This window comes from Dasypus novemcinctus, chromosome 26 (genome assembly GCF_030445035.2).
Source record: "Dasypus novemcinctus isolate mDasNov1 chromosome 26, mDasNov1.1.hap2, whole genome shotgun sequence".
NCBI classification, from domain to species: Eukaryota; Metazoa; Chordata; class Mammalia; order Cingulata; family Dasypodidae; genus Dasypus; species Dasypus novemcinctus.
The window spans coordinates 7364210-7431701 of NC_080698.1; the positions used below are offsets into that span (position 1 = coordinate 7364210).

Genomic DNA, 67492 nt, shown 5'->3' on the forward strand with positions numbered 1-67492 from the left:
ACCCCCCCCACTCTGGGCGTGGCCCGGCTGACCGCGCCTCCCGACAGCCAGCCGGGAGTGCCAGGCAAATGGGTGAGGCTGGCTCACGGAGGGACCCGGAGCCACCAGTGTCAGCCACCCGCTCCCTCTCCTGACGGGGAAACTGAGGCACGGAGAGCGACGCAAGCAGCTCGCACCCTCCGCAGGCCCGCGTCCGGGGGGCAGCGGGGAAGCCCCTTCCCTAACCGGCCCTCAGGCCCCGAACTCACACTTAGCCGACCGCCCAGGGTGGGCCCGAGCGCCTGCGTGGCCTCGGCCTGGTCCAGCGCCTGCCGCATGAACAACTGGAGGTCCCCGAAGAGCGCGGCTGCCCGCACCACCAGCTCCCGGGCAGGATGGTGCTGTGGGGTGGCCGGTGAGGGGTTGTGCGGCCCTTCCCCGCCCGGTGACGGCCTCCCCGCCCCGGCCGCAGCCGGTCAGGAGGCCCGAGACCCGGCGAAGTCTGCCCCTTCCTCTCTGAGGGCGGCTGGCGCTCCTGCTCCCCCCAGGGGGTGGGCGTGGGGGTCCCCCAGGGGAGTCAGGACCATCCCTCACACCCAGTCCTCACCGGGTCTACCGGGGCAGGGCTGTGATCCACTAAGACCACCAGGCAGACCCACGTCTTCCGATGCCCCCTCACCCTGGCAGGGCCCCAGGGAAGTGCCGAGCCCCCCACACACCCCCGTGCCCGGGCCCTGCCTCTGCTTTCTAACGGCTCCCCCGCGGGCGGCAGGCTCTGCCGGGGGCCGGCACCCACCTCCCCGACGGTGTCGCTGAGGCTGAGCAGGAGGAGCACGTACTGCTGCAGGTGCTGGGCGAGCGGCTGGCGGAGGACCTGGGCCAGTGCCGTGCCCGCGGTGCCCGCGGCGCCCTCGGAGCCCGTGCCCGCCAGCAGCTGCCGCAGCGCCTGCCGCTGGCCCCGCCAGTACTCGCTGGGGGGCACACACGCCTTCAGGCTCCCCGCCTCTGGTCCAGCCCCCCCGCCAGCGCCTCCCTGCCCCGGCTGCCCCCTCTCCCCCGGGCCAGCCCCCAGCCGACACGGCGGACCCCGCGGCAGGGTCTGAGTAGGACGGGACAGGCCGGGCAAACCTTGGCTCTGCGCAGGCATGACCCCCCTCCCCTGCCTCCAGGCTGCCCTTATCAGTGCAGGTTAGAGCGGGAGCAGCGCTCCAGGGGGGCCACGGGGCCTCCGAGGCTTCCCCTCCCAGGCACCCCCACCCCCCAGAGGCCCGCCAGCCCACCCCGACTCGCCTGCTCCTCTTGACCGCCTTCTGGAAGGCCTGCACCACCACGCAGCCCGTGTAGGCCTCGATGTACCTGCAGGCAGCGCACCGGAGCCCTGCAGGTGCGGCCCGCGCTCCAGACCCAGGCTCCTACCCGTGGGCTCCCCAGATCCCACCCCCCCCCAGCGGCTGTGGTCCCCCTGCATGGTGGCCTGGCTCTGGACGCTGGTGACCCCCAGTGCCGACCCAGCTAGACGGTTCAAGCTTGCACTTGGGGAGGCCCCAAAGCTCTCGAGAGGGCCCGCCTCCCCGCTAACCCCCCGCGCCCAGGCAATGCGGACCCCAAGGGAGCCCCAGCCCCGCGCTGGCCCTTACTCCACGTGGGCCTGCAGGATGCGGTCGGCGCCGCGCAGCAGCAGCAGGCCGTCCAGGCCGACGGCGTCGGGGCAGCGCAGCCTCTCCCGCAGCGAGCGCAGGCTCTCCTCCGTCACCTCCCAGAGCTGCTGGGAGCTCCTGTGCAGCTGCTGCAAGAGCCGCAGGCACTCCCGGGCCCGGGCATCCGCGGGCTCTGGCGCTGGGGCAGGAGCACGGCCCCGCTGTGAGGAGCGGACGTGGTCCCCCCACCTCCCCGGCAGTACGGAGGCCCCAGCAGCCACACGAGGGCCAGTGGCAGCCCACAGCCCTGCAGCCGCGTCCCCACCCCTGAGGTCCTCGGGACAGGCCTGGAGTGGAGGTGTCCCCCGGCTTGGTGGAGAACGGGCAGGCTGGAAGAGGGGGCAGTGTCCACCTCCTCACTGAACAAAGCTGGTAAGCCAGGGATGCAGTGTACTGAGACCCCGAGAGCTCTGGTTTCTTGTCCTTGGACTCCCAGGATCCAGAATGTGGCGTTCAGAGGGTCACCTAGCCTCTGCCACTTCACAGACACACGGGGGTCCCGAGAGACAGGGACCCGATCTTCAGCAGTGACATGAAACACAGACACCTGCCTTGCAGGTGGGGCCTGCCCTGGCCCCAGCAGGTGCCCTGGTGGGAGCAAGACGAGGAAGCAGGCAGAGGGCGGCTTCCAGGCCTGTGCCCCGGATGGGGTGGGATTTGGCCTGCATGTCATCTGGGTCTGGCCAGGACACGGGTTCCCGACATGGCCCTTCAGATCCCCGGGAAGGGGGCAGCCAACAACCAGGGCCAGGGCCCAGGTCCATCAGAAGACGCCACACCAAGTACCACCCCCCACCTGAGGTTGTGAAACCTGTGATTCGGGGGCGTGGTAAGGAAGGAGTCCTGGCCTTGGGCCCGGGCCTGCCGTCCCCACCACTGGAGACCCCGGACTCACTGGCCAAGAGCAGGGGCTGAAGGACGAGGCTGCTGACACGGGCGAGGGTGGCTGAGAAGACTTCCTCCAGCCGCAGCAGGGCCACCTCCTCGGGGCTGCACATGGCCAGGGCCTCCTGTACGGGACACAGGTTAGCGGGGCAGGGTCAGCCCTATCATTTTCAGGACGGGTTCCTGGAAGCCAGGCCCGTGGCCACTCCTCATCGGCACTGAGCGCCGAGCCCAGGGCACCTGGACTGGCCGCTGATCTTGTCCTCCTCTTTGCCTTTAGGCCCAGCTAAAGGGAGCTGGAAGAGCGAGAAAGAAGGCTTAGAACCGCAAGGAGGGCATCTCTTTTCTTTTTCTCCAAAGGTCAGACACTCCTCGAGTCCATTCTGGCCTGCTCCAACACCTACTGCGGCTCCCCAGTGCCCAGGGTAACATCTAGTGGTACTTTGATTACTCTAGTGGGACTCTTCTCGGTTGAGTCTCTGGAGACAGGGATATGCTCTCAGAGGGGTCCAGCCTTGTCCTAGAGGCTGTGACTTGGGGCTCCCGGTCATCTGACAGGGCTGTGCAAGCAAGGAGAGGCCTGTGGGAGGAAGGGGAGTCTGGAGGCTTCCTGCCGGAACCACGAAGGCTGGGTGGAGAGGAAGACACCGCACGCAGATAGGGGGACGCAAGAGCACAGGCTCCGGGCGTGCGGCCTCCTTTGGATGCCCCCCGCCCCGACCTTGGGGCTGTCCCTTGGGGGAGGAGGTTTCCTGCCGGGTGACCTGATCAGGCCTCTGAGGCTGGGAGTGGGAAGGCCTTTTGGCCCAAGACCCTCAGGTCCAGCCTCTGCCCGGCTCTGGCACTCGGAGCCTCTGGAGTTAGGACGCTTGGGCGGAGCCGGGGGCATGGCCAGTGGGGCAGCCGATGACAGGCAGCGGGCACAGGCCCTGAAGAGCAAAGGGAAGGGGTCCCAGCCTCCCCGTGCCCTGCCCGGGGCTGCCAGACCCCACAGGGCCCCCAGGCTCCTGGCAGAGCCATGACTCGCAGGGAGTTCGCTCTGGGGTGGAGTGGGGCGGGTGCCTGGAGCTCTGGCCAAGTGCCTGGCCCGGCATTCCTGCCCCACCTTTCCTGCTGCTTTGTGGGGGGGGCGGGGGCAGGAGGGAGAGGCAGGAAGGGGAAGGCGCGCAGCTCCGCCGCAGCCATCTTCTGTGCCCAGGCGGCTCCAGCCCCAGGGAGGCGGGGGCTTCCCGGTCAACGCAGGGGAGCCCGGCCCAGGCTCCAGGTGCGCACGCCCACCTGCCGCTCGCTCACGGCTCCAGAAACTGGTGGACCAGAAAGGCCCCCCAGGAGACGACCTCAGCCCTGCGTCTGGGCTGGGAGGCACGGATGCCAGGGGAGCGGAACGGGCAGTGGGAAGAAGAGAACCCGCAGCAGGTGACTCGCAGGCTGGGAAGGGTGAACCCCAGCACCCCGGCCGAGGCCACCCCTGGAGAGGGTCTCTCTGCTCAGACTCTGCCCACCTCTCCCCGACGGGGCTGGCCCCTGCCCGGTTCTGACCGTGGGGCCGAGAATGGCCGCGGCCCTGCCTGGCTCGTCCACAGTCCTGCTCCTCTCTGGGCTTCAGTCACTGCCTCTATAAAATGGGGGTTCCTGGGGCCCCTCGGGGTGAGTCCCACAGACCCAGGCTGGCAGCCGGTCACTGGGGGACCTCTAACCCTGGGAAACTGAGTCATGCCATCCTGAGGAAAGGCCAGAGGCTAGGCCCGGCTGGTGGGGTGGCGGGAAGGTTGCATTTGAGGCTGGGGGACAGGTCTGGGGGTGCCCAGGGGATGTGGGCATCATCCTGGAGTGAGAGGGCAGGAACAGGCCAGGCACAAACATGTGGCGTGTGCACCTGGGGGGAGGGAGGGAGGCGGTGCTGAACCTTAACCGGAGGGCGACCCAGCAGGGGTACTCCCCTCCCAAACCCCCAGGCCCGCCCCCAACCCACCTTCCTCTGGTCCAGGACGCAGCCTCCTCACCCGCTCCCTCCCTTCAGCCCTCAAGGTTACTTTGGCAGCAGGCTGCACCCAATGTACAGATGGAGAAACTGAGGCCCAGGAATGACAGGAGGGCTCAGAGACACCCTGTGCCAGAGGCTTGGTCCCAGGCCTCTGGCTCCCAGCCCCATCAGTCTCCCTTCAGCTCGCTGGCTCAGAGAGGCTGGGCCACTTCCTGAGAGCACACAGCAAGTTCCCGGCAGGGCCTAGCCTGCTACCTTGTTCCCAGGCAGCCTTGAAGCTCACTGTCGGGCGGGTGAGGGCAGAACCCGCCAGCCTTGGCGTGCCCAGGTGAGTCAGCTGCCAGTCCCCATGGCGATCTAACCAGCAGCCAGACCTGCTCTGGCTCCTGCATTCCTGGGCCCCAGCCACTCTCGGGGCCCTCCTGGAGGGTCACCTGGGCCTCCCCCTGCCTTCTCTCAGGCCCCTTGGCCGCACCCTGTCATGGCACCCACTCTGGTATTTCCCGGCCTGGACAGGCAGGGAAGCTGTACCTGCTGCTGTGTGATCAGGGCCTGGGGGTGGACAGGTGGGGGAGGGCTCGCGGGGGGGGGGGCGGGGGGGCAGGGGGGCCTGAACTCGGCCTCCCTCCGCCTCTCCGAGGCTCCACGCTTCCTGCCCAGGGCGCACCTCCTGGCTCTTGCCCTGCCCGGGCCCAAGAGCCACCACAGTTCCCAGCCCGCCAGCCGGCCCAGCCTCCAGGCACTTCCCGGCGCCGGTCCCCCCGCAGACGCCCCTGCCCGCAGCCGCCCTGCCCGCAGCCCCCCTGCCCTCAGCACCCCCTGCCCGCAGCCGCCCTGCCCGCAGCCCCCCTGCCCTCAGCACCCCCTGCCCTCAGCACCCCCTGCCCGCAGCGCCCTGCCTGCTCTCCCCCTGCCCTCAGCTCCCCCTGCCCGCAGCCGCCCTGCCCGCAGCCGCCCTGCCCGCAGCCCCCCTGCCCTTAGCACCCCCTGCCCGCAGCCCCCCTGCCCTCAGCACCCCCTGCCCTCAGCACCCCCTGCCCGCAGCGCCCTGCCTGCTCTCCCCCTGCCCTCAGCTCCCCTTGCCCGCAGACCCCTGTCCGCAGCTCCCCCTGCGGGGCTTCTCGGTCCTTCCGCCCGGAATCGCCCCACGCCCCCTCCTCGGGCTGCCTCGAAGAGGGCTGGAGGCCCCGGGGCGCGGTCGCAGGGCGCCCCTCGGCCGCAGGCGGGCCACCTTGGGGCACAAGGGCGGCGCGGCTCGAGCGACGAGCCCGAAAGCCCGGGGGGAGCTCCGCAGAGGGTTGAGGCGCCGCGGGGAGTGCCAAGGCGAGAGCCCCCGAGCCCCACGAGGGGGGCACGAGCGGTGGACCCTCCACCCTTACCTGAGCGGGTGCTCCGCGCGGGGCTCCAGGGAGGCTCCGCGCTCACCGCCCGGCCCCGGCCCCGCCCTCGGTCCCGGCCCCGGCCCCGCCCCGTCTCGCCCGGGCCCGCCCCCGCCCTCGGCCCCGCCCCGGCCCCGCCCTCTGCCCCGCCCCGTCTCGCCCGGGCCCGCCCTGGCCCCGCCCCGTCTCGTCCGGGCCCGCCTCTCGTCGAGCGCCTCTGGGAGGCGGGGCGAGGCGGGGCGAGGCGGGGCGAGGCGGGGCGGGGCGGGGCGGGGCGGGGCGAGGCGGGGCGGGGCGGGGCCGGGCCGGCCTCCTGGGAGGCGGATCTCCGCGTCCGTCTCCTCGAGGTCTCCTTCCTGCGCCCTCCAGGGCCAAGGCTCCTGGGGCCCAGCGAGGCCAGGCAGGGAAGTGGGGTCTTGACCCCTCCGCGCCCCGCAAACACACGCCCACACGCAGACTCCCCTCCCCTCCTCGCTTCCCCTGCAGGGGCTCCGAGCAGCGTGCGGGGGGAGACCTCGTGCTCCCGGAGGCCCCCGCCCTCCGACCCAGATTCTCTGCGGGTTTGGGGCGCACTGCATGAGCGCCCCGACCTGTGCCGAGTCACCGAGGCCGGCTCAGGGGGAGCACTGGGGGGTCGGTGAACCCCGCCGCGGATCGAGGGTGCGCCGAGGCGGCCCCGCGACCCCCTGGGCCGGCCTCCCGCGGCGTCGTGTGACCTTGGGGACGCCCACGCTTCACCCCCTCGTAGGTCCGGCACCGCCCTGCGGGGTGTGCAGCCAGCGTGTCGGCGCCAAGACCGGCGACCTTGGAGAAGATGGGGAGGGCTGCTCCCGACGGGGAGGGACCGCGGCGCCAACCCGTGTGCCCCGCCCCCCCCCTTCCAGGAGCGCCCCCTCACGTCCCACGGCCCCCAGCGCGCCCCTTGTAAGCCTGAGAAACAAGGCCCAGGTCCAGAGATGGGCGAGGGCAGAACGGGGGCCCTTGAGTTCTGCCAAGCTGACCCAGCCCCAAGCAGGCTGGAGAATTTTCAGGCCTCGGGCCCCTCCTGGTGACCGGCAGCCCCCCAACCCTCCTCGTGCATCCTCATCCTGGGGAGCCCTCCTTTTCCCCCACCACCCCACACCTCAAGTCCTCTGCCCTAGCTCTGGCCTCCTGTTGCCTGCACTGCCCGCACCCCAAGGGGTGGCCACCCACAGGCCCTGCCTCCCTGGCCCCTGCCTGCCTTCCACCCAAAGGCCTGCCACCCCAAGCCAGGCACCCTGCCTGACCACACTGTCCCTGGGGCCCGAGATGCCTGCCTGCCTCACAGGCGAGCTCTGCGCCCCCTGGTCAGGGGTCAAGACTTTGGGAGGATCCCTCCGTCCCCCACCTCCAGGTTCCAGGCATGGGGTCCCCCTTCCCTGCTCACATCCCTGATGGCCTGTGTGACTGTCCCCACCCCAGGTCTCCGTGGGCCAGGCACAGTTGCTGCCCCGGCAGGTGGAATGGACCTCGGGCTCCACGCTCGACGCAGGCCTCCAGAGGCTTCTCTGCGGGACCCCGGGTGTCTGCGGGGAGTGGGGAGCAGCAGAGCCCGGGCTGGCCCCTGAGCCTCACGGGGCCCTGCTGGAGAAATGGCCTTGAAGGCACCTTTTGTGGGGCGCCCCGGGGCCATGGTGGGGGGACGGCCAGCGTCCTTCCAGGATGAACAGGGGCCCCCCTGACTGGGTGGGAGTGAGGCAGGGGACCCCTGGGGCTTGGGAGGGAGGGCCAAGGGCTGGAGGGTGACTTTGGCCACACAGGGAGAGAGAAAGGTTGTCCAGGAACGTGTGGTCTCGCCACTTGGGACAGACAGGAGTGGGCAGGGCGGGGTCTGAGCAGGCCGAGCCCTGCTGGTTTGGCTGGGCATCCCCGCCGGCCCTGCCCACTGCCCGGCCCTCAGGTCCTCATCTGTTTGTGCTGCCCGGGCTCGGGCCCCTGGGGCTCCTCCCGGAGCTCAGACTTCCTGCTCCGGCGCATCCAGGGGAACCGGAGAGCTGCCTGAGCTCTGGGTTGGGGGGCGGTCTTCTCCCACCCACTCCCCATTCACCGGGTGGCCTCACAGGCACTGCCACACCCCAGCAGGGCAAGACCTGCCCAGCCCCTCTCTCAGCTCGCCCTTGGCTTGGGGCCAGGGGGTAGTGCTGCCACTGGGGCCCCCGCCCTTGGCCCCTGCAGCACAGCAAGGGCCCCCGCCCAGCCCCCCATGGATGTGCGCACACGCACGATGACTCCATAATCCCAGGAATGCGTGCACGCGCATTTGTGCCGCCCGAACGCACGGGCAGGGCCCCGGGTTGTCCAAGTCTGGGCGGCTGGGGTGCCGTGTACATGGGGACACGTGGGCAGGTCGTGTGCTTTGCACACACACTCACGTACCGCTCCAGGGAGCACACCCGTGTGTCGGCGACGCCAGTGGCGCTGGAGACCCCGCTCACGCCCAGGCACACCATCGGCGTGTAGAAGCGCGCGTGCGCCCAGCTCCGTGAGAGCCCTGGATGCCAGCCTGGGCGCACCCGGGAACCCCCCCCGCCTGGGCCCGGGCCCGGAGCTATTCTGGGCCAGGCCCGGGGCCAAGGAGGTCAGGGCCAGCCGGCTCCCAGCAGGCCCTGCGCTGCCCCGGCTCGGGCTGCCCAGCCCCGCCTCCCCAGCCGGAGTCCCAGCAATCCCAGCCCCCGCCTGGCTCTGAGTCGGGGTGGGGGGGCGACGGAGGCGGGGGCAGGGGGGCCGGCCCTCGCCCCTACCCCCGGCCTCTCCAGAGCCGGACCCAGAGCCCCAGACGTTTTGGGTTCCAGGAAAGAGAGTCACAACTGCCTCTGCCAAGGTTGCTAACCCTGCAGGAGCTAAAAATAGCCCGCGGGAGGAGCAGGGACTGGCGGGCTCAGGTCCACGCAGTGCCCGAAGGAGCGAAGGAGCGTTGTCTTCCAAGGAGCCAGGCTGGGAGCCAGAGGAGTCCAGAGCTCCCCGCCTCCCCAGATCTGATGGGGGTGGGGGGAGGACTGGGGGTCTCCCAGGTTCAGAAACAGAACTGGCCGTGGGCAAAGGCCTGTGCCCCAGGTGCTGTGTGAACTTAGGTAGGACCCAGCCCCTCTCTGGGCCTCCATTCCTCATGAGCAGAGAAGACAGAGATAAGAGTCATGCCCCATGCCAAAAAGCATCTTTGAAAGGAAAAGGCTTTTGGCGTTCAGGGTGTCCATCTCCCCGTGCTGTTTAGTGTTGGAGAATTGCAGACAACCTACATGTCCATTGACTGAGCAAGGTGTGATTGGGTTTTCATTCAGTGAACTATTACATGGCCTTTAACAACAGTGCCAGCAGTAATCGTCATGCGTGGCATTTACTGAAGGCCCAGGTGCCGTGATACTGTAGTTCTATGCATTTTACAGATGAGTGGCTGAAGCTCAGAGAGGTTGAGCAGCCTGCCTGAGGTCTCACAGCTGCCACTAGGAACACGTCTCCCAAGTCTTAGTGTAGTTTTCTGCTTCTCTTTCCTTTTCCTTTGTAGGTCAAGCAGTCCCAACCAGAAATGACCCCGTGCTCCCGCTCACCCAAAAGCAGCCACTCACACCTGTGTCCCCCTTTTGCCGAACACCCAGCGCCATGACAGCAAACATCCTGCCTCTTGGAGAGGGACATCCTGAAACAGGCGCCCACCCTCCTCCACCTGCTCCCATCCCCCCAGGCAGCCCCAAGCTAAGCAGGACTTTTCCACGCCCGAGAGCATAGAAAGCAGCCCTCTGCTGTACAGGGCGGCTGGAGACCCACTTCTGACCCCCCCACGCTGGCGATTAATAAACTTTCTGCCTGAACTTTGGTCTGTCTCCAAGCCTCATTGAACCGGGGTCTGACACCTCTTGAGCATTTTTTTCTTTATTTTTAAAGGAGCTTTTATTCTATATTGCCATTTTTTCTTTATTTTAAAGGAGGTTTTATTTTTATTTTTATTTCTAGGAGGTACTGGGGATTGCACCCAGGAGGCCATCCATGGGAAGCCGGTGCTCAACCACTTGAGCTACACCTGCTCCCTACTTTTAAACTTTAACAACTTCCGAGAGCTAGGGCTGCAAATATACAAGGAACGTAATTTGGAATTCTCATTATTTAAATTATCTTTCCACTTATTTTGTGTCGTGGGTGTTGAATAATACCTTTTTAATTTTTTCACTCAACTTTTGCCCTCATCGGGGGCGGAACGTGGAAATTTAATGCATATAACTTTCAAGTGGTTTTGCCTGTAAATCAGTAGCTTTATACCTTGGAGGTCACTGGTGCTTAAAACTGCACTGAGAAAACAAACAAAACTGCACTAGGACTTTTGGGGTGTCCTCCTATCTTAAGCTGGAATCAGTTTGCCTGCAGCCTGTGTGGTGGTGCCTGCGTGCAGGAGGGTTCCTAGGACAACGGTGCCAGGTGAGCCCCCGGCCGCGCTGAGCAGGTGAGCCGAGAAGGGAGCCGCGCGGAGCAGGGGCACTCTCGGGGCGGCGGGGACGCATGGCTGTTCTCTCCCTTTAGATTTCTTCTTGGAACGTGTTCTACTTCTTGATGGGTGGAAAGACGATGAACTTTATAGGAATCAGTTACCCGTCCCCCCCAGCTGAGCCTCGTTCCTGACTTCACACAGTCCCCACCTCCCCCGGGGAGGAAAGCAAGGCAGAGAGGAGCAATGCTTGGCACACACGGTCGGGCTCCTTTAACGCTGCCCCCGGGCCACCGAGGCCTCCTGACCCCAGGTCTTCAGGGTGACCCCTGGCTGGCCAGGGTGGCTTGGCCTCGCCTGGCTCGTGACCGAGCGCACGAGGCAGCTGGAGCCGGAGAGCTGCCAGGAGGGCCCTGGGCTCCGTGGGGCTCCTGGGTGCCAGGAGGACGTGGCCCATTCCCCCCGGTGCCCAGCTTCGCCACCCGCTGTCCAGGGCCGGGTGCCTGGGACCCAGCCCCGACTCCCTGCCATGCCCCTGGACCTCGCCACGTTTTGCCGGCCGGTCACCTCCCGCCCTGAGGCCTGAGGGTGTCGGAGCTGGCCCCTGCTCCCCGTTGCGGCCTGCCTCGGTCCTTGCCAGTCGTGGCACCCTCAGGCCAGCGCCCCTGGAGGCTCTGGCTCCGGGTGGGCCCAAGGAAGGCCCTGAAGCCTTGCCAGAGAGAGCCAGCACCCCGGCCCGAGCAGGGCCCCGTGAGTGGCAGATGGTGGTGGCGGTCCCACACCTGGGTACCTCCCCAGCACCCAGCTCAGGAAATGAACAGTGGAAGGACGGACTGGGGACAGGAGGGGTCACCCAGGTCTCCCCACTCCTCCCCCAAAGGTGTTGCTCTGCCCCCAGGGCCCCGCCCTCCCCCCCTTACTTGTCAAGGCTTACCTGAGGCTTACCTGGGGTCGGAACTCAGTACAGCGTGCAGGCTCCGTGCGCTCAGGCGTGACTCAGATTGCAGCCAGGGCTCAGGGGCGGGCACAGGTGAAGGGTCAGCCAGGGTCAGAAATGGTCCTCCAGCCTCTCCCTTGGGAGCCCGCTCTGGTTGACGGGCAGAAGATGCAGCGCCTTCGGGAACCTTCGCAGCACCTGTGGCTGGCGGCTCTGCCCCTGTCCGCCTTCTGCTCCCCCACCCCATCTGGCTCTGGTGTCCAGAGCCACCAGAGCCGCCTCCGGGCAGGAAGCCAGCCCAGAGAGCCCAGGACATCCCTGAGCGCCTGTCACCATAGCAACCTGCTCTAGCCCTGTCCCCCCCCCCCACCTGGGTCCAGGAGGACGTCAGAATGGGGAGGGCCTCCAAGGTAAGCAGACGCCAGCCCCTCCTCGTGTCCCAGATGGAGAAACTGAGGCCCAGATGGGGGTGGGAGGGAGGGGCTGCTGGGCCGGGACCCTGACCCCAGCCGCCATCCCTGGCGCCCCTCCCCCACCTTAGGGTCCCACACGCTCGGGTCTCCCGGGAGGGGCGGGTCCAGCGCGCAGTCCCCAGGCCCCTCCTCCCAGCGCCGATGGGGGCAGGCGGCCCAGAACCCGACACCGACTTGAATAAGTGATGTCTGCTCCCCCCCCCCACCGGCGGCCAGAGTGCCCGGCCCAATGCCGCTGGCAGGGGGCGCGGCCACTCCAGCCTCCCCGGGCCTGCAGCAGCTCCCCCCAGGCCTGCAGCTGCTCCCCCCAGGCCTGCAGCCGCTCCCCCCCCCCCCCAGGGCCTGTAGCTGCTCCCTGGGCCTGTAGCTGCTCTCCCCCCCCCACCCCGGGCCTGTAGCAGCCGCCCCTCCACCCCTGGGCCTGTAGCTGCTCCCCCCGGGCCTGTAGCTGCTCCCCGGGCCTGCAGCCACTCCCCGGGCCTGCGGCTGCTCCCCCTGGGCCTGCGGCTGCTCCCCCCCTGAGCCTGCAGCCTCTCCCCCAGCCTGCAGCCTTCACGAAGATGGCAGGGCCCCTCTGGGCTCTCGGCGGCGCCGCACTGGGGGCCGGCCTCGCGGGGGTCGCCGGGCAGCTGGTGGAGGTGAGGCGGTGGGCATGGAGGGAGGGCTGGGGCGGCTGTCACCGTCAAGGCCTGGGCCGGGGCGCCCTGCTGACCGGAGCTGCCCGATTCCCTTCTCCTCTTGCCCTAGGAGACCCCGCTCAGTGTGCATGTGGGGGGGTGGCCATGACACAGCCCTGCCCCAAGCCTTCCCAAGCTACCCGCGACGTTCAGCCTGTGATCTTGGGGTGTCTGGTCTGAAGGGAGAGCATCACCCCTGATTTCAGGAACCTTCGTCTGATGAGAGACTCACTCCGAAACTAGGGACCCCCGACCTGGGATTACAGCTCTGCCCGCTGATGAGGGAGACTCAGGGCGGATCCCCGCATCCTGGCTGTGCTTGGGGGGACGTCCCTGGTGTATCCGCCTCCCTGTCTAACGGGGAGACAGCCCTGGGGAAGAGCTGAGGGCAGCAGCGAGCGGCGCCCGCGCGAGCGGCCGGGCGGGGCCCCGGCGCTGGGGATCTGACCTGGTGCTGGGAGGAGAGGGCGCTAGGGGGGCTTCTGAGCAGAGGCCAGCGGGGGGGAGGGGGGCCTTGTGGCTGGGAAGGAGGGAATGCGGGCTGCAGAGGAGGGGTGAGGAGGGCTAGGCGGTGCTCAGGAGCTGGGGGGAGGGGTCCCCTTCGCCCCCCAATCCCACCGAGCCCGGAAGGCAAGCCAAAGAGGGAGTGGCAGGCTAGACCAGAACGGGGGGCAGGGGGTGGTGGTAAGCGGGCGCACACAGGGGCAGAGCGGAAGGCGCAGGCAGTGCAAAGCAGCAGAGCCGTAAGGGACAGCCAGAGGCGCCCGGGAGCCCACGCCGGGAGGCTGGGGGAGAGAGGAGAGACCCCACTGGGACGGGGAGGCCTGAGGGGACACAGACTTGATGGAAGGTCTTTGGGGGACATGGGGACACAGCCCACACCCCAGTGCGATGCTGACCGGTGGGGCATGACCAGAGGCTGGGCTGGAGTCCCGTGTAAGGCGAACCGACTGGCTTGAGCCCCGAGGAGCACAGGGCCCCTGCCCGCTGCCCCGGGGCCTCAGGTGCTGAAACTGAGCTGGCCGGTGCAGGGAGAAGGCTGGGGGCAGGGGCGGGGTGCAGGGAGAAGGCTGGGGGCAGGGGCGGGGTGCAGGGGGAAGGCCGGGGGCAGGGGCGGGGTGCAGGGAGAAGGCCGGGGGCAGGGGCGGGGTGCAGGGAGAGGGCTGGGGGCAGGGGCGGGGTGCAGGGAGAGGGCCGGGGGCAGGGGCGGGGTGCAGGGAGAGGGCTGGGGGCAGGGGCGGGGTGCAGGGAGAAGGCTGGGGGCAGGGGCGGGGTGCAGGGAGAAGGCTGGGGGCAGGGGTGGTGGTTGACTCGGTTCCGAGCAGGGACTGTCCCTCCGCCCCCGGCTCATCAGGGAAAGTGCATCTGGAGCCCACCGGCCTGCCATCTGCCAGAGCGGAGCCAGAGCTTGGCACACCCGAGGACGCAGTCGGGGCGGCGGGCAGGGGGGCGCTGCGGGCAGGGCTGGGCTCTGCGGCCCCACCCACCCCAGCGCTCCATCAGGCTGTGCGGCTTCAGAATTCAGAACCCCCCGCAGAGAGGCCCCGCGTTTCCCGTGTCCTCCACCCAAGAGCCGGCCAGGGGTGAGAAGACAGCCCCCCCAGAGCAAGGCTGGAGCCAGAACGTGCAGAAGTGGGCTCCTGGCCTCCGCGGCTCGAAGCCTGAGCCCCTCACTCTGGTCCTCGGGTTTCCAGCCACGCAGCCCACCAGGCCAACATGCCGGAGCCCTGCCACCACCCAGAGCCAGGCCCCTGCGCCACACACGGGTGCCACACGTACCTGCATCCTACATACACGCACACCTGCATCCTACATGCATGCACGCCGGCCTCCTACATGCATGTGCCTGACCACAGCAACACACGTGGGTCCCAACCACATACATGTGCTCCATTCCCACAAACATGTGCTCAACCCCATGCGTGCCACACACTCACACGTGTGTGCCCGGAACTCACACATGTGCCTGATCCCAACACGCAATCCTTGACGCCACATAAAACATGTGCCTGACCCCACACACGGGCCAGGCCCCTAGAGTGATGCTGAAGTCGGGTAGAGAGAGGTCTCCAGGGACCCTGGGACCACCCCGAGCCTGATGCAGGAATTAAGGCCCAGGGAACAGGAGGAGCCCCCGCCAGGCCACCCTGGGGAGAAGAGGGCCGGAGAATAGCTGACCTGGGCGGCCTGGGCTCCCTGGGACAGGTCACCGATTCTCTCCACTTGCCCCCACACCTGCAGAGGGTGGCGCTCAGCGGATGAGGAAGTGCCTGGCTCCTCAGGTGCCTGAGAAACGCCCGGGCAGATGGCTGCCTTTCCTTCGCAGGGAACTAGAAGAGCCTCCTCGGGCCCAGCCTTACTTGACCAGTCATCAGGGGGCAATGCGTGGCACGGGTGCCCCAGGGTCCTTCCTCCAAGCACTGACCCCCCGTCCACGCCTCCAGCCAAAGCCGGTGACCAAGGCAGGATCATATGCCTCTCAGGTCAGGGACGGGGCTCGCACGGACCCCAAGGAGAGGGCCGTGCCCCTTCACACCCCCGGGCAGGGCCATGGCCCCTTGACCTCCGTGGTAGCGCCGGGTCTCACCAGGAAGGTGGGAGGGCTTGCGGCTCGGGCTCACTCTAGCTGCGCTTACATCACTTGGCCTCCAGGTGGCGCTGCCGCACTACGGACCGTTTCTCTAGCCCTGTCCCGAGAGGCCTTTGGCCAAACCTGACCAGAGGGGTGGCCTCCCAGTGTGCAGGCGACTGCATGGGGTCACCCGGCAGGGGTCCTGGCCGGGTGGCAGAGACGACACCACACTTCTGCCCCTCGCTGGGGAGACATGAGGGCCACGTCGGTCCCCCAGCGCTGCCGTGGCCTCCGTCCTGAGCCCCCGCCCCTCGGGGTGGAGCCCGGGAGTGGAGCAGGGAGCCCCAAACCCGCCCAAAGGGCCCTGAACGGGGCTGGGACGGGCGCTCCATATTCACGCTTCCGGCCCGGGTTTCCTTAAGCATCAACCTCCCTGGCACTCCAACTCCCTGGCTCTGCTCAGTTCTCGTTACAGATTTCTTTTTTAATTTCTCCCCTCCGCCTCGTTGTTTGTGCTCACTGCCTGCTCTCTAGGTCTGTTCGTTGTGTGCTCAACTTTTTTTTTTTTTTTTTTTTTTTTAGGAAGGCCCAGGAATCAAACCTGGGACCTTCTGTGTGGGAGGGAGGCTCCCAATGGCTTGAGCCACCTCCGCTCCCAGTTCTCTTGCTCTAAATCTGGGATGTCCCAAGGTCTGGGGTGTTGGTTTTAATGTCTGAGGCACTTGATTCCGGGAGATTCCGCAAGGCTGGGGTCGAGCCCGTGCTGGGACCTGGGCGTCTCCCAGTTCCAGCCCGCCGGCCTCTCCTGGCTCAGCCCCCTCTCTCCCGACCCGCAGCCCAGCACGGCGCCGCCCAAGCCGAAGCCGCCCCCGCTGACGAAGGAGACGGTGGTGTTCTGGGACATGCGCCTGTGGCACGTGGTGGGCATCTTCTCGCTCTTCGTGCTGTCCATCAGTGAGTAGCTGCCCCGCCCTCCCCAGCACTGTCCTCCCTTCCCCTGCCCAGTGCCACCCCAGCGGGGCTGGGGGCCGCCATTCTGGGCAGCGCCAGCAGGCCAGGCGCCCACAGGAGGCCCCACTGTGGTTTCTGGCACCCCCAGTCCACACAAAGTCCCCGTGGAGGGCCGACGGGCCCACGGTGACCTGAAGTCACCGCCGGACCCAGGGAGGCGGCCACAAGGCAATTATGGTAATTACAGGGGACTCTGCTGAAAGTCCAGCAGGAGGAGGGGACGGCCATTTCCCCTCTCGCCGGCCCCTGATGCGTTTCCAGCGGCTCGGCCGGCTTGAAGGCCACACCCAGGGGCCCCAGCAAGGCCACCCTTGGCCACAGCTCAGCCCAGACGCCCGGCAGATGTGGTTCCCAGGCTGCGAAGTCTGCCCTGTCAAGTCCCATTTCCCGGGAATGACTCACACCCGCCTCGATTAAAAGCAGGAGCCCTTGTGCCGCTGCCGGGGACTGGGAGCTGCTAGATGGGAAGACAGAGGAGTGCTTGGCCTGCTCCTCTCAGCCCTGCTTCCAGGGTGGGGAGGGGGGAAGGGGTGGAGAGCCCAGGGACAGGCGGCCGGGTGGGGGTTCCCGCCAAGTGCAGAGAGAGAGCTGGGGTGATGGGAGAGGAAACTCGCTTCCTCTGCAGAAGCTTTACAGAGGAGGACCTTCTGAGCTGCACCTGGGAGACGGGTGGGCTTGGCCAGGTGAGACGCCATGGCGTGGGCAGACCACCCTGGCTGGAGGAGTTAGCCGAGTGTGCCCTGGGAGAGACGCTGAGGCTACGTTATCAGCCAGGGTGGTTCCCGGATGAGGGTCCCAGGAGGGCAGGCTGGAGAGCGCCCATCCCGGGGAGAAGCAGGCATCTGATGCGCATGGGCTTCTCCGGGCTCTGCCACCCTCCCTACAAGCAAACGCCCCCTCCCCGGCCCTCGGCGGCTTCTCCACAGCCGGGGTATGAGCAGCAGGGGGTGTGCGGTTCACAACCAGGGCTGGGGAGCAGTCAGGCCTCTGGTGGCCCCACGGACGACGAATTTCAGCCCCCATGCCCGGGTGGGGGAGGCAGTGTCCAGCACCAAGACGCAGGGCCGGGGGACACCACTGCCCCGCGGGGACCACCGCGGCAGGCTAGGGCTCAGGAGCCTCTCTGGGGCACCCGGTGGGGCAAAAGGGAGGGGAATGGAGGGCTGCAGGGCCCGCGGTGGCCTCTGGGTTCTGCTCGGCCCCCCAATGCAGGCCTGCATTGCCTGCAGCCACACGAGGGAGTTGCGCAGTGCCGAGCCCAAGGCGGCAAGGGACAGCAACCTCGGAGCACCCCGCCCTTACCTCCATCTGCTAGGAGGGGAGAGGGCTCGTCCCGAAGACCCCCAAGCAGCAGGCCAGCACTGTCCCCTCCTGCTGCCCGTCTCTGGGGGGTGGCGTGAAGTGGCCCACCTCCTGGGGAGGAAGCAGATCCTTCTGCCGCCCAGTCTGCTTGAGCTGGGCGGTGGGCTGAGCGCAGCCTGGTCCCCGGGGGCCCGTGCAGAGAGGGCAGGGTGGGCTGCCTTGGGGGTCCCCTCCAGCCTCGCACATCTCAGGCCCCTGCCTGGACCCCAACTCATTCCAAGGCATTTGGCTTCTCCACCCCTCTAAAAAGAAGGCCGCAGGCCGGGCGGAGTGGGGCGGGTTGGGGCCTGCGGTGGCCTCCCGGGGCCGGCGCCAGCCTGCGTGGACAGCCTGCCCAGGGCGCAGCTTGGCGGGTACAAAAGACTGGTCCTCTGCGCGGGTCCACTCCCAGACAGCGGGGGATAGCCATATGGGCTGCGGGGACCCGCCCCCCGGACCTTATCGGCTTCCCCCCCGCCCCCCTGTCTGTTTGCTTAGGAATCCAGTTCTTCAATACCAAAGATTCCAAGACCATCTCATTCACTCATTCATTTATTCATCATTCATTCACTTTTCTTTTCCTGAGTCTAGCTGAGAGCCTGGGGCGACAGGACTTGGTTTGGGGAGCACTGCCTTGCCTGGAGGCTGGGGACTGCCCAAGATGACCCCCGATGTCCTCCAACCTGGGGACATCTTCCCAGAAATAGGCCTGGCTATCCCGCCCGGGGCCCTCCTGCCCCCAGGAGCCTGCCAGGAAGTTGTGTGTGGTCATCTGACTTATAATAGGAACCAGCTCCATCCCCCCCGGGCTGGGGCCAAGGTGGTCAGACCGTGGGGCCTTAGGAAAATAAACGCCACCCGGCCCCGCCTGCCCACTGCAGCTCGGGCCAGCTCTGTGCCCGGCCCCGCTGGCGTGGGCGCATCTGCCCTCGGCCGGAAAACTGCTCCTGGAATAACCCTGTCTGGCGAGAACGTCTGGGGTCCATGCCCTGGCACGAGCTCCCACCCTGCTTGTCCTAAGGGAGGCCGAGGGGGCTGCGGGACATCTTTGGCATCCGTGGCGGGTGCGGCCCGGCTCTCAGGAGCCTGGCGAGGAAAACGGAGGATGCACGGGGCCGCCCCCAGGGAGCTGCCGCCTGAGTGGGGACTGGCCCGCTGCCTGCCCTCTAGGGGCTCTCAGTCTAGTCACAAGGACCAGCACTGACTCCCTCAGGTGCAGGGCCCAGTGCCTTAGATGCACAGCCCTGGCTCAAAAATGATAAGATTGCAACAGCAGCAGCTCAGACAAGCGCTGGCTCCACGGGACGGCACGAGGCCAGCCCTGCCCGGGAAAGACACTGGGACCCTGGGGTTTTGACCAGAAGCCGAGGCCCCTGCCAGTCTCTTGGGCGAGGCAACGAGGTAGACGGGGGCCGGCCTGAGGCTTGGGCGCCATGCCTGGGGGCCGGGGGCTGGGCCCTGGCCAGCCCGCTCTGTCCTCCCCGCAGTCATCACCTTGTGCTGCGTCTTCAACTGCCGCGTGCCGCGGACCCGGAAGGAGATCGAGGCGCGGTACTTGCAGCGGAAGGCGGCCAAGATGTACACGGACAAGCTGGAGACGGTGCCTCCACTCAACGAGCTCACGGAAATCCCCGGAGGTGGGTAGGCGCCGGCCCTGCCGCCAGGGCCGGGTTCCGGGAAGGGCCCCGCCAGGCCCCGGGACCCTGGTCGGAGCGAGGCGGGTGGGACGCGGAGCCCATCCTGCTGGCAGGAGAGGCCTGGGAGAAGGGAGCCGAGGAGGGGGGCGGACGGCTCTGGGTCCCAGGACCATGTCTCACTCCTGTCACATGGCCTTTCCCCCCTACCCCACAGAGGACAAGAAGAAGAAAAAGAAGGAGAGCGTGGACACAGTGGCCATCAAGGTGGAAGAGGATGAGAAGAATGAGGCCAAGAAGAAGAAAGGGGAGAAATGAGGAGAGCTTTCCGGAGGTGGCAGCAGGGGCCGGCAGGGCCCAGGCCTCCTGGACTCCCGGCTCCCGCGTGGACCAGAGGTCGCAGAGCACCCTGACGCCCAAGCAGCTCCATCGGGGCAGGGACAGGCCTGCGAGGGCCCTGCCTCCCCGCCCGGACTCGGCGGCCGCGTCCATCCCTGGGGCCTTGGGCCGGCCTCTGCAGGTGCAGTGCGGCCTCACCCCTGGAAGTGCCTCTTCCCGCCCCTTCTGCAAGGAACAGCAGCGGCTGTGGAGGGACAGGGGAGGGGCACGGGGTGGCTTCTGGGAAAGGATGACTGAACGGGGCGGGCGGGGGTGTGAGCAGGGAGGAGGGTGGCACCTGCCTCAGCCAGGTGGCAGCCTTGGGGGCAGGGGCCTGCCCTGAGCCCGGCAGGGGTCCTGGCCCAGGGGAGGAGCAGAGATGACCCCAGGGGGACCCCAGCCCAGCAGTTTCCATGCTTGGGGCAGCGGGACCCACCTCCGTCTCCCCGCTGGGGCTGAGCTGCTGGGAGGCCCGCTGGGGGCCTCGGGCCTTGGGGCTGGAGGCGCAGGGGTGTGTCACGGTAGGAGAGCCGAGGCCAGTGGGTCAGAGGGACCTGAGAAGAGAGCTGGGGCCCAGGGGCCTCCTGGGAATCCAGGGGGCTTCTGAGAGGTAATCTAGGGAGCCTGGGGGGGTCCTGCCTGAATGGGGCAGCACGGCTCCTCGTCCACCATTCCCAACCGCGGAGGCCTCAAAGAAGCCACTGGGCCCTGAACCACCCGGGGCCGAATCCTTGGGGAGGGGAGATGCACACAGGGGTTCCCAGAGCGCCCTGAATTCCAGGCTTAGCGCTCAGACCAGGGCCTGGGGACGAAGGCGACACCGGGGTCCCAGCCAGGGGTAGCCTGCCGAAGAGCGATGCCGCCCCCACAGCCTGCACCGTCTGTCGGTACAGCCACGCACCTCTCCAGCCCGGGCGCGGAGACCTGCCACCCGAGACCCCTCGTGGGGAGTGGGCAGTGGTCAGGGCAAAGCGGCGCTGCAGGCTGCGTACCCTCCCCTGGCTCTTCTCCCAGCTGGAATTAGGATGAGGTGGCCCTGGCTGCCTGCTGAACCCCCCGAGGCAGGGCACCCCGGCCGGAGGGAGCTGCCTGCTCTGCGGGGAGTGGGCGCACAAGGCTGCTCCCCTCCTCCCTGGGCTCTTGCTGGCCTCGGATGGCCAGAGCCCGGCGCTGGGGACACAGAGGAGTCCAAGCTGAGTCCTGACCTGGAGGCGGAGCATCAGGGCTGGTGGGGGAGGGGTCCAGCTGGCGGAGGGGGAGTGCGGGGTCTCGGGATCGGGAAGGGGCAGACTGCAGAGGACCCTGCCGTGGAAGCTGACCTCTGCCCTCCAGGGCCAGCCGACGGGCGCCGCGCGCACAGGGTGCGGCAAGGGCCATCGCGTCTGGACAGGCCGGAGCCCCGTGCAGCCCGGCAGCAGGACCCCGGAGGGGCAGGGCCTCTCGAGGGCACACGGGGAGGAGCCTGGAGGAAGCCTGCGCTGCGACTCCGTCCGCCCCGACCCGCCGGCTGCTCCCTGCCCTCGGCCTTGCCCTCCGTGGGCAAGCACGGCTGCCCATGGTGGAGATAGGGTCCGATGCCGGTGGAATCCTGGCGACTCCCGTGTCCAGGCAGGGGCAGGCTGGACGGCCAACGCTGGGGCTCTCAGGGGCGCCTCTGGGGCCTTGCTGGGGGTTGTCCCAGCTGCTGGCCAGGAGGCCGGCCAAAGTCCAGGGGAGCCGGCCCCCTCTGCATCGTGGCGGACAGAACTCGCTCACCCGTCAGGCCCAGAGCCGGGACACCCACCCCGGCCCCGGCCGCAGCCTGGCAGCCGCGCTTCTGCCAGAGCGGTCTGCTCTGGGTCCTCCCTCATCTGATCCCAATAAAGCCCCTTCACGCCCCTCCACCTTCCGTGGGAGCCATTGGGACGGAGGCAGTGTAAGGGAGAGAAGCATTTAATTGAGCGCCCACTCACCCCTGCCCTGCCCTGCCCCGGGGCTGGGAGGGCCCCGCCGAGGGGCCTGCGGGAGGCAGGGCGATCCCGGGTGGGTGCGCGGCGTGTCAGAGGCGGGCGAGGAGGCTGAGGAGCAGCAGGAGGGCCAGCAGCAGGACCCGGGCCGGGGCTGGCTGGGCCGGGGGCTGCCGGTTGAGGCGGTCCCAGATCCACTCTTGGTGGGAGGAGACGCGGGTGTAGATGGGCGGGGCCTTGCCCTGGTTGCAGCCGGGGCCCCAGCTCACCATGCCCACCAGGTACCACGTGTCCTCCACCGGGCAGGTCAAGGGCTCGCCCGTCTGCTCCTGCAGGGGCCGGGGAGGCGGAGGGTGCAAAGGGTCAGGCAGGCCAGGCAGGGCCCGAGGGGCTCGTGACCCCAGCCAGGAACTCCAGAGCCCCCTCCGCTGCCCCCCTGGCGTCACCAGAGCCGAGAGGCAGCCAGCGGCCCAGCCCGGGGGACACTTCCTCCACAGGCCGCGTCGCTCCTCTTCCTTCCCCTCCTCCGTCTGCCATCTTCACCCCATCATTCTCGTCCCCATCGCCCCATCTCTCCATCCCCCACCCCTCATTTCCCCACTATCGCCCAGCCCCACCTCACCCCCACTTTCCACCCCCACCCTCAGCTCTCACCCCCTCTTTTTCCTCCCCCCCATCCCTGATCATCCCCCCACCCTCCTCCCGATCCCCCCATTCCTTAGGTCCTGCCCCCCCCCCGAGTGCCCTCAGTGCTCTTGGAGGTGCGGGGGTGCTCACATAGCAGAACTCGGTCCTGTCGAGGTCCTCGCCGCACATCATCTGGGCGGTGATGATGCGGACGAGGGACGGGATGTTGGAGAACTTGTGGTAGAATTTGTCACACTCGTTGGAGTTCATGATGGTGACGTCCTTCTCCTGGATGGACAGGGACTGGGGCCAGATGCCTGTGGACGGGGGACCATCAGGACTGCCACTGCCCTGCCCCCCGAGCCTGCGCTTCTCTCCGTCAGCCCCTTGTTCTTCGGACTCTTCTACAGTAGCCGCGGAGACTGCCCCAGCCCAGGGTCCATTCTCGCTGACCCTTCCCCAAGGCCCCCCGATGCAAAGACTCCCCCCTGCCTGGCCTGGCTCCCTTCAGATGCCACCCCACTGAGACCGCCAGTCTCCCCCCAGCATCCCCCCTTTCCTACACCGCAGCATCTGCACAGTCATTCTGTCCCGAGTGCCTGCCGAGCCTCCCGTCTTTCCTTCCAGCCCTCCCTGGAGGCCACTTCCTCCTCAGGGCTTCCCCAGACACCACTGCAGGGGCCCAGGCGCTGCCCCTGTCCCTCCCCTCCCACTGTGTGTCCCTGGCCCCGGCCTGAGCTCCTGGGGACAGAGACCGAGGCCTGTTCCCAGCCATCCCCTGTGGCTGCTTCCGGTGGGGTTGGCACCTAGGGCCCCATGGCAAGGCGCTTCCCTGTGGAAAGGGAGGGGCTCCCCGAAGGGAGGGGACACGCGTGGGCCCACCAGGAAATGGGCCCACGGCCCGGATGAGAGGGGGCTGGCTCCGAACTGGGATGAAGAGGGACTGAGGGCCCCGGGGGCGGGGGACAGCCACGAGTGGACCCTGCGTGGGGCCCAGCCTCGGGCACACGGGGCCCCGGCTGGCTCGGGGGTCTTCTGGGTTTTTGTGTTTTTTTTCCTGTTTGCTTGGCCTGGGCCTGACTCGGAGGCTGGAGTGGCTGGGACCGGTCACCACTGAGACCTCCAAGGCCAAGGAGGCTGTGGAAATGGCAGCCCACCAGGGAGGGCCGGGAGCAGCAGGCTCCCGGGGAGAGGGGCTGGGAAACGCCGCTGCCCAGGCGCAACCTCGTCCGGGGAGCTCTGGACTCACCGTGAGCCTTGGGGCTTCCCCAGCCCATCACAGAGCAGAGGGTCCGGTCCTTCACCTCAAAGTCCAAGCCGGGCAGGCAGATGGGCCAGACGTACTTGCTGTACTTGACCCCCAGCTGGAGCTTGAGGAGGCCGATGTCGTTGGCCCGGCCGATCCACGACCAGTACCGCCGGGCCCGGTACTGGCTTTTGACGATGACCTGGAGCACCGAGATATTGGAGGCATACTGCGACGTCTCATTCATCAGCGGGCTCCCCACCTGCACCGAATAGTACACGTTCCTCCTGGGGGAGGGGATCTGAGGTCAGCTCCAGGTCCCCCGGGCCCTGCCCTCCACCTGCTGCCTCAAACACCCCCCCCCCTTGCCACCACCTCGCAACAGACCCTGCGCACACGCTGCGGGGTTCCGTCCTCACCACGACCCTTTGTTTGGGTGGAGGGGGAAATCCAGGCTCAGAGAAGCCCAGTGACCTGCTCGAGGCTGCACAGCTAAGTAGTGGTGGGACCGGGAGGGGACCCAGCTTTCTCGGGTTCCAAATTGCGGTGCCCCATGCTATCCCTGTGAACTGGCCACGGCCCTCTCTCCACTTCCTCTTCCCACGTGCTCCCCTGAGACACTGTGCTGGCCCTGGGCCTGGAACACGCTCGGTCAGCCCCCGTGGAGGCACAGCTGTCACCCTCGGGCCGTCCCCATGGCTCCGCAACACGGCATGCCTGCCTGCCCCTTTGTCTCCACTCCTACCAGACATCTATCCCCTGGTCTGTTCCCCCCACCATCCGGGGAGGAACGATTTGTTCCCCTCTCTGCCTGGCTCGGGGAAGTGCCAAACTCTGCTGGCAGAGTGGGTGGACGTGGAAGTGGGAGCCAGAGGGCGGCATGAAAGAACTGGGGCCTCTACCTGTGGAGGCGCAGGACAAGTGGCGCCCGGGCCTCCGCCCCCTGTCTGAGGAACACCTACCTGCACAGGGCAGACGGGCGGGGCAGGGGGGCGCACGGGGGTAGGCTCCAAAGACCGGCTCCCAGGGCGGGAACTGGAGACACAGACGCCCACACTAGAGCAGGGGTGTCCGCAGAGGGCGGAGCTGCCAGCCGCGGGCCCGCCGGGTAGAATGCCTGGGCCGCAGCGGTCCCCAACCCCTTTCGCCCACCCCACCCAGGCCCCAACTCACTGGGTCAGGCAGTGGGCCACGGCCAGCACCCACTGGAAGGAAATGAGGGTGCCGGCGCAGATGTGTGTGCCGTTGGCCCGCACGCTGACCAACCACGGCCACCTCCGAGCCATGGCCTCGGGGTCCCTGAGCGTGACGTCTTGCTCGTAGGACATGCCGCAGGCTGAGGAGGAAGGCAAGAGCGCGGTGAGGGACGGCTCCCTCCAGCCACGGCCCACGGCCCCTGGCCTGCACCCATCCCGTCATCCCCACGGAACGCTGCTGCCCGCCCGTAGCTGGGGTCTCCAGCTCTGCCCAGGGAGCCTCCTCCTCTCCCCACAGTCTGGGGCGCCAACGGGCCCCTCCTCGGGCTGCGCGCCCCCTCAGGCCCTTCTCAGACTCGCCCAGGCTCCTGTCCCCTTCCTCTCCTTTCCGTGACCAGGCGCCCCCTCCACCGGCCGAGGCAGACTCTCCCCCTCCTCTGGGAACCCCCTGCTGTGATTCAGCGCCAGACAGACAGATGACCCAACAGAAAAACCGGCAGTGCGCGTGAGGGAGACCCCTGGGGCAGGTGATCAGGAAGCCGGGCAGCCCATCGGCCCTCGAGGAGGGTCAGCCCCAGGCCACCTGACTGGCAGGAAGGACAGGCCTGCGATCCCAGTGCTGGTGAAGACAGCCACCCCTGGGCACCCACCGCGATTGCTGGGGCCACTTGGGAAAGCAGTTTTAAAACTGAGGAGGCACACGCGCAATGTCCCAGCAGGCCCCCCCCGGGGGGCTTTCCCCAACGGATTAGTGGGGTGTGAAATAAATGTCGGGGCCGGGACCAGGCTAACCACAGGAGAGAAAGAATCAGGCAGTAAACCCTCTTTGTGCCATTTTTCGGTGGCAGTTCGCTTGTGGACCCTGAGTCCATGCAGAGCATTTCTTTCTGGGAGTCTCAGTTAAACACGCTGGGAGGCCACTGCTCAGGAGGACGGGGGCAGGTGGGCAGCTCTGCTGGAGCCGGGGGGCCAGGGGCTGGGGGCCAGGCCTGGGGGGGAGGGCTTGCCTCTGCAGAGGCCCCCTGCCCACAGCCAGCTCAGGGGGCTGGGGGCAGGCACCCGGCCGTGCTGTCTCCTTGCCTCCCACCTTACCGGGAGGCCTGCAAGGACAGGGTGCAGAGTCTGCCCTTCAGGAGGGACAGCTGGCCCCCCGGGAACAGCTCGACAAAGGGCGAGGAGGGCAGCCTCCCCCACCCCTCCACACCACCCCGTGCGCCCCATCGCTTGGATTCCTTGAAGGCCCACCCATCCTTGGCACTCACAGGGTTGGAGGTCTAGCCTCAGGCCGGAAAACGCGGGCCGCTTGCCCCCTGCCGCCGCGGGGGTGGAAGTCTGGCCCGGGGAGCAGGTGGCACGGTGGGCGCAGGGGGCTCTGGGCTCCGGGGGGGCGGTCGCAGGCAGGGCCCCCAGGGCTTCGCTCGTGCCCGAGCCACCTGAGGAAGGACCAGAGCGGTCGGGCTGGGCGGGCCGAGGGCCTGCGGGCGCGGGCAGCGCGGGGCGGGGGCTCACCCGCAGGCCGCAGCAGCAGCAGCAGCAGCAGCGCTCCGGCGGGGGCACCCTGCCCGCGGGTCCGCGGCCTGCGCGCGGGCGCCATCCCGAGAGCCGTGGCCGCGCGGCGCCGCTCTTCTCGCGAGGCGCTCCCGGAGCCGGGCCGCGACGGCGCCCCCCAGGGGTGGCCCGCCACGGCGCCCCCCAGTGGCCCCCGCAGGGGCGCGCCCGGCCCGGCCTGCAACACCGCCCCCCGGTGGCCGCCGGCGGTGGCGCTCCTGCTGTCCTCCCCGGGGCGCCCGCTGCCCTCCCGGCTCTTCCTTCTCGCCAAGCCCCCTGGTGTCCAGGGTCCTGGGGCAGCCCGGCCTTTGCTCCCCGCTGGGAACTACGGGGTGGGGGTGGGGGGTGCCCCAGGTCACCCAAAGGAGGCAGACGGAGGGTTTCAAATAATGATTTTCAAAGGTTGCCTAATTCTAAGCAACGGCCCCGCTCAGGAAACGCCCCTCCGCTTAGGAAGGAGGGCGCCAGGCGAGGGTTCCTTCCACCGGTGACCATGTCCGCCCCTTCTGGAAGCAGGAGGCTGCTTTGTAGGTTGGAATTTGGGGGACATTTCGGTGGTTCAGTGGAGCGAGACAAGCTCCTGGTCCAGTGTTGCTGGAAAATTCTAGCCCAGGAAGAGGGAAGGTGCAAGTTAAATCAAGCCGGACACTCCACTTTTGCCCGCGCTCTTGGGAGACCCGCGTGGGCTGGCCGGTCAGTGTTGCAGTCCCTGAGAAGACAGTGAATCTCACCCACTGCCCTTCTGGCGCCCAAGGGGCAAGGGTGGCTCTAGCTGCTCCACGGCCGAAGCCCTGCAGGTCTGAGGGGCCCCTGGACTATCTGCTCCCAGGAAAGGGACTGTCCCCACCCTGGCTGGCCTGGGTCAGCCTGATGAGGTCACCAAGACAGCACAGGAGCTATCCTCATACACAGCCAGGCAGGCACTCGGCCCTGCCTCCACGCCACCCCCTGCCAGGCCGCTGGGCAAAGGGAGGGAAGAGGAACTGGTCAGTTTCTGCAGACCCTTCAGGGGTGAAGAGGGACCAGGAGCGGCCTGGCACTTGGGGGCACAGGCCCCAGGGGCGGGTGTGCCATTGGGCCATCGGGAGTCTCTTGGGAAGGGTCCACCCTTGCGGCGGGGCCTGATGGAAAGTGTTTATCAGGGACCCACGGGCGGGCCCCAGGGATCTCCGGGGTTGCTGGCTGGGATAATGACCAAGCAGAAATGGGGAGCTCAGGGTCCAACCTCCTATTTGGCATTAGAATCCGCAGCCCAGAGAGGGGGCGATCTCCTGAGGCCACACAGCAAGCACGGACCAGACTCAGGGTTATAATCCGGGGCCCTGCAGGGAAGGCTCAGCTGGAGGGGACAGCCAGAGCTGACAGGGGTGCAGGGGAAGGGGTGCCCGGAGGGCTCCGAGCACTCGGCCGAGGTCAAGAAGAGAGACGAGGACTTTGGTGGTTCAAGAGCACCTTCATTGGACAGAAGACAGTGGCTCTGGGGCCCCCGAGGGCGCCCTGCCCCGAGGTCCCGTGCCCTCCCGTCTCCTCCGCGCCTCTGGAGGGCAGAGCAGAGGGGAGGGAGGGGCAGCCGCCAGAAGTGACCCCCGGGGACGGCCCCTCACAGGAGCCACGGGGAAGCCCAGGAGACCAGCGGGAGGCAGCAGGGCAGGAAGGCGGCCAGGAGGGCGGCGCCCGCGCTGCCGAGGACTCTCTTCTCGGAGACCTGCCCCCGGATCCACTGGGAGAAGTGGGCGGTGCTGGTGTAGACGCCCGGGAACCGGCGCTGCCGGCAGCTGAAGCTCCAGCTCACCACCCCCACCTGGATCCAGGTCCGGTTCACCTGGCAGACGAGGGGGCTGCCCGATTCACCCTGCGGAGGGGAGAGGGAGGCGTGAGGGAGGCGCCGGGCGGCGCCCCTGGCCGCCCGCGTCCTGGGCTGGGCCAGCCTGGGCTGCCCCCCGACGACGACGACGACGCGGCACGCTCGAGCTCTGCGCCGGCCAGCTCAGGGCCGTGCTGGTGTCTCTCTACGCTCCAGCTCCCTCTGCCCGTAAGGCCCCCGTCCTCTCGCCTGACCCTCCCCTCCAGTCCCCGTGGGCCTCCAAGGAGTGGCTGTCGCCTCCGCTGTCCTGCAGTCCTGCCTGCGGAGCCAGCTCTCTGAAAGGCAAGCCGGCCTCCCCGGCCTCCGTGAGAAGGCGGACGCCGGTGTCAGCACGATGTTCACAGGACAGGCATCGGGTGATAGTTATTTTTGATGATGGTGGGTTTCTTATGGTTTTTTAAAAGCTTTCTTTACACTCTTCTGTATTGTTGAAAAGTTTTCCAAATCAGGAAAGCACCTCATTATATGTTTTTTAAAGTAATGCAAACCAGGCTTTAATCTAATGAAGAGTGCATAAGACCTTTTAGGAAAATAATAATAAAACTGTACCTAAGGGAAGCGGACTTGGCCCAGTGGTTAGGGCGTCTGCCTACCACATGGGAGGTCCAAGGTTCAAACCCCGGGCCTCCTTGACCCGTGTGGAGCTGGCCCGTGCGCGGTGCTGATGCGCACAAGGAGTGCCCTGCCACGCAGGGGTGTCCCCCGCGTAGGGGAGCCCCACGCACAAAGACAGTGACCCATAAGGAGAGCCGCCCCATGTGAAAAAAGCACAGCCTGCCCAGGAGTGGCGCTGCACACACGAAGAGCTGACACAGCAAGATGATGCAACAAAACAAGACACAGGTTCCCCATGCCACTGACAAGAATACAGGCAGTCACAGAAGAACACACAGCAAATGGACACAGAGAGAGACAACTGGGGTGGGGGGAAGGGGAGAGAAATAAATAAAAAAATACGTCTGAAAACAAAACAAAACAAAAACTGTACCTAAGAACATAAAAGAAGACCTACCTTAATGGACAGGTATAAATTGTTTGCAGATAAGACAATTTATAATAAAACAATGTATGAGTATTAATTCTCAGCATTTGGCTTCCTGCAGTATGGCAGACTAGATAGCCTGACGAGCTTTCTTGCTGAGGAGAACTAAAAATGACATCACTTTAAATGCATGGGACAGTTGGTAAAGAAAAAAATCCTCAGAGTGCAAAACCTGAGTGAGGGTTGGAAGCCCGAGAGGTCAGCAGAGCCCAGGCCACTTGTGAAACCTAGTGAAATGGAGCTCCAGTTTCCACGGCCCTGCACCTGGGTGCAGGAGTCGAAAGGCAAAACCTGAGGCCTGCCCGAAAGGAGAGCCTGACAGGACACCTGCTGCCAAAGCTACACCGCCTAGGCAGGACCACACCTGCAGGTGAAGACGAGCTGCCAGCACAGGCCCTCCTGTGAGCCGAGGGCTTGAGTCCGAAACCTCAGCCAGGAACGGCATTGGAGTGGTCTTGTTTGGTTGTGTCCTCCACCCGGCAGAAGCAAGCACAGGTTCTCTCCGGAGAAGGCCGCCTTCTACCCAGGCCTCAGGCTACTCCTGCAGATGACACTCTTCGTTTTTTCTTAAGTTTTATTGGGGTATAATTCACATACAATAAACCGTACGTGTTTACAGTGGACAATTTGATGAATTTTGACACACACATATATACACTCATGAAGCTATCACTACCGTCAAGATAGTTTTGAACCTCATTTCACGTTTATACTTTTTGTTCTTTTTCTCAAAGAAGGCCTGCCAGTTGTTAGAAGCTTCAAGCCCCACTAAAAGCTGGATCTGACCTGTACAGAGAGGCTCAAATAAAACCAGGATAAGAAAGCACTTTGAAAATTATGTAGGGGGAAGCAGCTGTGGCTCAAGCAGTTGGGCTCCAGCCTACTACATGGGAGGTCCTGGGTTCGATTCCTGGTGCCTCCTAAAGAAGACGAGCAAGACAGCAAGCTGATGCAACAAGATGACAATGCAACAAGGACATACAATGAGAGACACAACGAAGAGGAAGTAGAGGTAGCTCAAGTGATGGGTGCCTCTTTCCCACATGGGAGGTCCCAGGTTCAGTTCCTGGTGCCTCCCCCCCGCCCAAAAAGAGAGAGGAGCAGACAGTGACCACAAAAACAGCAAGGGGGGTGGGAGTAAATAAAATAAATTAAAAAAAATTTTATAGGACTCCTGCAGTTCCACCCCTAGGTATGTACCCCAAAGAATTGAGAAGAGGTATTCTAACTTTGAAACCTCAATCACGGGCACACAAATGTTCCCAGCAGCCCCATCCACAAAAGCCAAAAGGTGGAAAGAGCCTGAAAGTCCATTGGCAGATGAATGGATACACACAATGCGGTATATCCATACAGTGGAATAGTATTCAGCCATCAAAAGGACTGTTCTTGAATAATGTCTCCTTCAGATTACATTCTAAAGAACACATCTTCACTCTCAAAACATCACATAACACACGAGAAAGTTTGAGGTATCACAAGCAAAAGCAAGCCAACAGGAAAAAAAAATAAGTGTAGAATTAGGAGCCTTCAAGCTTTGAGATTCTGGAATGATTACATGGAAGTTTCAAAGTTTCCAGGAATGTACTATTTCTTATGCTTGGTGGTGGGTACATGGGTGTTGGTTGGTTGTATTGTACTTTATTCTCCGTATATATTTTTGAAAAAATTTATTGTGGTAACATATACAAACAAAAAATTTCTCATTTTTACCACTTTCAAATGTACACGTCGGTGGTATCAGGTACATTCACACTAGTGTACTTCTATCAGCACCATCCATCACCAAAACTTTTCCATCACCCTAAAGAGAAACTCTACCCACTGAACAACAGTACTCCATCACTCACCTGCCAGCCCCTGGTAAGTATACCCATCTGTCGCCATGAACTTGCATAATCTAGGTAGTTCATATCAGTGGAATCATATGATATTTGTCCTTTTGTGTCTGACATGTCCCTCAACATGATGTCCTCAAGTTTCATTCATGTTGTCACATGTACCAAAATCCATGCATATTTGATAAACATTTTCTTGTATCTATTCAATAGATAATAGAAACAATAAAAAATTATAACAATGTCAATTCTCCTTAAAATTAATTCCTAAAATTCAAGCACTTCCAGTTAAATTGCCAGCATGATTTTTTGTGTGTGGCATTTGACAAGCTAGTTCTAAAACAGATATATTCTAGATTATGGTCCATGAATAGTATGACAATTTTCAAAAAGAACAGCAAATAATTGGAGGGTTGGGTGAGGGGCAGATCTGACCTATGAGATAGAAGTAATTCGAAGCTCTAGTTATAGAAAGAGCAAGGTCCTGGCACAGAAAGAGAAAAGTGGACAAACGGGGCAATAGCGAGTCCAGCACCTGACCCCGGGGCCTCGGGCACGCGAAGCCAGCGTCGGGTGTGTGAGAAAGGACCACTGCAGCCGACGGCGGGGAAATGGGCTCACCAGTTGGAGAGAAATGAAGGCGGGTCCTACCATGACAAAACACCAGGGGCATTAAAACCCTAAATGTGGAAAGTAAAAAGACAAAGGTAATTAAAAACATGTAAGACCTGGAATGAGGCACCTTCAAAAAAAAATAAGACTCAAAATCCACAACCCTCAGCAGGGAAAATACATTCGTTTCATGACCTCAAATCTCAGGGAAGATGGGTGATGGATTAAGACAGGGTATTTGCTTTGTCTAAAACCAAGTAAAGGTCACTCGTTAGCATTTCTAAGGGACTCCTGAAAGTTAGCAAGGAGAGGACTTGACGTCCAGGCCCTTCGCGGTGCACGGCTCCCCAGCCCTCCTGGGAGATCGCCACGAGAGGAGGGAGCACACGGGATGGGAGGTGAGGCTCAGATCGCATCATTTTGAAAAGGGGACTTTTAATAGGACAGAAATTTTAATAACTGAAAGTGACTGAAAATTATGGGCCACTTAAACTGATGTTGGGTGGGAGGAAGATGCACACGGGCATTTGGGGGCAACAACTTAAAGAACAAAGCCATTTCACATGGATGCCCTAACAAATTGGGACGCCTCACCCACAAGTACAGGAGGTAGTTGGTGCCAGATCCTTTATGTACGTTAAAACACACGTGCAGCAACACAACACATCTTCAAGGATATAGACCTCTGTGAGTGAGTACACAGATTCAGGAGATTTGAGGAGGTGCACTTTAGGTGGAGAGGAAATGGAAGATGCAGGGGGCAATCAAGCCAGCGGTGCCGATGAGAGCACCATTTCCCAAGATACGTGGTTGGCTGGACTCTGGGAGCCTAAAGGAAGGGAAGGCGCAAAGAAAGACTACAAAAGAGAAAGAGACGTCCATTGTATTTGGTCATTCTCTTACCACACTGAAATAGCAAAATGTGAACCACCTTTTCAATGGAACAAAAGTTTAAAACGTAATTAAAACCTACAATTAGAATGTAAAAAGCTAAGAGCCCCACATATTGCAAAGCCCGTGTGATGTGGCCTGAAGGGCATGCAGAAAAGTCCTGGTCTTTTAATACCAACCAAGAAGGAATGAAAATAAAGCATTCGGGCTCGTTAATTATTTATCACTGCACTTTCAGCTCAAGGCAGTTTAAAAGGAATTAATATAAAAGGCAAAAGAGGATATTCATGCATTAGAAAGCAGGAAAGCCATCTACTTGAGAAATGAAATCAACAGCTTGCTCTTTAACAAACAACAAAAAATAGACATGTGCCTTGTTAAGACTTCCCAAGAAAAACAAAGAGAGAAGTAAATTTCAAGTATCTCATGGTTTGAAGGGAAAAGGGATTAGAACCACATACAGGGAAAATATACTTTCTCAGAATCTGGAGACCGTTCTCAACTTCCTGTTTATGAATCTACATTCTGGATGAAATGAATGCTTTCTAAGAAAATACACAGCATTGAACCTAATTTAAAGAGGGATAGAAAGGGACAGGTGACCCAAGATGGCAGCATAAGATGCTCAGACAAGTTCCCCCCCAGAATCTTTGAACAACCAGCAAAAACTGGCTGAGCCATATTCCTCAAGTCCCCAGAAAACAGTTAAAGGGCCGCAGGGCCTGGGTAAGTGCCCAATCAAGAAAACGGATGTGGCTCAATGGATAGAGCATCCTCCTACCACATGGGAGGTCCAGGGTTCAAACCCAGAGCCTCCTGACCCGTGTGGAGCTGGCCCGCACAGCAGTGCTGATGTGCAAGGAGTGCCATGCCATGCAGGGGAGTGTCCCCCATGTAGGGGAGTCCCATGCGCAAGGAGTGTGCCCCGTAAGGAGAGCCACCCTACTCAAGAAAAGCGCAGCCTGGATGATACAACAAAAGGAGGCACAGATTCCTGGTGCCGCTGACAAGAATACAAGCGGACACAGAAGAACACACAGCAAATGGACACAGAGAGCAGACAACTGGTGGGGGGGAGGTATGGAATAAAAAATAAAATAAAAAAGAAAAGGCAGCTTCAACAACTGTAGGAGTGCCTGGGGCCGCTGCCCATCCCTCCCCAGCCCTGGTCCAGAGAGGACACAGCAGCCCTTCCAGAGGTCGGTTGGTGCCAGTCTCGGCACCGTGGAGGACTGAGCCAGGAAACTCACTGGGCGCCCGCCCAGAGCTTGCCCTGCAGGTGGAAGCAGTTTGCAGACACCTAAAGCGGTGTAAGGAACAGTGAAGTCCAAGCAGCCTGGAGTAAATATTACCAGCCCAAAGTCAAGTCAAACAATGGAGCACCCAGGGGGAAATGTCTCCTTGCTAGGAGTTGAAAACCACAGGGACTGAAATGAAAAATTCCCTGAGGGTTTCATCAGCAGGTTGGAGCTAAGAATGAGTGAAGTCTGAGGACAAGATGATTGAAAGGATTCAGAAGGTGGAGCAGGAAGAAAAAAATGAAAAAATGTGAACAGCGCCCGAGAGACCTGTGGGACACTGTCAATTGTACCGATATACGCATATGGGAGTCCAGAAGCAGAAATAAAAGGCATCCAGATTGGGAAGGAAGAAGTAAAACGTTCCCTATTTGCTGATGGCATGAGCCTATATATAGGAAATCCTGAAAAAGCCACAAAAAGGCTAATAAATGAATTCAGTAAAGTGATGGGGTACGATATCAAATGCAAAAATCAGTCATGATTCTATACACTAGTAATAAACTATCTGAAGAGGAAATTCAGGAAAAAATTCCATTTACAATAACAACTAAAAGAACTAACTATCTAGGAATAAACTTAATGAACAATGTAGACGACTTATACAGGGACAACTACAAAACATTGCTAAAAGAAATCAAAGAAGACTCAAGTAAATGGAAGGACATTCTGTGTTCAGGGATTGGAAGACTAAATATTGTTAAAATGTCATTTCTATCCAAAGCAATATATACAATCCCAGTCAATTCTTTGCAGAAATGGAAAAGCCAATCATCAAATTTATACAGAAGGGGAAAGTGCCCCAAATAGCCAAAACCACTTTGAAAAAGATTGAAGTTGGAGGACTTGGCATTTCTCAATTTTAAAACTTATTACCAAGCCACATTAATCAAAACAGCACATACAACAAAGGTTTAATTTCCAAGATATATAAAGAAATCCTACAATTCAACAACAAAAAGACAAATAACCCAATTAAAAAATGGGCAAAAGACTTGATTAGCTATTTCTCCAAAAAAAAGTATATAAAAGACCAGTAAGTACATGAAAAGATGCTCAACATCATTAGCTATTAGGGAATGGCAAATCAAAAACCACAACGAGATACCACTTCACACCCACTAGAATTGCTACTATTTAAAATAAAACAATGTAAAATAAATGTTGGAGAGGAAGTGGAGAAATAGGAATGCTCATACACTTTTGAGGGAATGTAAAATGTAAAATGGGGAGAACAGTTTGGCAGTTTCTCAGAAAGTTAAATATAAAATTACCGTAGGACCCAGCAATCCCACTTCTAGGTATATACCCAAAAGATCTGAAAACAGACTCAAACAGATATTTGTACACCAATGGTTGTGGCAGCATTATTCATAATAGACGAAAGAAGGAATCACCCCAGGTGTCCATCACCCGGTAAATGGATAAACAGCAGGTGGTATATCCACACAGTGGAGTATTATTTAGCTGTAAAAAGGAGCGAAGTTCTGCATGAACCTCAAATAAACCAGACAAAAAGAGACAAATATTGTATGATCCCACTAATATGAAATAATTGGAGTAAGGATATTGACTGAGTCCGAAACTGGAATACAGGTTCGTAGGCACCAGGGTAGGGGTAGGGAATGGAAAGTTAATGCTTAATGGGTACAGAATTTCTGTTTGAGTGATGGAAACGTTTTGGTAATTCATGGTTCTGACAGTAGAACAACCTGTGAATGTAATTAACACCACTGAATTATATATTTGAATGTGATTACAAGGGGGAAGTTTTTAGGTTGTATATATGTTAGTAGAATAAAAATAAAAAATAAAAAACTCATAGGATTGTACAACACATACAGTGGACCCTAAGGTCAACCATGGACTATAGTTCACAGTACAGTTATAATATTCCTGCATCAGTTGCAACAGAAGTACCACACTAATGCAGTGTTAATAAAGGGAGCAGAATATGGGGCTTCTGTACTTTCTGGATGATTTTTCTATAAACCTTCAACTTCTCCAATGAAAATAAATAAAAATAAAAAAATTAATATACACTACAATTTCATTAAATTTGAAAAAAACGTGATAGAAAGCCTGACAGGTCCAATCATCGTGAGATAAAAGAATTGTAAAATATTTCCCAAAAGCAGCCCCTCAAAGGAAAACAGACTTATGGTTTTATAGGCAACTTCTAGCCAACATTCAAGGAGTAGAAAATTTGTGTTCTATTTATGTTCAGACTAATCTTTTTCAAGGTAGCATCATCTTGATACCATAACTTGACAAAGAGACGCTTCCGCTCCACACCTTCTCCTGGAGCCGAGGACAGACAACGACGAGAGCTGCCTGGCCTGAGCTGGGGTGACCGCTCCCCAAGGCCAGACCCTCCCCCGACCTGCCCTTACGTTGGCCCCCACCTGGCGAGGGCCCAGCGCGTGGAGTCTGCAGGATGAAGAAACATGTTCTACAATAGATGCATGGAAAATCGGAACCCAGGAGATTCATGAAACAAAGCTCCACAGGAGGTCATCTGTTCACAGAACCGACTGCACACCAAGAGTTAGAGTGCAGAGTCAGCTTGATAGAAGCAGAGAAGGCACTTTATAGGAGAGTGCATTCGTTCCTGAAAGCAAACGCCCGCCGTCAGATAGAAAGGAATGGCTCTCCTCCACGGAGTAGATGTGCGTTAGCAGCAGGCCTCCTGGTGAAATGTGGGAAGCACTTCCAGAAAGTCTGCAGCAAGAAAAAGCACACCTATGATTCAAGGCTGTGCTGGAGAGAGGAATCCAAAAAGGATGAAAAAGAGGTAAAAATCATTGAACGGAAAGGGGCGAAATCATTGCTAATAGCAGTTCATGTGAGTGCAGTCCTGGAAAGCCCAAAGGAGGCAACCAGAATCTCTCAGAAATAAGGAAAGAGTTCAGTAGGCTGAACTTCCCGATGCTTTCAACAGGAGGATGAGTCTGGGGGAGGGAGAGTAAGAAGGTGAAAACGAAGTTTGTGCTCCCGCGGAGGAGAAGGCTGCAGACTGTGTGGAACTCTAGGTGTTAATTCAAGTGTAAATGTGTGTGTGCAAAATATAAGGTGAGCAGGAGCAGAATGAAATGGGGACATCAAACCTCGATACCAATAAAAGGGAAACGTGGCAGGAAAAATAAAAAACAAAAAAGCAAGGTTGGGGGACAAAAACATTACTCTCGGTAAATGGTTTGAAGGACAGAGTCTCAGATGTGTTGGAAAAAAATAGCACCCAGTTTTATGATGTTTGCAAGAGACACACTTAAGAACTAAATGACACAGTGTCTCCTGGAACGCAGAGCTGTGTCCTGGAATGTTCTGGCCCTTGCAATTAGGCAAGAAGAAATAAGAGGCATACACATTGAAAAGAAGGCAAATCTATCATCATTTGCCAATGATGTTTCTGGGCCTAGAAAATGGAAGAAAATCAATTAGACCCAGGAAGGTTGCTGGTTACAAAGTGAACACACACAAAAATCAATATACAATACAAAAAGATAATACAAAGAAAGAAAATATACCATTATATATATATAGAAAATATATAACACCTAGGAATAAACATAAGAAGCTACATGGGGGAACTATATGGCAAAAAGAACAAACGCCTTCTGGGGACAAAAAGAAATAGAGCAAAATTTAAAAATGTCTATTGTCCCTAAATTAGTCGATTAATTTCCATCAAAATTCCCACATGATTTTCTTTCTGACTTTATTCTAAAGTTGTTCAATTAGAACTAATATGCCTGAATGGTCAGATAGATTCTTTAAAAGAAAAAGGACTTGCCTTGCCACGCACACAAATTAATCATAAAGTTACAATAATTTTAAAAGAATAGTGGTGGTGTAGAAATGTGACTGCACAGGGCAGATGTAGACCAAAACAAGAAGGAATTTAGAATATAAAAAGGGGGGCATTTCTAACTTATAAAAAAATAATAACTATTCAATAAAAGACTTGTACGTAACTGGCTACCCATTGGTAGAAAAATAAAGCTGATTCTCTCTCTCAATCTTCCAGAGGAGTCAAAACTAAAATATTTAAAGAAAAGAATTAGAAAATGTATGAGTCAGTAATTTTAGATTAAGTGGGAAAAGTATTTCTCAGTGTAGCACAAAAACTAAATCATTAAGGAAAATAATGCTAAGTGTGAGCACAAAGTTTTAAGTGGCTGCATAGGGAAAGAATCCACACGTACATAAAAAGGGTAAATGATGGACAAATGGAGTAAAATATTATAAAACGTTTTACAACTTTTTAAACGTTTTACAACTTTTTAAAACTTCTCATACTTGAAGTTTCTTGGTAACTTTCTATTTTGAAATAAACTCAGACTTACCAAAAAATTGTAAAAATAGTATACTCTACTCAGATTGACTAGTTTTGAAGCAAATTACCTATTTGCTTTATTCTCTCTCTAAATATGTGTGTATGTATAAATAGAAATTTTTCTGAACGACTAGATATTAATTTGGAAAAGACATGGTGCTCCTTTACCACTAATTAGTGTAGGGTTTCATACCCAGAGTTTTTGTAAGTCATAAAGTAAATATAATATTATTTTGATAAATATAAAAATAAAGAGTTTTATTTTTTTTAAAACCTGGGCAAAGGACAAGAAAAAGTATAAATGAACTAGGACTTTTGCTCACTCTTGGTAAATAAAAAAAAATCACTACGATTATGCAAGTGTCACAGAAACATAACACTTCTGAAATCAGAATATCCATTTCCACGTAATCATCACAGTGTTAGACTTGATTTAAAGTCCAACTTCCGCCCACCACCACTGGGGGCTTTTGGCAAGGAGGAAGCCTGGGTAGGTGGAAGTGAGGGGGGTACTCCCGGTTTTGCCCTTCAGCTTCCGTTCCTCCGACTCCATCCTGCTAGCTTGGTGTCTTCTGAACATACCAAAATTAAAGGAGAATGAGTGGAGCAGGAAGTTCTACCTCACAGGCACTTGCTGCTCTCTGGGCCTGGAGGGATTTCCGGCGGACTCTCCCCCTCCAGTCATCCTGTTGCGTCTCCTGCCAGGGACCCTCTACCCTGTACAGGGGAGGAGGTGAGGCTCAGTGCAGGGTCAGCTCTGTCCAAAGCCAACCTCGCAAAATCACCTTCCCATCCACACTCTTCAATACACCCGTGGAGGGAAATGTCAGGCCCTCAACTCTCTTTGGATTCTGACACATATTGTATTTCGAAGCCTCTGTTGAAACTTCCTATTTAATATCCTGTTAAACAAGCAACTTGCAGAATCGCTCAACTTCATGAAATTCAAACAAAAATAAGATAGATGTTTTAGCCTACCCAAAGGGCCAAAGTTAAAATAAGTATAATGCCTGCTGCTGGTGATCATGTGGGAAAAGGACATTCATATACCATTGGTGTTAATATAAATGTGCCAAGTCTTTAAGGGGGTTAATTTGTTAACGTCTATTAAAATTTAAAATGTGCATACAGCTCATTTTATCATTAGACTTCCCAAAATTTATTCTAGAGAAATACTTGAACAAATGTGCAAAGATATAAGAAAAAAAATTTTTACTCTAATAGAGTAGAAAAATATTGAAATATGCTCAAATGTCTATCAATAGGAGAATGGTTAAATGGATTATGACATAGCCATATGAGAGAACTATTACTCAGCAGTTAAGGAGAATGGAATATATTTGGAACATATGGAAATGGAAAGTTGCCCAAGATCTATATTAAGGGAAAGTTTAAAAGTTGAAGAATGAAATTATAACTGTCTTTTGTTAAAAATAAAACACACACACAAACCCAAAACATAGTTAGGATTTTATGTATACGGAAAGAAGTGCTAGGAATACAAACTGAACTATTTAGAGTGGAAATTTCTAGGTAGTGTGATTACAGGAAACTCTCTTGTTCTAATTTTTGCATTTATGTATTTCTTTTTAGAAGAATGTGCCTTTCTTTCCAAACCATAAAATATTTTAAAATAGTGATGATGAAATTACAACAACACAAATGTAAAAGATAAACGCAAAGTTCAACTCAAATATGATTTCACAGCTTTAAATGTTTAAACACAGAACTAGAAAGAGTAAAACTTTCTGCTTAAAAAGACAGAAAAAGAAAACCAAATCAAGCCCAAGGAAGTATTAATAAAAAATAATGAAATAAACATTTAAAAAATGTAACCACATACCAGGCCACCACAAAAGTCTCAGCAAATTTCATAGAGTTGGTACCGTTGTGAACTAGTTTTATGACTGTTGAGTTACTGAGTTGGAACTCAATAACAAAAATCATGCATTTGGAAATGTAAAAAAACATGCTTCTAAATAAATCTTGGGTCAAAAAGAAATTGTAATGAAGAGGATAAAATACTTAGAACTGGATGACAATCAAAATTTGTCGCAGGAAGCTAAAGCAATATTTAGAGGGACATTTATAGCTTTAAATATTTGTTTTAGAAAAGAAGAAAGATCTAAATTATCTAGGCACCCAATTTAAGAGGTCTGAAAAAGAATAAAATAACCAAAAGAAAGAATAATAAAGATTGGGGCAGAAATAATTCACACTAAAAACATAGATATAATATTAAGGATTACAAAAACTAAAAGGTGTTTCTTCGAAGACAAGAACAAAGCAGGCATGGGAAACGGACTTTGGCCCAGTGGTTAGGGCGTCCGTCTACCATATGGGAGGTCCGCGGTTCAAACCCCGGGCCTCCTTGACCCGTGTGGAGCTGGCCATGCGCAGCGCTGATGCGCGCAAGGAGTGCCGTGCCACGCAAGGGTGTCCCCCGCGTGGGGGAGCCCCACGCGCAAGGAGTGCGCCCGTGAGGAGAGCCGCCCAGCACGAAAAGAAAGAGCAGCCTGCCCAGGAATGGCGCCGCCCACACTTCCCGTGCCGCTGACGACAACAGAAGCGGACAAAGAAACAAGACGCAGCAAATAGACACCGAGAACAGACAACCAGGGAGGGGGAGGGGAATTAAATAAATAAATAAATCTTTAAAAAAAAAAAAAAAAAAAAAGAACAAAGCAGGCAAGTCTCTGAGAAGATAAATTAGGGAAAGAAGAAGGCACAAATAAATAGTTTTAAGGGTGATAAAAAGGAATTCAGAACTACATATAGGAGAAATTTAAAAATAAATTTTAACTGGTGAAAAATGTATTTTATGCTAATAAATTTGAAAACTTCGATGAAATGAACCATACAAATACATCTTGCCAGGGCTGACTTGAGAAGGAAGACTTGAATATACCTTGAGTGAATAGAACCACCATTTAAAAACTTGAATCAGGAATTAAACATCTGCCCACCTGAAAAAAACAGGCCCTTGTAGTTTTATGGGAGAATTCTCCTAAACATTCAAGGACCAATCCCATGCTCACAGAAACTGTTTCAGAGAGTAAAAAACAGAGAATGCTCCCAAATGATTTTACACAGCTAGCACAATCTTGGAATCAAAATCAGTCAAAGGCAGTTCAAAAAGGGAAAATCACAAACCAATTTCATTTGTGCGCAAAAATGTTAAATCCTAACTGAAAAACAAGCAAACGAAACACAGCAGTAATCTTTTTAAAACATTCGTAACCAAGTTGGGTGTTCCCAGATACTCACCCTGTTTACAGACTGAAGGAGAATCATGGCTGTATAATCATCTCAGATGATGTGGAAAAGTATCTGATAAAATTCTATTTCAGTTTATGATTAAAAAACACACCTTCCTAATAAACCTGGAATAGAAGTGAATTTGCCTGCAGCAAATATCCCACTTAGCGGGATATTTCAATATCAGGAAGCAGAACAAGCCATCTCCTGTCCCTGCACCTCTTCAAGATTGTGCAATGAGAAAAAGGTGTTCCAAGCCTAAAATTTGATTAGAAGAAACAAAACTGTCAAATTGGCAGATGGTGCGATTGCTACAGACAATGTCAAGAGAATCAACAAAAAATTAGAAATAAGGAGAGCTGAACAAGATTAATACATGAAGACCAGTTGTGTTCCTCCATGCCAGCAACAGTTAGAAAAATAATATTTAAAAATACCAATAACAATAGCCACAAAAAATATTAGATACATAGGAATTAGTTTAAAAAAAAAAAAAGAACAAAATGCTTCAGAGGAAAATTTTGAAGTTTTATTGAATGATATTATAGAAGACCTAAATGAATAAAGAGATACACTACATTTATGGATGCAAAGATTGAGTTATCATGAGGATGTCAATTCTCCCCAAATTAATCTCTATATTCAAATCAATTCCAATCAAAAGCTCAACAATAATCACTGGGGTCAGGGTGGGAGGAGAGAACTTAAACGGAATTCAAAGTTGATACTGGAAAATAAAGTGTCAAAGGAGCCAAGACATTTTTGAAGGACGATAGATGTGAGGACACAACCTGAGAGATGCCAAGATTGACCATGAGCATAATAAGTAAGACAACTCGATGCTGGTGCTACAACAGACAAACCAGTCAAGGAAACAAAATGAATAGCCTAGAAACAGGCCCCTGTTAATGTAGAGAAACCTGATTTTAAAAAGAGATGGTGACAGTCAATGTAGGATATGGCTTTTCAAAATGAATGGCACTACTTAGTTTGGAATTGCTAGGCTATCACTGTTAGGGGAAGAACAGGTTGAACCTGTTATTCCTGTTTTTTGCATTCTTGAAGAAGTGCTTTGGAGAGTGAATGAATGTTCAGCCTGCATTAGTGGGCTAGATAAACAATGCAAACCTTGCTTAGTATAATTTTGCCATCTTAACATTCTATATTTTAAGTGCTTATCAGATTTTTAAATGACAACCCTAAATCTGTTAATATTTTGTATATGTTGTATTTAGTTTTAATAAATGATGTAAAATTATACATATGGTAAGATAAAGACCTTTATTTTTAAAAAATGACACTGAGACAAGTAGTATTCCACATGAGAAGTAAATATAGGTCCCTATTCTACACCAATCATAATGAATGCCATGTGGATTCAAGAGCGAAATGTGGAAACCAAAACTTCCAAACTTTTAGGAAAAAAATGTAGGAAAACGTGTTTATGCCCTTGGGAAAAGGAGGATCTCTTTAAAATAACACAAAAAGCATAGGCCAAAAAGGAAAACATGGATAGCCTTCACTAAAATAAAATCTAAAATCGTGGTTCAGCAAAAGACTTTTAAACAAATGGAAAGTTGAATGAAAAACTGGGAGAAGATATTTGCAATGCACACTATGGACAAAGTAGTATCTAGAATGCAAAAATATGTTAAACGATAAAAGTAGAGCAATAGAAAAAATGTGCATAGAAGAAAAATCACAAAGGGTGAATAAACACAGGACAAGAGCCCTGGTGACAGGGACACGAGCATTACTCCCACCATGGGCCACTGTTTCTCTTCCATCCGGCTAGAAACCATTTCACAGCCTGACAACGCCAAAAGGTGGCAAGGATGCGGAGAAACAGAACATTGCTGTAATCCTGTAGATTACGGCAACCACTTTGCAAAGAATCTGGCAATGGGTATTAAGATGAAGGTATGCACAGCCACGGACCCACCAGTTCCACGTAGGGTGCAGCCCATTGAGAATTTTTTTTTTAAGTTTGTTTTTTATTTATTTCTCTCCCTTTCCCCTCCCCCAGTTGTCTGCTCTGTGTCCATTCACTGTGTGTTCTTCTGTGTCCGTTGTATTCTTGTCAGCAACACTGGGAATGTGTCTTTTTGTTGTTGTAGCATCATCTTGCTGCGTCAGCTCTCCGTGTGTGCGGCGCCACTCCTGGGCAGGCTGCACTTTTTTCATGCTGGGCTTTTCTCCTTACAGGGTGCACTCCTTGCACATGGGGCTCCCCTACACGGGGGCCACCCCTGCATGGCACAGCACTCCTTACTTGCATCATCACTGCGTGTGGGCCAGCTCCACATGGGTCAGGAGACCCTGGGTTTGAACCCTGGACTTCCCATGTGGTAGGCGGATGCTCTATCCGTTGAGCCTAATCTGTCTCCCCCATTGAGAAATTCTGGAACATGTAGATGGAGAGAAGTGCACAAGAACATAGAGAGCAGCAGTTCGTGTTATGGGAAAACTGGAAACTACCTCCACATTTATAAACATGAGAATGAAAACATTGTGGTGTGTTCACAAAAGAGAATATTACAGTGCCTTAAATGAATGAATTAGAACTGCCTATATCAATATGGATACATCTCAAAAACATAATGCTGAGTGCAAGATGCAAGTGGCAGAAGCGTGACTGCTGCCACCTGGGCAAAGCTGGTTCTGCCAGCAGCTGGTCCAGGCCTGGGCACCTGGCCAACGTTCGGCAGTGACCTGAGCCGTACTCACATTTTGACTGTCATGTGGACTGGAGCAAAAAAGTATTTTCACCCTGATTTTACAGACTGGGAAACCGAGGCCCAGGGGAGCGGGGAAATTTTCCCAAGGTGGCCAGTGCCATGAAGGATGGAAGGCACGCCCCCTCCCCCCCCCCCCAGCGCCCTCCCCGTCCCGGGCCCCACACGCCTCACCTTACAAGAGTTCATGCCCCATTCTGAGCTGGCACAGAGCATGTCGCTGCTGATGAACTTCTGGCCCCTGCTGAGGAGGTACCTGTACTGCCGGTTGCAGAACCGGTTTTTTTGGATCCTGACGGCTACCTCCTGCAGCCGGGAGGGGTCCTTGGCCGGCGCTGGGGAGAGAGAAAGCCTGCCTGTCTTCCCCGCAGCGTTTCAGCACGTCCCCACCGCGGAGTGGTCCACACTTCCCAGGGTGAGAGGCAGGGCCATTTCCCGGGCTGGTGGTTAATAAAAACCCCAGCCGGCTTTTAAAAGAAGTCAATTTTATTGAAACGTATTCATAAACCAGACAATCCATCCAAAGTGTGTGCTCAAAGCCATTGGTTCCATCACAGATGTGCAGTCATCACTTCAGTCGTGATCAGAGCACTCTCATTACTCATGTCCAAAAAAAGAGAAGGAAAGAAAGGAAAAACCAACAAACACAAACAAGCGAACAGAACCAGCCCTACACCTCAGCAGTCCTCAACCCTGCCACCCGTCCTCCGCCCTCCCTAACTGCCATCCACTTCCATCTCTATAATTCACTTGCATTTACAATTCTGTACAGATGCAGTCACACACTATGTAGTACTTTTTGTCTGGTTTCCTCCACCCGGCATACTTTTTTTTTTTAACCGCCGATGGAGGGTTAATACTTTGCACTATGGTTCATGGCCTGCTTTGGTTGTATTCTTGCCCAGATTTCACCCTGGTGCTCACACTACCCCACATTTGCTCTGTTTTGGAGGAAAACAGCCCCCTATGTGCACTATTAAGCACCCCACAGCCTGGCTTTTGTAAAAGCCCCAACTCATTAAAGACACTAAGCCAAGGTCCCCCAGGCGACACCCGGCCCCGACTGTCGGCCAGGAGAGGTTTCCCCAATATTGCTATTTCCATGACCACTGCAAGGTGGCAAGACCCCAGAGTGGCTGGCTGCATGGCACCTCCCCCAGAAGGCAGGGCCCCAAGAGGGCTCCCACATTCTGGGACCCCAGGGTGGCCCCAACAGGGACCGGACTTGCACCAAAGGGGAATTTGGGGTACCTCAAGATAACCAGTGCACACAATGACTAGAGAAGCCACCCCAGGGCCTTGGGACCCCCTGAGGTCATGACCTTCATGCAACCTACAGATAGGGAGCCCCAGAAACAGCCAAGGAGCAGCTGCCTGCCAGGCCTGCTGCAGGGTGGGGGCTCGACATTGGACACCACTTGGCTTTGGGAGCTGAGGTCCGCACAGGCCGTGCATGCCTTTTCCACTACAACACTGTGTACATCCTCCTGTGGACAGGTGGGACAGCACGGGGCCTGCGGAGGTGCTCGGGAGACGTCTGCTGCCTGAGCAGACGAGGGAACCAGGGAATGAAGGAATGAGCCCGTGGAGGGGTGGGGGGTAAGTGTTCTGCCGAGGCAGGGGTCTCGGGACCTCTGCCTGCCTTCACTCACCTTGACCCTTTGGCTCTTCCCACCCAGTCACCCAACAAGTGGTGCCAACAGTTAGCTTGAACTTGGCGTTGGGGAGGCAGACGGGCTTGACCTCGCGGGACCAGGAGATGGGGGCCTGGAGTTTCAGGAGGGCAATGTCCTGGGACAAGAGATTGCTGAACTTCTCGTGGATCACAATGTGACTGAGCGGGAGCTGGGTGCCGTTGTTTGGAAGCTTCTGGACTCCCACCTTCACGGAGTACTCGCTGGAGTTCCAGGATCTGCAGGGCCGCGGGTGGAAGGCAGATGGCCAGCAGGGAAGTCAGGTGCGGTCAGAGAGACCCAGACTGAACCCGGGGCTTCCCAGCCAGGTCCCTTCTTCCCAGGTGCCCGGAGTCACCAGGGGTCCCCCCGGGTCGGGGGGCGAAGCTGCAGGCGTGGGCGGCCACCCCGACTGACCTGTGTAAGCAGTGCGCAGCCGTGAGGACCCACTGCTGGTGGATGAGGGTGCCGCTGCAGATGTGCACGCCCAGAAACAGGAGGCTCACCTGCCACGGCCACTTGTTTTCCTCCACCAGCTTCCCCTTCACGCTCCTGCAGGCGGGTTCGGCCTGCCCACAGCCCTGGAACAAGAGCTCTGGGGAAAGAGGCGGAGAGCTAGCCCTGTGCCCTCGGGCGGCCGAGGGCAGCCCCTGGGAGCCCCGGACACAGCTGACGGCCACGGCGGGGAGAGCTGCCTCCCAGCCCCGGCGCAAGCGGCCACTGCCACGGGGAGCTGCTTCCCCACTGCCCTCAAGCTGGAGACCCCAGACGAGAGGCAGCAGGTGCCCGGACGGCCGAGCCAGCCCACCCCATCCCCCCACACTAGTCCCAGCCGTGTATGCAGCCGTGTGCGCGGGAAGGAGGAGGCAGACATCCAAGGGGGAGAGCGGCCAGCCCGCGGGGCAGCGGCAGGGCTCAACGAGCAGGGCTGCCTGCCGGTCGTGGGCAGGAGGAAGTGGACGGTGCGGCCCTCTGCGCAGCTCCAGGGCCCGCCTTCACGCGGACCCCGCTCGGTGGCCATGCAAGGTGAGTGAGGGGCCTGTCTGTGCCCCCCTCGCCCCTCATTGGCCCAGACACCCGGGGGGGGTGTCCCTGGAGGGGGGGTGGTAGGAGAAGAGGCTCCACTGACTTGGCTACAAGGCTGGCTCAACTGGACGTGCCCGGACGGTGTTGACAACCGAGCATAGTTTAGAACACGAAAGGGAGAGAGATGCCACGGCAAGTCCTGGGCACTGCGAAGAGAGGGGCAGTGGCTCCTCTTTGTCAGCCTGCTGTGGAGTTCAGGCTGGCCCATAAACTGCTGCCGGTGCTCACGGACCCCTCACGGGGACAGAGCAGGCACCTGCCTTCGCCCTCCTGAGCCGTCGAGGCTCCTGCCGCAGCTCAGAGAGCAGAGCGCCGGGCTCCAGGCCGCAGTGACAGGGCCCGGCTGGTCCTCGCCTGGGCGAGTCCACGGGGGTGAGGTGAGGTGGGGGCAGCACCAGGAGACAAGGCGGGTAACCTACGGGGGTCCCCATGTTGTCGTGGAACCCCCCCCCAGCCCTGCCTTGCAGAATTGCCCCAGCGGTCCCCAACGACTGGTGTTTGGGCTCACTCTGGCCAGCGTGCCCGCTCCCGGCCACAGACGGCCGTGCCGATGCCCTGGGCCCCAGCAGCCTCGCAGGGCTGGCCGGCCCCCCGCACCGCCACAGGGCGCTGCCCTGCCTGGACCCCGCGCTGCCCCGTCCTCGCCCACAGCCTGTGCTGTCCTCTTGCCCAGGTCCCCTGGCTTCTGTCTCCCCCAAGGCGCGCCTCTTTTCGGGTCCTTCTCAGACCCCGCTGTGGCCTTGGGCTCCTTTTCCTTTCAGGCCACGGCCTGGCCCAGCCGAGACGGTTCCACGTCGGGCGGAAGGGCTGCCCGAGGCTCCCCTTTCCTCTCTCGAAGGCGCCAGTCCTGAGGTGCCCGACTCCTCCCCGGGGGTGCCCCGGGGCACCGAGAACAGCACCCTGACGGCCAGGACAACGTCGACTCCAAAACCTGACGCGGGAGTGGTGACATCCGGCCTGCAGATGCCAGCACCCAGTCCGGCCGCTGAATCTGGAGGGGGCCCTGGGGGCTGATTTGGGGGTGCGGGGGGTGTCGTGGCCCTCTACCCTGGTCACAGGCACAGCACTGCCCTTCCACACACAGCCGGGTGCTCAGAAGTCAGCCCACCTCGACCCCTTCTGGTCCCCGAGTCGGAGCTGTGAGGGGCCCCCCCGCTTCCAAGCCCTGCTCCCACGCCACCGGGCACACTCACGCGCTGTCACGGGGGGGACGCGGCTTGATTCCGGAGCCCTGTCCCCGCAGGGCCACGGCCCCCCACCTCCACGCCTGCAGAGGCGCAGAGGGGCACGGTCATCAGCTGGGGACGGCCCGCGTCCACGCCGCCCCTGCCAGCAGATGCGGGCCAGAGCGGGAGGAGGCTGCCCGGCCCCCAGGACCGCGAGTCACACGCTGCTGAGCAGGAAACAGCCTCCGAGGTGGGCGCCGGCCCCCGAGCACAGGGCCCCAGCATGTTCTCTGCCAGGCAGAACGGGCGGCTGGCAGGCGGCCCGGGCCAGGGCGAGACTGTGCGTGGTGGTCAGGTCGGGTGGGAGCCCCGAGACCCTCTGTCACTTGCGGTCCCGAGCCCCCACCACCCACGAGCTGCCTCAGCTCTCTGGTCTGTGTTTCCCACCATGCAATGGGCACTGGTGATGCCCGCCTCACAGGGTGCCAAGACGTGAAGCTGTCTGTGCAGCACCCGACACGGGGCGCGTGCCCCCTCGGCAGTGGTTCAGCCCCGGCTCTCCTACGAGGGTGCCTGATAGCAGGCTCATCCGTCCTCTCCTTTTCAATACGGCCCTGCCCTCCTGTGTCCACGGTCACCCTGTGGTGACCGCCCGGCTCCTGAGGCTGGGCACGCCGTGCCGTCCACTGAGGACGTGGTCGCCGGGATGGGGACAGAGGGAGGCCCTTCAGGTAGGGGGATGGCGGGCGGGGGAAGCCAGGCCAGCCGGCCCCTCCTGCCCCCCGCCCGTGTCCCAGGGGCCCTACCTTCAGCATAGGGCTGCTCCCCAAATCTGACTGTGGTCAGCGGGGCTTTGGTGAGGCTCTGCAGACTCCCCAGCCCACCTGCCATTGCAAGCGGTCGCCCGGCCCTCGCTGGTTCTTGTACTGGAATGTGGGGGCAGGGCAGGGCAGGGCATCCCTGCCGTGCCAGGGTTCTAGAACTCATGGTTTGTTCCCTCGGGGTGCAGAGGAGGAGGAGGTGTGGCCACGGCCAGGCCCCACCAGGGCCATGAGGTCAGCTGCTGGAGCAGGGCTCCCAGCACCCGGCCCTGGGGGCCTGGGACAGCACCTCATTTCTGGCCTGGGACAGCGGCCCCTGGGCCCAGCCTTGGCCCTTTCGGTGCCCTTGGGCCCAGCCCTGAGCCCAGGCACCGGGCACCTGGCCCACGGGGACCCCAGGCCCACCACAAGCTCCTCTGTGAAGACCTGCTGGAGACCCTGGAGGTGTGCGAAGGGGTTACAGCAGGGGGATGGCAACTTCCTCCAGCGTGTGAGTGCCCGGCACCGGTCCTGCCCCTCTTCCCACAGGGCCTGTGTATTTTCAAGAGCGCAGCTGGGAGCCCAGGAGGGTGGCTGGCCCGGGCGGGCGGCGTCTCTAGAGGAAGGTGATGCTCTCAGCAACCCGCAGGCCTGAGTCTTTGCGGACCAGCCCTGTCTCCAGGACCCCGAGCCTCCCACGCCCCACGAGGCCGTCTCGGCCCTGCTCCACCCGCTCCCAGGGTGGAGAATCGGAGCCAAGGGGCTGCTCACCCACCGCTCAGGGAAAGGAACAGGTGCAGCCACTGTGGAAAGCTGCGTGTGCCTGTCCCACACCTGGCAGCGCGTCCCCCGGTCGGTGCCCTGGGAACACTCATGCACACGTGCAGCAGAAACGATGTGCTGCGACGCAAAAAGCCCCGACTGGAAAACTACCCAACTGCATCGGAGGCAGGACAGACGCACAGAATATCTGACGGTAATGAGGATGGACGACCTACGGCCGCATGCAGTTCCAGGGGGTGAATCTCAAAAACATGTGGTTGAGTGAAAGAAATCAGATACAAAAGCATGCATGCTGTATGAAATTCAAAAACAGGCAAAACCGTTTATTTTTACAGGTACATGCTGACGGTGGAAAAGCAAGAAAATGGTAAACCCTACAATCAGATTTCCTCTAAGGGGAACGGGGGGTAGAGAGTGAGAGAGACAGAAACCCATCTCCCCCAATTTAAACTCATGTGTATATATATGTGTGTGTCTCCCACAATTAAATACATGCACACATACATATGTACATACATACCCCACGATTTTAAAAAATTCCAGAGAAGAGAAATATTATCTATTCTTCCTTTGTGGAAAAAAAATAATACTTTGGGGGGAAAATAAGTGAACAAAGATAACTGAATAAAGACCAAGCATATATGTTATCATAGCCAATGCGAATGCTTCAAAGTCTATTTTTTGTGTGAAGCAAGCACCCAACCACTGAACTGCACCTGCTCCTCTAAAACTCTGCTCTTAAAAGACAAATATTCTTAATTTGGGTAGGAAAAGAGTTCCACTCACAGGCTACTAATCAGAGACAAACTAGAACAAAGGAACACGGAGCAGTTGATAAAGGGAAAGTCTGGGCCAGAACACACGAAGCAGGAAGAGGAGCGTGCGGTCAGGGGCCCACCTGCGGCCGCAGCAGCTGGGCCAGCAGGAGGAGCCAGGCGGGGGCCCGGGGCCCCGCGCGCGCGCCCCCGCCCATCTGCCGCTCCATCCATTTGGTGTACTTGGTGACGCGGCTGTACACGCCGGGGTTCTGGGCTTTGGCGCAGGCCTTCTCCCAGGACAACACGCCAGCCAGAATCCACGTGCCCTCCACTTCGCAGGCCAGCGGCCCACCGGAGTCCCCCTGGACGGAGAGAGAGGGGTGACGGGGGCTCTTGGCCAGCTGGGCCCCAGGGGCCCCCGATGCCCACCCCCGAGCTCTGCTTGGAAGAGTCCCCTTCACTCCTGGAGCCTCCGACTGGAGGGTCTCCCTCTCTAGGGCCCCTCCTTTGGCTCCTTCCTGGGGACCCCACTCAGGGCACTGGCCAGTAGCCCCCCACCCCAGCATGTAAGCTGCTGACCAGGAGGGGGGCCAAGCGACCCCTGCCCAGGGAACCGCCCCCACCGGGCGGTCCTTCCCAAGGGAAGGAAAGCTGTGGGAACCCCCCTCGCCCCCAGACTCACGTAGCACATGTTTTCTCCGTAATTGGTGGCACAGACCATGTCGCCCATGACGAGGGGGACAACGCGGGGGAAGAGGGACAGCTTGTGGTAGATCCGGTCGCACCTCTTGTTGTCCATGATGAACACCTCGGCCTCCTGCAGCTGCGGGCTCAGCGTGGAGTTGGCTGCAGAGGAGGCCCAGCGGGGGTGGGCACTGCCCCTTCACTGCCCTGCAGCCCCGGCCTGCCCAGGGTCAGACTTAGCCCCGCCCTCCAGTCTCAGGCAAACCACGCCCTCGCACGCCTCCAGATCACCTGGTGCCCCCCCTGCAGTGACCGCGTCTGCAAGGTCCTCCCCCTCGAGGGTCCGTTTCCCCTTCAATGGGAAGCTATCACTTGGGAGCCAAGCAAACCAGGCTCCGTGTGCCAACGCAGCCGCCCACGAGTCGAGACTCCAGCCAGGGGCTTCCTCCCGCCAGCCTCTGAGCTTTGCATTGTCCGTTCCTGCTGCACCTGATGAACCCTGGCTCCTCCCTCGGGCACCTCAGGCAGTCCCTCTGCCCAGGGCCCACCCCGGATCCCTCCCAGCTTGATCCCAAGACCACCTGGCCAGGTCTTTGCCTCTTGTCCGCCCGCGCCCCCACCCACAACTCAGGTGTGAGCTCCGTGCAGGCAGGACACGCGTGCCCGCACCGAGCGCCCGACCCGCTGCAGGTGCCCAGAGCCTGTCGGGTGAGGCGAAGGGGCGAGGGGGGGGATCCACGCACGCCATCTCCGCGCTTCCGTGAGAGGCACGCAGGCGTAAGCGCGACCCGGGTTCTAACACACCCGGAGAGCCGGGGGGCTGGGAGGACCAGCCGCAAGCTTCCCGAGAGGCCCCCCCCCCCCCCGGAGGGGTCCAGCAGGGCGGGGCCCCAGCGAGAAAGGGGGGCGCCCCGGGGCGCCGCCTCGGGCCGCTCACCTGAGAAGCGCTGTCGGCTCTGGCCCCAGCCGGTCACCCAGCACTGCGCCCCCACCTTCAGGAGGAAGCCGGGCTCCGGGAGGCAGATGGGCTGCACGTACTCGCTGAAGGAGGCCGGGCTCTGGAGACGCAGCAGGGCGATGTCGTTCAGGATGAAGGTGCGGCCCCAGTACTTGGGGTGCAGGATGATGTCTTTCACGGGGATCGAGAGGGTACCCGTGAAGTCCAGGGGCTTCAGCTTGGACGTGCCGAGCAGCACCGAGTACTCCTTGGTGCTGCAGGAAACACAGAGCCTCACCTGGAAGGCGGCAGGTTCTCCCAGGCGCACCTGCTCCAGGCACATCTGCTCCCGCCCCGGCCGAGGTCGCCCTGCCTTAGCGGAAGCCCTGCCCACGCGGCTCTGCTGGCCCCCTCCTGCCTCGTCCCACCTGGGGGCCTTCCGGGAAGCCAGGTGGCCTGGTCCATGTGCTGGGTGTGCAGGCGGGTATCACACACCTGTTCTCGTGGGGGGCGGGGGGGAGCTGGGCTTCCGCCTTGCCCTGCTTGGGACCCAGCCTTTGCGGCCGGGTGCTCCTGCCCCAGCTCCGTCCCCCAAGCCTGTGGGCTGGTGGGCACGGCTCTCCCCTTTTTGGACCCCCCTCCCTGCCCCCACCGCCACTGTTCACAGAGGAAACCGGGAGGAAGGGCTGGGCCTGTTGTGGCTCTGGGTCTCCAGGCTCGGGACGCATGGGCCACACTCACCCTTGGATGCAGTGGGCGGCTGTCACCACCCAGTGGCGGTCAATGAGGGCCCCTCCACACACGTGCTCATTTTCCAGCCGGAGGCTCACCTCCCAGGGCCAATGGCGGAATGTGTTCACATTCTCTGTCCACCAGGGTTTGCCACAAACTTCAAGAACACGTGTGCAGAAAGACACAGTGGCCACAGAGAGGAGGATAAGAAAATCTGAGACCAAGCTGTCCCCCAGGGCTGATTTGCACAAGGCTGTGAACTCAGGGGTCTGATCCCATTTCAAGGAAGGGGAGACTGAGGGTGAGAGAAGGGCAGTGGCTTTCCCAAAGGCACTAAGCACGACAGAAAGTGACAATGACAGAGCTAAAAAGCATCAGGACAGAGGCAGAGATTTTGCAGCAGGGGAAGAGCGAGACGCTGAGACACACAGGGAGCAACCAACACAGAGCCTCAAGACAAGGGAGAAGCAGGGGAGGAGCCCTGAGCCTGAGAAAGGCAATTTCTGGTACCTGGGTCAGGTTACCATATTCCTAAAAAGGGACCATGTTTGCTGCATGTCTTCGATGCAAGAGGCCTATATCCCCTCACCGCCTCGCCCGACTTCTGAGTTGAGGACCGAGTTTGAGGACTCACCATTCAAGAAAGGTCTCTACTCGTGTGGAGCTGGCCCATGTGCAGTGCTGATGCACGCAAGGAGTGCCGTGCCACGCAGGGGTGTCCCCCACGTAGGGGAGCCCCATGCACAAGGAGCGTGCCCCGTAAGGAGAGCTGCCCAGCATGAAAGCAAGTGCAGCCTGCCCAGGAATGGCACCGCACACACGGAGAGATGACGCAGCAAGATGACGCAACAGAAAGAAACACAGATTCCCATGCCGCTGACAACAACAGAAGCGGACAAAGAAGACGACACAGCAAATAGACACAGAGAACAGACAACTGGGGTGGGGGGGAAAGGGGAGAGAAATAAATAAATCTTTAAAAAAAAAAAGAAAGAAAGGTCTCTAGTGTAGAGCCCACAGAAGTCCCAAACTCACAGCTTGCACACAGTGCCAACAAGTTGCGTGATTGGATTTCCCAAAGCCCATTAGATTGAAGCAGTAAAAAAAAGAAGGTAGTGAGAAGATGATTGAAACACACACTTATGGCAACAAGGCTGGGAATCTGAACCTCGAGCTGAGAGAAAGTAACAACCCTAAAAGATAGATGCAAAAGATAGACCCAGATGCAAATAGTCCATTAAAACCACCTCCCCTCTTCAAAGTCCCAAGGCACAGATGGGCTTACAGGTGAGTTCTATCAGCCTTTCAAGGTACACAAACACAATTAAATTCTGTCTCATATAAGTTGATCCAGTATATGGAAGGGAGGAAGGGAGTGAGGGAAGTAACTGAGAGGGCAGAGGGGGATCTGGGTATTGTTCTCTCTTGACCTGGATGTGGCTGGACAGGTGTGCTTGCTGGGTGGTGACTCCTTGGGCTGGATGCTATGATTGTACACTCTTTTGTACATATGAAATACTTGAACAAAACAATTTGCTTTTAAAATCAATAATATTTTTCTACATCAGCACAACCAACTAGAAAATATATCCAAAATAAGATACATTCTCAGTAGCAAAAATTTATCAAGTTCTTAGAAATTAACTTACCAAACACTACCTGTAGCACTTTGATATGGTTCATGAATTCCAAAATTAGATATTGGATTATGTTTGTAACCTGGTCTGTACCTGGGCATGATTAAATTATGGCTAGGACTTTGATTGGGTCATGTCAGTAGGGTGTTGAGTCCCCACCTCTTGGTGGATGTGGACTCGTGGATAAAAGACACGGCAAAGGACAGAGTTGGGGTTTTGATGTTGGAGTTTTGATGCTGGAGTTTTTGAGCTGGAGCCCTGGAAAGTAAGCACACAGGGGACCTTGGTCGTGAGAAAAGAGTAAAGGTCCTAGGAAGAGAAGCCATTTGCCTGATAGTCTACAGTTGGCCTTGAGCGGATAACAGAGGAGCTGAGCCTGGAGAGAAGCAAGCCCCGGGAACAGAGGAACCCAGGAAGACTGAACCCTGGCAGACGTTGGCAGCTATCTTGCCCCAACACATGGCAACAGACTTTGGTGAGGGAAGTAATTTATGCTTTATGGCCTGGTAACCATAAGTTTCTACCCCAAATAAATACCCTTTATAAAAGCCAACAGATTTCAGGTATTTTGCATCAGCGCCCCTTTGGCTGACTAATACACGACCCAAGACTTCTGTGGTAAAAAACTTAAAACTCTAATAAAGGCTACTGAAAATAGCATAAAGAGAGCAACATTCCTTGTTTTTAAATAGAAAATATTTTGGGGGAATCGGACTTGGCCCAGTGGTTAGGGAGTCAGTCTACCACATGGGAGGTCTGTGGTTCAAACCCCGGGCCTCCTTGACCCATGTGGAGCTGGCCCATGCGCAGTGCTGATACGCACGGGAGTGCCCTGCCACACAAGGGTGTCCCCCACGTAGGGGAGCCCCACGTGCAAGGAGTGCACCCCGTAAGGAGAGCCGCCCAGCGCGAAAGAAAAGTGCAGCCTGCCCGGGAATGGCGCCGCCCACACTTCCCGTGCCGCTGACGACATCAGAAGCGGACAAAGAAACAAGACGCAGCAAATAGACACAGAGAACAGACAACCGGGGGAGGGGGGAAATTAAATAAATAAATAAATCTTTAAAAAAAGAAAAAAAAGGAGAAAAAAAAAGAAAATATTTTGGATGTCATTTTCCCAAAATTAATATATAAATTTATTTTCCAATTGAAGTAGAAAAATAACGGTCCACGAAAAACTCAGTCTTTGAAAAAGTAGATGCTAATGTCCTAGCAGACACTGACACAACAAAACCATAAAAACAAAACAGTGTGATACTGACACAAGGACAGACAACTGGACAGATGGAAAAGAAAACAGAGCTTGGGGTTATCCTCTGTAATATAGGAACTTAATGAAAATAAAGGAGCCCCCACAATCTGTGGTAAAAGACAGATTATTGAGTAGATGGTGTTAGGAAACCATCTACTTTTGGCTCACCCCAAAAGAAATAAGAAAAGCAAACCTGGATTTCTTTTTAATTGCACACGAAGACCTTAAAGTGAAAGTTTTACCTTTCACTTTTCAATTTTTTACTGTAAAATTAGCAGTAGACCATGTGACATGGGATGGAAAGTTCTCTTTAAGCAAAACCTCAAAATGAAAACCATAAAGCATAAAACCGATTGACTTGATTACAAACAAATCAAGGATCTTGGACCCCATGAACAAAGTTAGCAGGCAGATGGCAGATAGAGAGACAATATTTACAATATCTACAGTCAACAAAAGACTTTTTTTTAAGGATATACAAGGAATCCTAGGCCACCAACCAGAAAAATGAACATCAATAGACACTATGCAAAGGATAAGAACTGGCAACTTATGAAAAGAGGTATGTCATGAGCTGACAGCACAGTGAGAGGTGCTCAAATTCATTAGTAATCAGAAAATGCTAATTAAATCAAGACGTCATTTTTTAAAAACCTAATAGATTGGCAAAAATGAAAAAGAAGATCATGCCAAGGCTCGGTAGAACTGTGATAATAAATACACCTTCATGCGCTGCTCTTAGGAATACAGAGGGCGGACCCGACGGGAATATGAGAAGTAGATCACAGTATGGTAGCAATGCCAATTTATGAAGTGGAGCATATTCTTAGAAATATATACCAAAGTGTTTAGGGACAAAGAGCCATGCTCTATGTTACCCTCAAATGATTCTGGAAAAAATTACATATGTTCCTTGTATTAATTTTATTTTTTGCAATGTTTTGTAAGTTTAAAATTATTTCCAAATTTAAAAAATATTTTTAACATGGGGCTGGATGAAAAATGTAGAAGACAGCAAGAGATCTAAGCACATACTATTTATTATGTAAATTAAAAATACTTGAAATACATGTACACAGAACAACAGTACACAGATTCACAAGAACACACAGAAACAGAAAGATGCACATTGAACAGAGAAGAAGTGTGGTTGCCGGGGAATGGGAGCCGGGCCCTGGCAGGATTAACTAACTTAGCCAATAAACCCAAGCAATAACCGACCAGGTGGGCTCTTGGCAAAGCCAGTGACAATGGAGGCCCCATGAGCCAAAGAACAGGAGCACACAACCCTCCAAGCCTGAGGGCCAAGGAAAAGGACAGGGACATCCCAGAGTGGTCAGCTCTGTGGACACGGCCACGAGGCCCAGGAGGCTACATCTGTAACCGGAACCGTTTAGAGCCGTAAAGGTTTACGTATGACAAAGGGCCTGTGATGGCTTCCTGGACATGCTGTCTCTGATGGGCTTTGTGCCCCGATAGGACACAGCCCGGGCTGATTCACAGAGACTGCCTTTCCAGGGGAGACCCAGGTCCTCCTTCCTCTGAACTGTTTGGTCTGTATGCCCTGGAAGCTACAGGCTGCTCTTCAGGAAGCAGAATGGAATTGGACTGAATTTCTGTTTCCTAAGAGACCCACAGACACTATCTGTGGGACCCCCTTCGGAACAAGTGTCCCCTGCATCCGGGCCATACCCTCCTAGAACCTGGGGCTTTTCCTGCAGTAGGGGTTTACCCTACCTACCTGGTTTGGTTTGGGTCTCTGGGTAGCCTGGAAGAGAGAAGAGAACAGAGATGAAGCGAGAGGCCATCAGGATGACAGTGTAGAGGTGAGATTCATTCATGAAAAATTTTCTGAGTTTGCCCTCTGTTAGCAGCCTGGAGCCAGAGCATGGGGTGACAGTGGCAAATCAGAGCAAGCCATCGAGGAGTGCATTATCTAGTGGGCAGTGAGGGGGCGGAGTGACTGCACATCACCTGTGTAAGTTCACTGTGGGGACAGGGCCACAGGTGTTGGGTGAACCCAGAAAAAGTGGTGGGCAGGAGAAGCTTCTGGGAGGAGAGGGCATCTTAAAAATGAGAAGAGAGAGAGTAGAGGGAGCAGGGGAAGATGGCAGCAGTGGTTCCACAGTGGGCATGGACCATGGGGCAACTGCGCAGAGATCAGCTCCCAAGAAGGACATTATCAAGTTTTTGCCAGTTCAGATTTGTTTCTTGAAGAACATTTTAGGAAACATTAAAAATGTGGCCAGGCAGCTAAGAAGGACCCATTTGGTTACAGCCTATAGCCACCTTTTTGAAAGTAGACGTTTCAAAATTATTGAAAATGTTGTGTCAGAGCAAGTGAAAATGTGACGCTTAATGAAGACAAAGACAAAGAAACCAAGACTGAAGAGCCCTGGGAAGAGGGTCCACCAAAATATCCAAAATCCACTCTTAAAAAGGGAGAGAAAACCAGCTTTCCCAAAAAGGGAGATGTAGTTCATTCCTATTGTGTACACAGGAACATGACAGGACGGGACTGTTTTGTTTTGTTTTGTTGTTTTCTTTTGATACTAATATCCAAACGAGTTCAAAGAAGCAGAAAAATGCCAAGCCGTTAAGTTTTCAGGTTGGAGTAGGCAAAGTTATCAGAGAACGTGATGAAGCACTTTTGAGTATGAGTAAAAGAGAAAAGGCTTAACTGGAGATTGAACCAGAATGGGCTTATGGGAAGAAAGGAGAGCCTGATGCCAAAATTCCATTTTTGAAGTGGAATTAGTGGATATTGATTGAAATATCAATACTTCAAACCTAAAGACATTAGCAATGATAAAAGCTGGCCTTGAAACATTTATGTAACTAATTTAGAGTTTGTTGCTATTGTGTAAGGGAAGAGTCAACTGGAAAATTCAAGGAGTTGAGTTAAACTTGTTTACTTGAGCCCCAACTTTTGAGAAATGTAATTCCTTACAAATCCCTAACATCTAAAATATTGTACTAAAGATGTGCAAAATATTGGTTAAGGAGTTCTTTTCCATTTACTTCATATTATAAACTAAAAGGTCCAATACAAATTTATCCAGTGTCTTGATTTGGGTGATTTGTTTGGTGTTAGTACAGTAATATTCTGACTAGATTAAGCAGGACTAATTATCTCATCAGAAGAGAGAGTCACTCAGTAAAATAGTATGAATTAGGGACTACTTTGTCATGGACACTCATCTTAAAATCTCTGAAATGAATATTTATTTCTGTAAGAGAAGAGGTAGAAAGTTCAAAGGTCCAAGTCTTGGCAATAAGTTGATGGCAGTTGAATTCAAGAAAAGTGCACTTCAAAACCAATGACCCACTAATAATGGTGAATATAAAGTTAATATTACATGATTATCACCCAAAAAAATTCACACATAATTTTTTAAAATGAGGAAAACTGAAAATGAAAAGCAATATGACAATCCTTGCAGAAGAAACAACTTGGTGTGTGTCAGAGACCCCAGAAGTTGCAGGACAAGGCTTGTGATGGCAAGAGGTGACGCCAGGGAAAGAGAGTCGGGGGTCAGTCATGGAAGATCTCGTCAGCCAGGACAAGAAGCCTGCACGAGATCCTGTGGAAGGAGGGAAGCCGACAGGGGCGTGACATGGCCAGGCTTGTGTTGTGAAGGCAGCCTGGAGAACAAATAGAGAGGTGAGGTCCCACCAGAGGCTCTGGAGACCCCAGGCGAGTGGTGAGGAGGTCTGAAGGGAGGGAGTGACAGCAAGAAGAGGCATGGTGAGTTGGCTGGGGATTTCGGGATAGACACAAGTCTAGGATGACACCAAGGTCCTGGTTCTGGAGGAGAGTAGCTGCCATCCACTTAGAGAAGAGAGGAAGAAGAGAAGCCAGTTTGTAGGAAGATGAGGGTCTCAGTTTTGGATTCCAAGAGGATGAGATGTTTTCAGGTCATTCAGGTGGAGAGGTCCACTGGGTGGCTGCACATCCAGAGACATGGTTTTGTGGGGCACCCTCACATCAGTGGCAGATGGATGTCCAGGGCAAATGAGCTCACCCAGGGAGCAGTGAAGAGGGAGGGAGCAGGGAATGCAGACAGGGCCTTAGGGAACACCAGTACCTCAGGACTGAACAGAGTAGGTGGCCTGGGCGGGGAGGGGGACAGGAGAGGGAGTTACCCCTGAGGTAGAGAAGAATCAGGAGACCATGACCTGAGAGAAGCCAAGGAAGTAGAGAAATGGAAAATGAGGGACTAGCAGAAAGATCTGAGACAAGGTCAAAGGCATGCCAGACATTGGCTGAAGAGTAGGTGGGAGGTGAGGAAGCATGGGCTTGAAGTGAGACCTATGCTTTTGAGAAGTCTGCCTGTGAAGAGAGAAGAGATAGGGTGAGGAAACGGCAAACAGAAAGGAGGAGGCTAAAGATCTGTGAGGCAGATGACTGAGGGAGCCTAGGACAGGCTGGGCCCTCAGTCAAGGCATGGGTGAGTACCCGACACTGAGCAGGAGGCACGTCTCTCAGATCCCTAAAAAAGTCTGTGAGGAAGGAAGGTATTGATGTATCAAGTTTGGAGGGGTCCCTGGGGATTACAGGGGAGTCAAAGAAGACAGCACTAGAGGGCCTCCGTTTCCAAGGAATGAGCCGCTGCTGGCGAGGTACACGGGGTTGGAATAGAGGGTTTGGGGAGATGCGTTCTGGAATATTTGCGTAAGTGGATGGAGAGAGAAGGGTGGCGGGATAGACGGGCCGGTGCAGGCCAAGCCGAGGCTGGAGGCCCCCAATTCACCCGGCCAAGTCGGAGTCCCTGAGTGCCCAGGAGGATCAGAGCGAGGCTGGGTGGAGAGGTAGAGGAGGGTGAGAGACTGGAGGATGCTACCTAAAGCGGGGTGGGGACACTAGCTGCCAAATCCAGGGAAGAAGGTTGACAGACCAGGAGAAAATGCAGGTCCCACTGCCTTCAGGTCTGCAGGAGGCTGCAGGCCGGGGCTTTAAGACCCCTGGTCCCTTGAGATTTTAGGTGAGGAGAGGTCCTGGTGACGTCCTGAGCAGAGGTGGCTGGGGGGGGCGTGGCTGGAGGGGAGGGGGGTGGCTGGGGGGGTGGCTGGAGGGGGTATGGCTGGAAAGGGGTGTGGCCAGAGGCGGGGAGGTGGCTGGGGGGGGAGGTGGCTAGGGGTGGTGGTGGCTGCGGGGTGTGGCTGGAAGGGGGTGTGGTTAGGGGTGTGGCTGGAGGGGGGAGGTGGCTGGGGGTGTGGCTGGAGGGGGTGTGGCTGGAGGGGGTGGCTGGAAGAGGGGGTGGCTGGAGGGGTGTGGCTGGGAGGGAGGTGGCTGGAGGGGGTGTGGCTGGGGGGGAGGTGACTGGAGGGGGTAGGTGGCTTCGGGGTGGGTGGCCACAGGACCAGTGCGGGCAGAAGGCAGTGGGAAGAACCAGCCGGGCCAGGCGCCAGGCCTCCGTGCCCAGGGGCAGGGCGTGGGGCGGCGGGGTGGGCCGGGGGAGGCGGGGAGAGGCCGGGGCCGCGGGGGTGGAGCTGGGGAGGGGGCGCCGCCTCACCCGGGCTCAGCGGGGGCAGCAGCAGCAGGAGGCCGAGGCCGAGGCTGAGGACCGAGGGCCTGGGGGGGCCCGAGCCGGGGCTGGGGCGGCGGAACGGCGGGGCAGCCATGGAGGCCCAGGCGATGCCACCCGGAGGCTGTCAAGAGGCGCGCGGCACGTGACGCGGGCCGCGGCACGTGACGGCTCCGCCAGCACGTGACAGAACCGGGGCACGTGACCACATCCTCAGCGCGTGAGGACACCCGGGCACGCGAGGAGCCCTGGAGCCCCGACAACTCCCGGGAGCCTCGTGGTCCCGGGGGGAGGGCTCCGCCAGGCGCCCAGGAGCACCGGCCCGCGGCCGGCCTCGGCTGGGACGGGGCCCTCGGTCTCCTAGGCCTGGCACACTGGGCAGTGTCTGGATGGGTGTTTATTGAAGAATCTGGAAAGAGGTGGAAGGTGCAAGAAAGGAAAAGAACAATAAGGCCAAGAAATCAGGGCGCCTGCCTTTGGGAAGGTGGCTGTGAGCTGGAGCCAACTTGAACAGCAAACCTGGAGAAAGGAAAGAAACAGGAGAAAGAAAAGGCTCGTCTGGGGCTTCAGCCTTCCACAGACCACCAACAGGGTCACTGACACGGAAAGGGGTGGTGGCAGGTGCCAGGCATTGGGTCCTGCTGTGCCCCGTGGGTGCTTTTTCCGAAGGGTGCAGCCTTGGCTCTGCTGGGTGTGGCAGAGAACGGGAAATGACAGGTAGATTCTGCTTCCCTTGTCTGATGTGGTGTGTCCCCAGGAAAGCGGCTGCCCTCCGGGGTCTGCCTTCCCTGGCCGGGCACCTGAGGTCCACGGGATGTGAGGAGTGGGTGACGAGCCGCTTCCACGCCAGGGCAGTGCAGCGGAGGCCGCCCCCTGTGCTCTCTCTACTACAAGCAGTGACTTTCAGAGCGAGACCCTGGCCCGCGGCCTCAGAGGGGAACGTCTTTCAAATGCACATTCTCAGGCCCCAACTCAGACCTGAAGGACTGAAAGTTCCCGGGGTGAAAACTAGTGATGTGGGTTTTGAACAGCTGTCCAGGGGTTTCTGATGCCCGTGAAGCCCGAATCACTGGATTAAGAGTGGAGTTGCAAGACGAACAAAAGTTGCCTGCTAACCAAGAACGGCTGGTTGGGATGTTACAGTTAGTTTTCTTAGTCCCTGAATATTCATTGGTTTCTTTTTTTTTTTATCCCCCCTCCCCCCGTTTGTGGCTTTTTTTTTTTTTTTTTTTGCATTTTGTCTGCTCTCTGTGTCTATTTGCTGTGTGTTCTTCTGTGTCTGTATTTATTTATTTAATTTCCCCTCCCCGCTTGTGGCTGCTTGCTGTCTGCTGTGTATCCATTCGCTGCGCACTCTTCTGTGTTTTTTTTTTTTTGGCTTGTCTCCCCCTTTTTTTTCTGTTGCGTGCCCTTGCTGAGTGGGCTCTCCGTGGCGCTTATGCACCGGGCGGTGCCCTGGCTTGTGGTGCTTTGCACCGTGTGGGCGAGCCACCCAGGCTCCCGTATGGTAGACGGGAGCTCATCTGATTGAGCCACAGCTGCCTCCCTCAGTGGTTTCTTGTTTTTTAAATATTTATTTTATTTCCTTCCCCCGCCCCCCCACCATTGTCTGTTCTCTGTGTCCATTCGCTGTGTGCTCTGTGTCCGCTTGGATTCTTGTCAGTGGCACCAGGAATCTGTGTCTCTCTTTTGTTGCATCATCTTGCTGCATCAGTGTGTGCAGCACCACTCCTGGGCAGGCTACACTTTTTCTGCGCTGGGCGGCTCTCCTTACAGGGCGCACTCCTTGCATGTGGGGCTCCCCTATGTGGGGGACACCCCTGCATGGCAGGACACTCCTTGCGCGCATCAGCACTGCGCATGGGCCAGCTCCACACGGGTCAGGGAGGCCCGGGGCTTGAACCCTGGACCTCCCATGTGGTAGGCGGATGCTCTATCAGGTGAGCCACATCCGCTTGCCCCTCACCTTGGTGCTTTACTCACTAATGGACTGGGTGATGTAAGCGACAACGGGCAATGAGGAGTCTCTCCCAGCCCCAGCCTCCCTCAAGCAGCAGGTGGGACTAATGCGGACTGCCGACCGGGTCCCCCTGATATCTGGGAACTCTAGCGCCGACCCCTGGAAGTGCAGGGAGCAGGATGTGGGGAGGAGGAGAATCCGACAGACAGGATGCTGGGACAGAAGACCCTGAGATGAAGGAAAAGAGCCGATACAGATCAAGAAAACCTTGCTGGGGAACCGGACTTTGGCCCAGTGGTTAGGGCGTCCGTCTACCACATGGGAGGTCCGCAGTTCAAACCCCGGGCCTCCTTGACCCGTGTGGAGCTGGCCCAGCCTCGCTGCCACGCTGTCGTGTGGATCTCCACAGGGTCAATGGATCCAGCCGGAATGTGAGGAAGTGCAGACAGGAAGCCCGGGAGGTCGAAGCAGAGGCTTGGTACGCGAACCAGAGACTGGAGGGGAGTGCGCTGGGCCATCACGGGGTCACCAGGGGCAGCACCAGGAACAGGCACGTGGTGCAAAGTCCTGAGCATCAATCCAGGAAGGCTGATTTAAGAAACCATGGACCCAATCCCTGTGTTCAGTAATCTTGGTGTAAACTCCGGGACAGCGTTTATAACCGCAGTGTAAACTCCAGTTCACAATTCCCACCTGGGTCCAGATCTTATTAAGTTCACAAACCAGGGGGCCCCAGAATCTCCCTGGAGAAACAGAAAGAAACAATCCAGAGGAAGGGAAAAGGATCCCCATCAGAACAGGCTGACTGTGTTTTAGGGTGCTGCGGGAAAGGCAGGCCTGGGGCTCCCCAGGCACCCCAAAGGTCCTGCCAGGCCTAGGTTCCTGTGTATCTGAGATCCAGGAATTGAAAAGTTAAAGTGGGAATTTAATATCCCCTGAGAAATACTACTCCTTCCCAGGTACTCAGGGACATGGGGAAGGGGACATAAAGGGCAGTTGGCCTCAGTACAGTAGGACCACTGGGAAAATTTTTTTTTTCAATTAACAACTTTATTTCAAATTTTAAAAAGAGCAGAAAAAGGCAGCTCAACAAGTTTTGGAAACATACTCCCAAAAAGTTATTTTCCAGGCACTTTTATCTCATCTAATTTCAACTGTTAACTCAGTTGTTCCTCTAGTGTTCAGAAAGATACACAGATAAGCACAGATTAGTCAAAGGGCATAGACAAGGTCATCTCATTAACAACAAAAATGAAGAAGTCAAAATGCCAGCAAGCTTTTGTGATTCTAAAATTTACATGGAAAGGCAAGAGACTGAAATGTCTAAGTCAATCCTGAAAATGAATAAAGTTGGAAGACTCATATTACCCAATTTCAAGACTTACTATAAAGTTACAGAAATGAAAAAAAAAGACAGTGTTGTATTGGTAAAAGGAGAGACACATACATCAAAGGAACTAAATAGAAAGCCTTTAAATAGATGCTGACAAATATGGCCAATTTAATTTTATTTACAGAGTTTCAGAGGCACTTCAGTGGAAATGGTCTTTTCAACAAATGGTGCTGGAATAAGTGGACACCCATTTTAAAAAAGAACCATAACACACACCTCACATTTGACACAAAAATTAACTCAAAATGGATCATAGGCCTAAAGGTAAAACTTAAAGTTTTAAAACTTCTAGAGAAAACAAAGTAGAAAGTCTGTGTGATCCTGGGAGTGACAATGAACTTTTAGATACAACCACAAAATCAATATCCATGAAAGAATAAATTGATAAATCAAACATTATCAAAATTTAAAACTTTCGTTCTGCAAAAACAATTTTAAGAGTGAAAAGACAAACTATAGTCTGTAAGGAAATATGTCTAAATTACATATCTAATAAGTCTAATACCTAGAATATATAAAGTACTCTTAAAACTCAACAGTAAGAAAATAAACGATTCCATTTTTAAAAGGAAAAATATATGACTAGAAACTTCACTGGACATATATGAATTCCAAGTATGCATATGAAAACATGCTCAATATCACTAGACTTGAGGGAAATTCACATCAAACTCCAATGAGATACCTCTGTACACCTATAATATAATGGATAAAATTCTTTAAAAAATACTGACCATATCAAATGCTAGTGAGGATGCAGAGCAACAGGCACTCTGATTCTTAGTTGCTGGAAATGCAAAAAAGTGCTGCATCAGAAAGTGGTTTAGCATTTTCTTTTAAAATTAAGTGTAGATTTACCACGTGACCCAGCAGTCACACTCAAGGTATTTATCCAGGTGAACAGAAAATTTCTGATCATGCAAAAATTTGTACTCCAATGTTTATATCAATCTTATTGACAATTGCCAAAAATTGGAAGCAGCCAAGGTATTTTTCAGTCAGAGAATAGAGAGACTGTTATACATCCATACTTGGGATAGTATTTAGCAAAAAAAGGAGTATATTGATTTGTTCAACAACATGTATGATTTTATATCCATTGCACTATATGAAGAAAGCCAGACTCAGAAGGCTACATATTGTTTAATTCCACACATAAACATTTTGGAAAAGCCACAACTATAGGAATAGGAAGAAGCAATTTTGGAATGACAGAGAAAGGACCTCCAAAAATCTGCTCCTCCATAAAAGTAATGAGAACATTGCAAAAACAGCCAAACGCAACGTTTTCAGAACTGTGGAAATTAACCAAAGACTTCCAAAATTCCAAGGAGCATTTAATCAAGAAATGTGGTTGAATCTTGGTAAGAACTGTGATCATGGTGGTATTTAAACTTGCCCTGGGAAGCGGACTTGGCCCAGTGGTTAGGGCGTCCATCTACCACATGGGAGGTCCACGGTTCAAACCTCCTTGACCCGTGTAGAGCTGGCCCATGTGCAGTGCTGATGTGCGCAAGGAGTGCCCTGCCATGCAGGGGTGTCCCCCACGTAGGGGAGCCCCACGCGCAAGGAGTGCCCTGCCATGCAGGGGTGTCCCCCGCGTAGGGGAGCCCCACACGCAAGGAGTGCGCCCGTAAGGAGAGCCGCCCAGTGCGAAAGAAAGTGCAGCCTGCCCAAGAATGGCGATGCACACACAGAGCTGACGATTCCCATGCTGCTGACAACAGAAGCAGACAAAAAGAAGACCACACAGCAAATGGACACAAAGAACAGACAAGGTGGGGGGGGGGGGGAGGAGTAAATAAAATAAAAATCTTTAAAAATAAAATAAAATAAACTTGCCCTAATCCCATCACTTTCTCTGAGCTCCATGATAGCCTTGAGAATCGCAAGACTTGAAACCACAGTGCTGTGAATAACAGCAGCCTAGAAACCACGGAAGGGGAGCAGAGCAGATGTGGAGCTCCCCAAAAGCTTCATCACCAGAGAATTACCAGTATTTGATCAGTCTGGCAGCTCACTAGAAGGGTCCATAATCAGAGCTTGTCTTTATTTGACCTGACTAGGAGCTCTCTCTGTGTAGATAGTCCAATCAGTAGCAATTGTTTAACCTTACAGCTACCTGAGGCAATATTACTAGTTGGGACTAACAAGAGCTTGGCAAAAAATGCTAAAAAGGTAAAAAGAGAGAGCTGTCCATAGGGGTTTTGAAAAACTCTGGCATTTTCCTGGGATTAGGAAAGGCCACACACATGTGCAGAGCTGGGTGTATACCCAGGAAAGACCTGAGAGGATCCTGATCAATCACTTCTGGCTGACTTGAAGCTCTGCACAAGAAGGAAGGGAAGGCTACGGCAGAGTTGGAAATTGCAACCTGGAACTTTGAAGACATGCTCCAACACATACACACAGCCCCAGGGCAAAGGCTGGAAGGCTAATTGGTTCAAGTCCACTAAGATAGCCAAGCAGAGACTTCAGTGACTGACCACACACAGCAAAGATAACAGACTTGACAGAATTAGTTCAAGAAAGTAACTGAAGACCAGCAATGAGAAACAGTAGCAATAACAAAACTAGGGGAGATGGAGAATTGGATTTCCAGAGTGGCCACTTTATATTATTTTAAATGCCCAGTTGTCAAAAAAAAAAAAAATTATGTGACATGCAAATACAAAAGAGAGTTTGGCCCATAGTGGGGAAACATGGCTCGGTCTCCCCATAAGCCCTCAGCACATAGCTGTTCACATAACCTAAACATAAATTAATGTTAAAAACCCTCCCCAGAGAGGAAAGGATACCCTGTCACAAACCAGAAACTCCTCAGAGCAGGAACACTTCGTTCCTGCAGCAACATCACAATATCCCACATGTGGAAGTAACAGGATCCTAGCTGGAACTCTGTTTTCATACCCTATGGAATGTCCTTGTTCTGAAACCCTTATATCCCCACTCATTTTCCCTTCTCTTTGCCGAGTGCTGCCTTCATTCTCTGGACTGCTACCAATGGAGACCCTTTCCTGTCCTTAAGTCCAAATGAAGTTTACGTTGGACTCAGTGCCAGGTGCATTCTTTGGTCTTGCAGCGGTCCCAATTCACACCCTTCAGGAGTTGGGTTGGAACAATTGGTGAGTCAGGAGACCAAAGGATGGGGGCACGGGCTCAGGGAAAGGAGAATCAGTGGGGGAAATCCCAGGTTGGCCTGTAGCATCCATGTGGGCGGGGTGTCTATCCTCCTGGACAGATGGGGACTACTGAGAGAATACAGGGATGCCCTAAACATTCTG

The 67492-nt window shown here is 56.5% G+C and overlaps 5 protein-coding genes, 2 long non-coding RNA genes and 1 pseudogene across 8 annotated transcripts in view; 4 read left to right on the top strand and 4 right to left on the bottom strand.

The window, feature by feature from the left end:
- Positions 1-8421, bottom strand: part of ALS2CL (ALS2 C-terminal like) — a 23145-nt gene extending 14724 nt beyond the window's left edge. The window contains exons 1-6 of one of the 2 annotated variants that reach the window (XM_058288763.2): positions 8322-8421; positions 2572-2686; positions 1617-1815; positions 1270-1335; positions 776-950; positions 249-380 (exon numbers count right to left, since the gene is read on the bottom strand). In XM_058288763.2, coding sequence (XP_058144746.1) covers positions 249-380; positions 776-950; positions 1270-1335; positions 1617-1815; positions 2572-2674 — 675 coding nt within the window. In that variant the 5' untranslated portion in view covers positions 2675-2686; positions 8322-8421. Of the gene's footprint in view, positions 1-248; positions 381-775; positions 951-1269; positions 1336-1616; positions 1816-2571; positions 2687-5924; positions 6008-8321 lie in introns of those variants that run through there. The other variant, XM_058288764.2, reaches the window with a different exon arrangement.
- Positions 3701-9751, top strand: LOC131276167 (uncharacterized). Its single transcript, XR_009183650.2, has 3 exons — positions 3701-3977; positions 4582-4873; positions 9448-9751. It is a non-coding gene; the product is annotated as an uncharacterized lncRNA (long non-coding RNA).
- Positions 9752-15875: 6124 nt separating this feature from the next.
- TMIE (transmembrane inner ear) lies at positions 15876-19763 on the top strand. The gene is made up of 3 exons (XM_058289000.2): positions 15876-15972; positions 18858-19007; positions 19222-19763. The coding sequence occupies exons 1-3, from the start codon at positions 15921-15923 to the stop codon at positions 19320-19322; spliced, it is 303 nt and encodes a 100-aa protein (XP_058144983.2). The 5' UTR covers positions 15876-15920; the 3' UTR covers positions 19323-19763.
- A 1543-nt stretch (positions 19764-21306) lies between these two features.
- On the bottom strand, positions 21307-25991 carry LOC101442373 (serine protease 50). The gene is made up of 6 exons (XM_023583016.2): positions 25907-25991; positions 25660-25830; positions 24375-24537; positions 23205-23488; positions 22106-22272; positions 21307-21657 (listed from the first exon to the last, which is right to left on the bottom strand). The coding sequence occupies exons 1-6, from the start codon at positions 25989-25991 to the stop codon at positions 21421-21423; spliced, it is 1107 nt and encodes a 368-aa protein (XP_023438784.2). The 3' UTR covers positions 21307-21420.
- Positions 25992-27387: 1396 nt separating this feature from the next.
- On the bottom strand, positions 27388-48656 carry PRSS46 (serine protease 46). The gene is made up of 5 exons (XM_058288131.2): positions 48551-48656; positions 45910-46087; positions 45472-45731; positions 43994-44154; positions 27388-27797 (listed from the first exon to the last, which is right to left on the bottom strand). The coding sequence occupies exons 1-5, from the start codon at positions 48633-48635 to the stop codon at positions 27546-27548; spliced, it is 936 nt and encodes a 311-aa protein (XP_058144114.1). The 5' UTR covers positions 48636-48656; the 3' UTR covers positions 27388-27545.
- A 794-nt stretch (positions 48657-49450) lies between these two features.
- On the top strand, positions 49451-49984 carry LOC131276087 (uncharacterized). The gene is made up of 2 exons (XR_009183569.1): positions 49451-49520; positions 49663-49984. It is a non-coding gene; the product is annotated as an uncharacterized lncRNA (long non-coding RNA).
- A 229-nt stretch (positions 49985-50213) lies between these two features.
- On the bottom strand, positions 50214-57135 carry PRSS45 (Putative serine protease 45). Its single transcript, XM_004449027.2, has 5 exons — positions 57069-57135; positions 52448-52595; positions 51707-51981; positions 50768-50931; positions 50214-50447 (listed from the first exon to the last, which is right to left on the bottom strand). Exons 1-5 carry the CDS (start codon positions 57133-57135, stop codon positions 50214-50216), a joined length of 888 nt encoding a protein of 295 aa, XP_004449084.1.
- A 299-nt stretch (positions 57136-57434) lies between these two features.
- LOC101439064 (peptidyl-prolyl cis-trans isomerase FKBP3 pseudogene) lies at positions 57435-58099 on the top strand (annotated as a pseudogene).
- Positions 58100-67492: the final 9393 nt, after the last annotated feature.

What these genes read in the sequence shown, in the direction of transcription:
- TMIE (XM_058289000.2), top strand. Translation starts at nt 15,921, where the DNA reads ATGCGCCTGTGGCACGTGGTGGGCATCTTCTCGCTCTTCGTGCTGTCC. An exon ending in GCTCTTCGTGCTGTCCATCA is followed by an intron (nt 15,973 to 18,857) that starts GTGAGTAGCTGC and finishes TCCTCCCCGCAG; the next exon opens with TCATCACCTTGTGCTGCGTC. An exon ending in GCTCACGGAAATCCCCGGAG is followed by an intron (nt 19,008 to 19,221) that starts GTGGGTAGGCGC and finishes CCTACCCCACAG; the next exon opens with AGGACAAGAAGAAGAAAAAG.
- LOC101442373 (XM_023583016.2), bottom strand. Translation starts at nt 25,991, where the DNA reads ATGGCGCCCGCGCGCAGGCCGCGGACCCGCGGGCAGGGTGCCCCCGCC. An exon ending in GAGGCTAGACCTCCAACCCT is followed by an intron (nt 24,538 to 25,659) that starts GTGAGTGCCAAG and finishes CTTCCTCCTCAG; the next exon opens with CCTGCGGCATGTCCTACGAG. An exon ending in GTGGCCCACTGCCTGACCCA is followed by an intron (nt 23,489 to 24,374) that starts GTGAGTTGGGGC and finishes CCCCTCCCCCAG; the next exon opens with GAGGAACGTGTACTATTCGG.
- PRSS46 (XM_058288131.2), bottom strand. Translation starts at nt 48,635, where the DNA reads ATGGCAGGTGGGCTGGGGAGTCTGCAGAGCCTCACCAAAGCCCCGCTG. An exon ending in GCTGCGCACTGCTTACACAG is followed by an intron (nt 45,732 to 45,909) that starts GTCAGTCGGGGT and finishes GCGGCCCTGCAG; the next exon opens with ATCCTGGAACTCCAGCGAGT. An exon ending in GGGGCATGAACTCTTGTAAG is followed by an intron (nt 27,798 to 43,993) that starts GTGAGGCGTGTG and finishes TCCCCTCCGCAG; the next exon opens with GGTGAATCGGGCAGCCCCCT.
- PRSS45 (XM_004449027.2), bottom strand. Translation starts at nt 57,135, where the DNA reads ATGGCCTCTCGCTTCATCTCTGTTCTCTTCTCTCTTCCAGGCTACCCA. An exon ending in GAGCCGACAGCGCTTCTCAG is followed by an intron (nt 50,932 to 51,706) that starts GTGAGCGGCCCG and finishes CCTCCTCTGCAG; the next exon opens with CCAACTCCACGCTGAGCCCG. An exon ending in ACGGAGAAAACATGTGCTAC is followed by an intron (nt 50,448 to 50,767) that starts GTGAGTCTGGGG and finishes CTCTCCGTCCAG; the next exon opens with GGGGACTCCGGTGGGCCGCT.